Source organism: Cupressus sempervirens, chromosome 8 (assembly GCF_028749045.1).
Source record: "Cupressus sempervirens isolate cs-2001-9-10 chromosome 8, ASM2874904v1, whole genome shotgun sequence".
NCBI lineage: Eukaryota > Viridiplantae > Streptophyta > Pinopsida > Cupressales > Cupressaceae > Cupressus > Cupressus sempervirens.
The window spans coordinates 809,594,327-809,666,415 of NC_143125.1; the positions used below are offsets into that span (position 1 = coordinate 809,594,327).

General features: G+C 36.9%; 2 protein-coding genes across 2 annotated transcripts; one reads left to right on the forward strand and one right to left on the reverse strand.

Moving 5' to 3' along the window:
* Nucleotides 1-29,315: 29,315 nt before the first annotated feature.
* Nucleotides 29,316-31,890, forward strand: LOC149544870 (uncharacterized). Its single transcript, XM_089796456.1, has one exon. The coding sequence runs from the start codon at nucleotides 29,331-29,333 to the stop codon at nucleotides 31,836-31,838; it is 2,508 nt and encodes an 835-aa protein (XP_089652582.1). The 5' UTR covers nucleotides 29,316-29,330; the 3' UTR covers nucleotides 31,839-31,890.
* Nucleotides 31,891-39,759: 7,869 nt separating this feature from the next.
* On the reverse strand, nucleotides 39,760-40,446 carry LOC149544871 (uncharacterized). Its single transcript, XM_089796018.1, has one exon. The coding sequence runs from the start codon at nucleotides 40,444-40,446 to the stop codon at nucleotides 39,760-39,762; it is 687 nt and encodes a 228-aa protein (XP_089652144.1).
* Nucleotides 40,447-72,089: the final 31,643 nt, after the last annotated feature.

The window sequence follows — 72,089 nt, forward strand, 5'->3', positions numbered from 1 at the left end:
GACAGTAGATTACTGAAGCTTAACAATATATCTGACATGGAACTTAGATTTGGAATTTATGTTATTGCATATAAACTATATAGTTGCAGAAGATTGAATAGTGTACCATGTGAGGCTATGGATTAAGAATTTAAGGTAGCAAAGAAAAATTTGGAATATGACTTGGCAGACTTGCTGTTGAAATAGTTAAACAAGAATATGGAAAGTATTAGGACTTCAAAGAGTAACCCTTGTAAATTTGGCTCATTGTTAATTTGTTTATTCTTCTATGTGCAAAAATTCTTTCCATCAAAAGGAACAGTAGTATGGAGAAAAGACATTCCTATTCTATATCAGATTAATGAGTTTATAGCAGAAATGGGTGAAAATTTTGACAAAGTCATGGGTAACTATTTTGAAGACTTCAAGGAGAGGATGAATAGCAGGTTCAAGATTCCTCCTAAGCTTGTTGAAGATTATAAGGATGATATATGTTTCATGGTTGACTATGATAAAGTGTACATACAGGCAATCATACCCCAAGTGGCATGGGTAAAACCATTGCCTTATGAATTAAATATTGATGAAGCAAGAGACATCATTAAGGCACTGGTGAATGTACCATCTATTCCTAACATCCCTGCCTTTGGGACTTATGATGAAGCAAAGGCCTGAATTAAGCTTGAAATCAAGCTACCATAGGCCATAAGCAAAGGCAAGAGGAAGATGGCCAAACTGAAAATAGCAACTGGTCCTCTCATGCTAACAGAAGGTAAAGGTGAGGATGTATGAGATGATGAAGAAGGAGGAGAAAAAGAAAAATAAGAACAAGAAACTGAAGAAGAACCTTCGAAGAAGAAAGGTAAGGCAATCATTACCAAACCTAAGAAGAAGCCTACTATAGTATTCACTAGAAGATCCAAAAAAGGTAAGCAGGAACCTATACTAGTCAGGCATACACCCACATTTGAGAAAAGGCTTAAACAATTAGAACAAGGAGCTAGCATAACAAATTTCAAGGCATTGAAATTTGAAACAAGAACAGATGCTGAGAAAATGCAGATTGAGGAACTGGTACTAAGCAAGATGGGAAAATGGAAATACTCCCTGGACTAGATTGCCCCCCAAATCTTGAAAGAACTACTTGAGAAATTGCAACCAAGATGGGAGTTAGCCACCCAAATGGTAAAAGACATATATGAGCAATCTCTGAATAATCTTCAACCAAGTTTCATTGGAGCAGAAGTAAAGACTAAAATGAAAAACCATGAAGGTAAAATGATGATAAGATTTCACACCTGTTTGATTTTAATCAAAGACATTGAGCATGTTTTAAATGATGCAAAAAACATGTGGAAAAACATCTATCATATGCACAAGCCCAGTGAAGACCCAATAGAAATCAAGGATGATGACAGTAGTGATAGTGATGATATTGATGACACTCCATCCATCACAATCTCACTAGGAGAGCTGCATGCACTTATGGGAGATGATGAGGAAGAAGGCAAGGAAGAAAAAGCTGAAGAGGAAGATAAGGAGGAAGATGATCCAGTAAAAATTGCAGCAACAGTTATTGCATCCCTTCCTTACTCTCCACCTAAAACTATCACATCATCAAGGTTGGAGTTAGCTTCAGCAGGTTTTATAACATCTACATCAGATTTATCATCTACACCTACTACATCATAGCTCTAGGTAACATCAATAGAAGTTTCTACCACTTCATTTACCAAGCTATAGCCCTCTTCTTCAGCTATCGAGCCAGTCTCCTTAGCTCCATCGTCTTCAGTCGATATAGTAGTAAGTTCCACAATTTTGTCAGTTCCAATTTGTTCTACAATTTTGTCAACATTATTTGCATCTACTTCAAATCTAGTTAGTTTAGATACTGCATTATCGAGTGTATCATCATTTTTGGGAAGTATTCTAGTTTTTGATTTGGTAAATACTTCTATTGGTATTCAAACCTTAAGTCCTATCCCAGTATTTACTACTAGTCCTTCCATCTCCACTATTCTGTCTATTCCTAAGATCAAACCAGTCATTACTGAAGTCAAACAAAAGCATCCATTAAGACTTTTGATCGCTAGAAAGGAAATTCCAGAAGATATTGAATTAGAGATAGAGATAGTGACTCCAAAGATTGACTATGAAAATGCTACCATTGAAGAGATGAGGTATGCTAGTCAACTAATAGAGATGAAGGCTATGCATAAGCAATTAAGTTCTGAAAGGGATAATGAATATAGAATAATTGAGAATGCCAAAAATATAATTATAGATGCTATAGGTGTTGAAGTAGATTCTACTCAACACATTTTGATTTAGTTAGAAGAGGTTGTATATAAATTCAATGAGGACACCTCTGGTCAAGAAAAATTGATTGAAAAGGCTAAAAGAAAATTTGATAATAAGGTGCTTGAGCACATTGCTATAAAACAGGTAGAATTGTCCACAATTTTGGTCAATCTTAAAAATTCTTTTAATAATGTAACTTCACTTTTTTCCAAACTTTGTGATGTTACCGAGTACACCAAGGAGATCAAAGAAAAATTGAATAAAATTGATGAGGATATGAAGGTCAGTGCCGAAATGCTACAACTTGACCCCAATTCAAGTTCATCCCATCATCTCAGAATCATATTTTTGTCAAAAAAGTAGGTAGAATTGTTGAGAGAGGAAGAAAGGATCAAATCTACCTTGATTGACATTCAAAATATGATCCTTCCTATCATGGACACGATGCAACAACACATTGTCTACTCCAAAGCATTGATCCATGACAACAATTTTTCAGTTGCAGATCACATGATTGAACTTTTAGCTGAAATTCAAATAGCACTCTCCACTTGCAAAATTTTGCAAGAAAATTGGGATAAGACTTTGGCTCTTATTCTCAAGGTACATTCTAATTTTATCTCTCATTTTGGTGTTTCTGTGTAAATACATATTGTTTATTTTGGCATTGTTGTCAAAAAGGGGGAGATAGAGTACTAAAGAAGAGATAGAGAGAAAAGATAGAGATATATGTAAATAAGAAAGCCATGTGTAAAGATAGAAATATTTGTAAATATTTTGTGCATATTGTATGGGGGGGATATATGTAAATCAGTACGTCAAATTTTGCACATAAGTTTTGCCTCATAAGAGTTTTTGTCACTAATGCCAAAGGGGGAGATTGTTGGAATTATGATATATTTGTCATTAGTGCAAACACTTATTCAACTCTGAATTCTTATCTAGCTCATCACTTAGTCTACAATGTATACCAAGCATTCAATGGTTACCTTAAAAGGACTCAGTGTTTACCGAGTGAAAAAGGTAAACAAAGGACTCAGTGTTTATCGAGTGAAAAAAGTAAACAAAGGACTCAATGTTTGCTGAGTGAAAAAGGTAAACAAGGGAATCAATGTTTAAAGATTGAAAAAGGTAAAAAAAGGACTCAATTTTTTCCAAGGGAAAAAGGTAAATGAAGGACTCAATGTTCACCGAGAAAAGCAAGGTAAACGAAGAGGTTAGTTTCTACCGAGTGACACTATATCTATCAAGTCACCAATGGTTACTAAGTTCCAAGCAATTATGTGTGGCTAGTATGAATTGAGCCTCTACTCCTATTGAGTGCATGATGATGTCGAGCAATGCAATGGATGCTGAGTATCAGAAGGTCACCGAGTTAGCTTGAGGAACCCAAATTTTCTACTATCTGGCCGACTCAGTAATGTTTTATTCACTTGTATTTTGGCCGACCTTGTAATTGTAAATATTGGAATGATATGTATGTAATGTATGATATCATTTGCAGTATGGTGTGTGAAAAAAAAGATATAAAGGAAGAGATTGGCATTCGCATGTAAAGAAGGTATTGCAAATTACCAGCAGAGTAAAAGGGATTCAGCAAGGTCAACATAGGAGCAGAAAAATTATATCTATCACATTAGGTGATCAATGCAAAAAGGATCTTATCAGAAATCAGTTTAGCAAATCCACTACTTCATCCTAACAGGTGAATCAGTTTATAATTCCTTTAATAGGGTAGACTTAACAGTCTTTTTGTAAATCTCCTAACATAGTGCATACTTCACTGTATGTTTGTAAATCCTCTAACAAGGTGGATCTAGCAGTCCTACTTGCTCCTAACAAGGCAAATCACCAAAAGTGATCATTGTAAGCCTTAACAGGCCAACTTTATACTGCAGTATTGAAGGTTTGTGGGCATCATCCCCACCCCAGTTTTACTTTCTATTTGGAAGGTTTCTGGGTCACCAAATCTCTGTGTACATGTACAATGAATGTTTGTTCTTTCAGTTATGCAATAAATTAGATGAATGAATGGTGAATGGTTAAAATGTTGAATTATTCAAAAGTTTTATAAGTTACTGATTCACCCCTCCCCTCTCAGTAACCTATCTTATCCTGAATATTTCCAACAAGGACATCAAATAAGATAATTACATGATGTTAGCCATACCATATGCTCATTAAATCAAAGAACAAATACAAAGGGTTCAGCACCTAGAGCCAAGGACAAAAATGTAATTGGAACAAAATGGGTATTTTGAAATAAATTGAATGAAAATTGAGAGGTACCAAGGAATAAGGAAAGATTAGTTTGCAAAGGTTATGCTCAAGAACAAGGTATTGATTATGGAGAAACTTTTTCTATTGTTGCAAGATTAAAAGGTGTTAGAACATTACTTTCTTATGTTGCATATAAAAGATCCAAAGTATATCAAATGGATGTAAAGTCATCTTTCTTAAATGGAATTCTAGAAGAAGAAGTCTACATTAACAAACCTACAGGTTTCATAGATCCTAACATAAGGGATATGTTTTGTAGATTACACAAATCTTTATATGGTCTCAAACATGCCCCTAGAGCACAGTATGAAAAATTGCATAGTTATTTGGTAGGAATTGGTTTTCAAAGAATAAATGACAACAATAGTTTATACATCAAGGACCAGAAAAAAAGATATTGTTGGCATAAATTCTTCTACATGATATATTATTCACTAGATGTGATGAAATATGCAAATCCTTTTCTAAGGAGATGATTAAGGAATTTGAAATATCAATGTTTGGAGAGATAAAATTCTTTGTTGGCCTGCAAATTCCATAGAAGAAGAATGGAATGTACATTACTCAATCAAAATACATCAAGGAGATTTTGAAAAAATTTAGAATGGAGAATTTTAGACTAGTACCCATGTCTATTGGACATAAGCTTTCCAAAAATGATGATTCTGAGGTAGATCAGACTATGTATAGATCAATGATTGGAAAAATTCAATATGTGGTGCACATAAGACTTGATATTACATTAGTAGTTAGTATGGTGGTAAGACTCTTTGCTAATCCAAAACAAAATCATATGATGGAAATAAAGAGAATTATGAGGTATCTAAAAAGTATAGAAGATTATGGTTTGTGGTATAAGAAAGGAGACAATTTTGAATTGAAAGCCTTCACTAATGCTAATTGGGCATGATGTATTGATGACAAGAAGAGCACTAGTGGTGGAATATTTGTTCATGGAAAGAGGTTAGTGTCTTGGACAAGAAAGAAAGAAAATTGCATCTCTCAATCTATAGTTGAAGCAAAATATGTTGCAGTACAATCAATTATTAACATCATTTTGTTCAAACAACTATTGTCAGGTATGAAGGAATAAATTAATGATCTAGTAGTTATCTTCTATGATAACACTAGTGCAATTAACATATCTAAGAATCCAATGATGCATACCGAGAGAAAGCAAATTGCAATAAAATATCATTTCTTGAGAGAATTGGTGCAAGAAAAAGAGGTTAGATTGGAATATGTGAATACAAAAGAATAAATTGCAGACATATTCACCAAGCCATTACCTAAGGATGCATTTTTGTATCTAAGAGTTAAGCTAGAGGTCATTCCCCTATTTAAAGCTCACTAAAGTTTAGTGATGCATCAATTGAGCAATTTGAAGATCAGTCATGTTGATGTAGTATTCTAAGAACATATGGCATACATGAATTAGAACATTAGGTACATGGAAAATATATTGAATGTTGTCTTTGGCATGAGATGTCAAAGAGGAAGAGTCTATGTTGTCATATCAGAATTTTTGTGAATAGCAGGAGAGTTTGTGTTGTCATGTAAGAGAAATTACAATAAGAGAAATTAGAGAATCATCCCAGAGGGAGAGACTGATGTCAGAGGAAATTCACACCAATAGAGGGAGTTCTCATAGATGAGAATCAAAATGAAACTTAGGACATTATCATTACTTCTATTTTTCTCTAAAATTTCATTGTATTATGACATGTCATGTTACCATCAATGCCAAATGTAGAAATTGTTGAAAATAATTGTTCAATTGTTTATTATCTTTGATGTTACACAAAATGTCAAGCCTTTATTGATTAGTTAGTAGTAGCCAAGCTCACTTGGGTGCTGAAGCCAGTCTCTTGTGTATATCAAGCATTCTTGACATAGTGCAAGGTAGGATAATTCTCAAAGGAGATATCCTAGCCCCCAGCAAATAACCACATAATAGAAACACAATAACAATGCAAGATTTGATATAAAATCACAACTCTTTATTCATAAAAATAACTGATTACATGCAATGTGCTGGGATACAAGGCCTTCCCAATTATGGCCAAATACAAAGCAAGTAATAGTATTTTAGGATCCCTTAAGATCCAACCCAAACACTAGCTAGTCTAGATCCACACTTTGGTAGAAACCTCCAAGGAAGATCCAATTGGTACTCACAAGTCCACCAAGCAATCTTCTTGTTTCTAAACCACAACCACTAGCTCTTCTCAAAAACTCGCAACTCCACCACAATCCTCCTATAAACTACCTCACATTCGCCTCTTTGCCCATAAACTTAGGAAAACTCGCTCTACCACTTCCTGCTCTCTAAGCCTCTACTAAGAAGAGATCACACCTTGAAGCTTGATTAGAAATGCTCATATGCCTTGCTTAAATAGGCACTTACCACCCAAGATGTTACAAACACAACCAATGTGGGATAAAAGGTAAATACAAATACCTTACAAAAAATATTTAATTCCCACCCAAATACAACTAAAAACCACCATGTGGCCCAACAAATATCAAATACACAATTTAAGAAAATGCCCACAAGCTTCTAGGATTCCACCTACACATCTCAATAAATGGAATGACAACCATTTTAATTTATTTTTCTATCTACGCCGCCTATGCACCTTGAAAATAGAAATTCCTCTTTTCTCATTTTTTTCTATGTTTTATTTTTTTAATCATTTTTCCTCTAATTTTTGTCACTTTCTCTCTCCTCCATTTTAATATATATATATATATATATATATATATATATATATATATAATTTCTAATGCAAGATGTTCTTGCATCAATTCTAGTTATAACCAAGTTTAGAGTTAGTATCTATCGAGCTCACTCGCACATCAAAGGTAGATCCTATGTTTACTGAGTTCACTCGGTTACCAAAAGAAAGTTAGTACAAATATTTTGTTAGCTATGTTCACTCAATTACCAAAGGAAAGTTAGGATGGATTCAATGTTAACCAAGTTCACTTGATTACCAAAATGAAAGTCAACATAATGTTAGTATTGACTAAGTTGGGTCAATTGACAATGAGCTTCTTTATGTTGACCGAGTACTCAATTCTATTTTAGTTGACTGCCAGTAGATTGAGTTTGATAAATTTATTGGTCAATGCTAGTCGACTTAAGGATGAAATTTGTTTGATCAAAAGAGTGTTCAAGATGACTTGACAAGATGATTCATATAAATATAAATTCAAGTTGAGGATTGAAGTGTGAGCATGTGGAATTGAAGAAGTTAAAGAAAGGAAGCAAATTAGAAGGATATCTATAAGTGTTAGGATTAAACCACAAATAGAAATAACCATTATATGCAAATATAACCAATAATAGAAAATAAGAGATCACAGAGAAAAGAACACAAGACACCAAGATTTAACGTGGTTCACCCAATCCCTAGGCTATGTGCACCAAACAACAAGTCTAATATTATTATGATCTAGTGATTATAACCTGATTACAATCTGTAATCCCTTACAACTCAATACCACTGCAAGAACCAATTTTGCATCACCACTATGAAATAATCCCTAACCCTATGCTTTTTTTATACAAGTATTTTTACCACTTTAGGGTTATAATTAATAATTACATGTTGGTCCAAAATCCTAATAAAATAGGGCCCAAATATTTCAATAAAATAGGGCCCAAAATCCCAAGCCCCAAAGAATTTATGAAGTATGTAAAATAATTTCCTAATCAGTCACCACAATCTAACAATCTCCCACTTGTGGACTGATTAGGCTCCTCATTAAATAACAATCTCCCACTTGGAGACTGATCCTCTAGCTATGCCTCTACTCCATGAGGCTCCCATTGAATCAAACCACCCTAGACTCTGCGATTCTTTTATTCATGTTCAGCCTAGAATTCCAACCGAAGTTGGAGAGGATTTCAACTTCTCCCTTGTTACTACCTTTGTCAACATATATGCTCGATTGTCATTTATATGTATCTTCTCTAGCTTTAACTATCCATCCTTCAAAACTGACTAAATGAAATGGCACCACAACTATATGTGTTTGTATTTGAATGTAGAGTTGAATTCTTTGCAAGATGAATGACACTTTGACTATCTATAAATAAATAATTATCCTTCTGACGGTGTCCCAATTCTTCCAAGAAGAACTGAAGCCATATCATATCCTTCACTACCACTTGTTAGGATTAAACCAAAGACATAAATAAAAATTACATGCAAATATAACCAATAACAAAAAATAATAGATCACACAAAAAAGAACACAAGATACCAAGATTTAACATAGTTCACCCAATCCCTAGGCTACGTCCACTAAATAGCAAGTCCTATATTACTATGATGTAGTGATTATAACCTGATTATAATCCATAGTCCCTTATAGCTCAATACCACCACAAGAACAAATTTTACATCACCACTATAAAATAATCCCTAAACCTAAGCTCTTTTTTACAAGTATTTTTACTGCTTTAGGGTTATATCTAATAATTACATGTCAACCCAAAATTATGATAAACTAGGGCCCAAAAACCCCAATAAAATAGTGCCCAAAATTTTGAGACCAAAAGAATTTATGAAGTATGCACAATACTTTCCTAATCAGTCACCACAATCTAACAATAAGAAGGTAGAGTATCAATTCAAGTCATTGTTACTCTCTAAGAACACCCCCCGTTTTCACCAAATCAAGAAACCCCTCAAAATAGATGCTTTTGATACTTTATTTGTAGTGCAATTACAATGGCCACTTGTCAATTTTGGCCTTCGTGGACTTCTAATTTTTCTTGTTACAAAATCTTAATGAATTAAAAATCTAAAACTTTACAATGTGCTACAATTCTAAAGCAATACAAAGTAAAAAAGGGCCCTATTTATGAAAGTGTCACTTTTGTTCACACAACCCTATAATTTGACTACAGGTCTAGAAAGAAGAAAAAAAATAATGCACTTTCAAAAAAAATGGAACCTGTTTTAACCTCTAGATGTGCCCATCAGAGCATTTGAAGTTGCAAAATGCAAGATTATGTAGGTCCAATCACCAAAAAATGCATTTTCTAACAAATTTGTGCACCAAAACCAAAAAAGAGCTGCACCACTAAAAAGTTTAGGAAATTTTACAAAATTTCAAAAAATATTGCACCTAATTTGGAGTTCAGATGAATGAGATATGGCCTCCCAAATTCAGACTACAAAACAAAAAATCTATCTAGAGAGGAGTTACATCAACAAAAGATGGGGTTAAATTTGATGATCATACAACCATCACAACAATTCAAATTTTTCTTGGAATGATAGTTAGATGGACATCAAATTTAGGCTTGTAAAATGATGATGTTAGCATACTCCAAGCCTATGATGATGTCAGTCATACAGATGGTGACATCAACCGATGATGTGGTAGTACAATATTGTACAGACCATATAGAAAATCCATTATGGAAGCTTGCATGTGCTATACAGAATTGCTAAGGTGGCATCCACGTGGGTAGAGTATGGTAGATGAGTTGGTAGTATGGTTACAATGTGTCATCTAGGTGTCCTACTGACTAGGATGTTGCTTATGTGTCATTGGGAAAATGGAAAAATGCTGCGTGGCACCCTGTTTGTGAAACATGGATGGATTATATACTATCATGTGGTAGTGACAGACTGTGTAGGTGCTTTAGCATGGGTGCCGCATGTCACGATCTGCAAAGCTTGGAGAATTTGATTGTGTGGCCAAATGTACAAAAGCCATTGCTAAAGAATTATTTCCATTCGTTGGAGGAGAAAGTGTAGCGACTGTTGGGAAGGGAGTTTTGATGCTAGAACTTGTGGGTTTTAATCCCACATTGGGTGGGGTGGGATGAGAGTTGCATAAGTGTTTAAAAGAGTTACCATGGTTTGGTTAAACCAAACATGCCTACCAAGGGAGATTGTCCTGCCATTGGTTTCTGAGTTAGTTTGAAAGAAATTTGTAAGTGTTGGATTTAAATTGTAGTGCCTGGTCTGTTGGCTTAGCCTATCGATTAAAATATTCTGCCGAACTAATAAAGCCTATGAAATAATTAAATAATTTGTAGAGCTAGGGTGTGACTGCCTGGTTTTGAATTTTTTTTATTTGCCTGAACACCTGACTAGGAAAAAAAATAAAAATAAATAATTCCAAAAAATAAAGAAAAATTACAAAATTAATAGATCTAAAAAATGAATTTAACAAATCAAATGATGACCATATCTAAATTGCAAATTAGGGCCTTCTGGTGCTAGTTTGAATTTATTTTTTGCTTCATGATCAACTTTCACCTAGCATAGGAAAATTTATAGTCAATCTTCACCAAATTGATGTTTTGAATGCAATGGTGAGGTCAGATTTGGCTCTAGACACTCCCAATTTTTGCAAATTCTCTAGATTTGGGTCAAGGTGTTGAAGCATGAATAGTCTCAAATAGCTATGTGTAAAGAATCTCCCCAAGCTCTGATACCATCTAAGAATTTGGCTTAGGCCAGAATTCACCCAAGACCAAGGAACTCAAACACAAGCACAACAGTAGACCAAAGAGAGAGTATGATCAAAATGATGATATATTCATTCAATATGCCATATGAAAGTACACTAGGAATGCCATATAAAGGCCTTTGGAGAGCTTCTAGAATGCATAGAAGTTAGCAACATGATAAGTCATACAACCAGGCACATATCCACTAGATATGGGTTATCCTCCATTAAGCACAAAAATAAGTGTGATGATGTGAAGATAAGCCTACAATGGTGAACCATGCAAATTAGTGGTGTAAACAACATGTGCTAAATTAAGAGTGCAAATAATTATGTTGTCAATATGACAACTCAATGAATGAAGCAAACTCTAGCATTATAGACACCATGTGCTAAAATAGAGTTGCATACTTCTATGTTGTCAATATGACAACTCAAAAAGGTGCAAAAACTCCTAAGTGTCTCACAAAATAAAATAATAAAATAATGCAAAATAATAAAATAATACATTAACCTAAGTAAACTTAAGTAAGTGTAAATAGTAAATACTTATTTACACCAACACCCCCCCTTAAGTTCAACTTAGGGGAATGCCCTTGAGCTTACAAAATGTAGGATGATATGCAAGATGGGTCTTAGCTACTAGGCCATGTTAGGTACCCATCTACATAATGAAATGCAATGCAATCTCTCATAAAGCAGAGAAAGATGGAAAACATCATGGGAAAAACCATCACCAAAAAAGAGAGATAAAAAAAAATATAATGTATGGATGGATGGAGTAATCAAGACTCCCCCCCCCCCCAATTACGACATACATCTAGTATATACATAAGAGAAAAATGAGAAGAGGAAGAGAGATAGGATAGGCTCCCCCCCCCAAACAAGAATGCCTAACAGTGATTGCTCCGATGAAGAAGCTAATCCAAGACTACAAAATGGTGTTCCTCCCCTTAGGAAGAAACAAGGCCATGGATAAGTGATGTCTTTGAAACCTGCTTAACTGGTTGAAGAACCTATCTCAAAGAACTGTTTGTCTCCTCAGCTAAGGAAGAACTCTTTTGCAACTGCTGATCATAAGTATCCACAATCACTTCAACCTATAATGATTGATCATGTAAAGAATGAACAAGAGGGTTGGATGGTGCCCTCATGGAAACTAAAGAAGGTGCTGCTACATCAAGAAGAAGAAGCAGATCATCAATATTGTCCCCCAAATCTATCATTGATGTTGGACCTAGAAGACTAGATGTACCCTATTATGTTGGACCTATCACTGTCGTGATATATGCATGTGGACGAGACTAATGTAGTGACCTCTCACTACAATTGTTGATAGAACCCCAAATTTTTGAATTTTTTCAAGCACTATCACTGGTGTTACTATCATTTTCCACACATTATGATGTGTGGAGAGGAGTAGAGGACAAGCTGGGTGAACTTTCTTTAATGTGTACATCCTTCTCCACAAAAATCTGATGTGTCTCTCGATCTAATAGTCTATATGCCTTCACACTATCTTCATAACCAATGAAAGTACAAGGCTGAGGTGACTATGCCTTGCAACCCCTAGAAGATATCTTTGCCCATACATGACAATCAAACACTCAGAAGTGTGTCACAATAGGTTTTCTGCTGCACCATGCCTCAAAAGGAGTCTTGCCACCTAAGGCTAGATGAGGAGACTTGTTAAGAATGTGAGTGGTACTACTGATTGCTTTGACTTCTAGTGATGGATCTAGAGACTTGGCTTGTATCATGCAACTTGCCATAGACTTAAGCATGTAGATCCTCAAAGCTACAAAACCTATCTTATGTACATGGAATGCTGGAGGAGTCTAAAGGCCAATTCCCTCAAGGTTACAAAAGTCTTTTAGTCTTCTATTCACATACATGCTTCCATTGTCCACTCTTAGAACTTTGATGGCTTTTCTCAATTTCTATTCAACATGAGTCTTGAAGGCTAGAAATTTGTCCAAGATTTCATTCTTACTATGAAGAAAATAGACCCAAGTGTATCTTAAAAAGTCATCAATGAAAGCCAGTATGTAGCAACCCTAGCTAATAGCAAAAGGACCTGCTAATACCATGTGAACCATCTATAGAACACTTGGTGCTCTTGAAGACTTCCCTTTTTGTAACTTCCCCTCTAAATGCATATCCACTGAATCTGTTGAACATTCACCATGACAAAAGTTGATTTGGGGTAGACCTTTCACTATTCTATTTGTGCAAAGTTGCTTAAGATAGTGGAAGGAAAGATATCCATACTATTGATGCCATAATTGCATTATTGAATTGGATTGTGATAACAAGGCCTTTGAAGGAGACTTGGGTACAAAATGGGAGAAAGAATACAACCTTTTGTCATGATTCACTTTCCCCACTGCAACTAAGGAGTCATCTTTAAGATTGTGCACTTGTACTGAGTCTAGAAGGAACTCAAGTCTATGTCCATCTCCAAGGTGAGTGATTTGGTGGACTGATAGGAGATTTGAACTTAGGTTTGGAACATAGAGAACATCTTGAAACTCTCCATTTTCCATTTCCACGTTTCCTTTTCTTTCAAATTCCATTTTTCTATCATCTCCCATAAAAATGTGTGGTACCTATGATTGTTTCAATGAAGAAAAATCCTCCTTTGAAGAGCCCATGTGATATGAGGCACCTGAGTCAAATATCAATTCCTTTGAAGAATTTGAATTTGCCATGAGTCCTTGTCATTTTTCCTTAGAATCTGAAGAAGACCCTTTATCCTTGTAAGCATTAGGCAATGGAACATTATGTTTCTTTATGATGTTGGTCAACTCATCAATCTTCTTAAGATAACACTCATGTTCTTCATGACCCATTTTCTTGCAATATGCAAACTTTTTCTTCTCCTTATTATTGTCCCACTTCTTTTTGGAATTTGAGGAAGACTTGCCTTGTTGATTGGATTGTGGTGTTGTCTTTTCTACATCCTCTATTTTTTTCTTCCACTTCTTATTCTTACCCTTTCCTCTATTTGAAGACTGTTTAGCTGAATTTTGAGAACCCTCTTTGTTGGCCACCAATGCTTTAGACTTAGGTGATTTGAGAATCCCCATTGATTTCAACTTCTCTTCTTCAGTATTCAACAGATCAGCTTATTCAAAAAAGGAGACTTTCTTAAAGGTAGACACTAAGGTAGTCTTTGAGGTGTTAAAAGAATAAACAAATGTGGAATACTCTGATGGAAACTTGTTATGTATGACATAGATCAATCTATCATCTTTGATAGAACTCCCATAATCAGTAAGCTTTGTCATTGGTTCATTTACCTTAATGATGAAATCTTTTATAGAATCAAATGACTTAGGATCTAAGGAGACAAGCTCATCTTCAATTTTAAAAACATCCTCTTCAGACACTTTACCATAGAGGTTTTTGAGGGTATCCCAAGCTTCCTTGGATGTAGAACACTTCTTAATTTGATACATGATCTTACCATCAACCCCCAAACATATATCACCTACGGCTTTCCTATCCATTGCCACCCAAGCTGAAATATCACTTGCTAATACTTTATCACCTACTAGTTTATGAAGAGTACCATCTACATATTGAGATACCATTATGCATTAAGTGATACCACATTTTGATGGACCGTGTAGCATAGTTATGTGGAGTTAAATTTTAAAACTTAAAATTTTTCAAAATGTAGAAAATGAAAGAAAAGTGTCGAAAAGAGAGAACATAACACCAAGAACACGACCCCCCCCCCCCCCCCCCTTTCACTAAATCGAGAAAACCCCCAAAATAGATGCTTTTGACACTCTATCAGTAGTGCGATTACAATGGCCACTTGCCAATTTTGGCCTTTATGAACTTCTGATTTTGCTTGTTACAACCTCTTAATAGATTACAAATTTGGAACTTTACAATGTGCTACAATTCTAAAGCAATACAGAGCAAAGAAGGGCCCTATTTCTAAAAGTGACATTTTTGTCCACACAACCTTATAATCTTACTAGATATCTATAAAGTAGACAAAAAATAACGCACTTTCAAAGAAAAATGGAACCTATTTTTGACTCCAAACGTGCCCGTACAGAGCATTTGAAGTTGCAAAATGCAAGATTATGCAGGTATAGTCACCAAAAAAATGCATTTTCTAAAAACTTCATGCATCAAAACTAGAATTGAGCTACACCACTAATTTTTTAAAGAAATTCTACCCAATTTCAAAAAAAAACTTCACCTAATTTGGAGTCCAGATGACTAAGATATGGCCTCCCAAAGTTAGACTGTAAAATCAAAAATCAATTTGGAGAGGTGTTACATTAGCAAAAGACAGGGTTAAATTTTATGGTCATATGGCTATTGCAATAGTTCAAATTTTCCTTTGAATGATGGTCAAATGACCCTCAAATTTAGGCTCGTAAAATGATGATGCCAGCATACTCTAGGCTTGTGATGATGTCAGCATGACATTAGCTGTATGTATGATGACATCAACCGATGACATGGTAGTATGGTATTGTATAGACCGTATAGAAAATCTATCATGGCAGCTTACGTGTGCTATACAAAATTGCTGAGGTGGCATCCATGTGGGCAGAGTATGATAGATGAGTTGGTGGTACAGTTATAACATGTTGTCTAGGTGTCCTACTGACTAGGACGCTACTTATGTGTCACTAGAAAAATGGAAAAATTCCATGTGGTGTCCTATTTATACAATATGGATGGATTATATACTGTCACGTGGTAGTGGCAGACTGTGCAGGTGCTTCAGTGTGGGCACTGTGTGTCATGATTTGCGGAACCAAAAGAATTTGACTATGTGGCCAGATGTACAAAAGTTGTTGCCAGAGAATTATTTCCATTTGATGGAGGAGAAAGTGCAACAGCCACCGAGAAGGGAGTGCTGATGCCGAAACTTGTGGTTTTTAATCCCACATTGGGTGGGATGAGAGTTGCATAAGTGTTTGAAAGACTTATTGTGGTTTGGTTAAACCAAACATGCCTGCTGAGGGAGATTGTCTGACCATTAGTTTTCGGGTTGGTCTACCAAAAATTTGTAAGTGCCAGATTTAAATTGTAGTGCCTCATTTGGTGGCTTAGCTAGCTGATTAAAATATGTTGCCAAACTAAATAAAGCCTGCGAAATAATTAAATAATTTATAGAGTCAGGGTCTAACTACCCGATTTTGAAAAAAAAATTCTCTACCTGAATGCTCGACTAGGAAAAAATTCAAAAAAAAATTCAGAAAAATATTTAAAAATTGCAAAATTAATATATCCGAAAAATGAATTTAACAGAACAAATGATGACCATACTTGAATTGCAAATTGGGGCCTTTGGGTGTTGGTTTGCAAAAACAATTTGCCTCATGATCAAATTTCACATAGTATAGGCAAATTTATAGTCAATCTTTATCGAATCGACATTTCAAATGCAATGGTGAGGTTAGATTTGGCTCTAGATGCTCCCAATTTCTATAGATTCTCTAGATTCAAGTTGTTGTGCTAAAACATGAATAGTCTCGAATGACTATCTATAGAGAATCTCCCCGAGCTTTGATACCATGTAAGAATTTCGCTTAGGCTAGAATTCACCCAAGACCAAGGAATTCAAACATAAGCACAACAGTAGACCAAAGAGAGAGTATGATTAGAATGATGATATATTCATTCAATATGCCATATGAAAGTACACTAGGAGTGCATGTATATAAAGTCCTCTGGAGAGCTTCTAGAATGCATAGAAGTCAACAACATGATAAGTCATACAACTAGGCACATGTTCACCAGATATGGGTTATCCTCCATTAAGCACGAAAATAAGTGCGATGATGTGAGGATAAGCCTACAATGGTGTATCAAGAAAATCAATGGTGTAGACAACATGTGCTAAATTAGGAGTGCAAATAACTGTGTTGTCAAATGATAACTCAATGAATGATGCAAACTCCAATGTTGTAGACACCATGTGATGAAATAGAGTTGCATACTTCTATGTTGTCAACATGACAACTAAAAAAGGTGCACAAACTCCTAAGTTTCTCACAAAATAAAATAATAAAATAATGCAAAATAATAAAATAATGCATTAACCTAAGTAAAATTAAGTGTAATAATCTTTTCCACGATTTTACTCTGCTTGCGAAAATGCCGAAAGTGAACACTTCACTCAATTATCCAGGCTCAAATCAAGGGCACAGGAACAAATAGAGACTCTCCTAAACTGCATGCACCATCGAAATAGCGAGACATGGAAGCTCTCCAGCGAACCAGAGCAAATTTCTTAACCTAAAATATGGTAAAATGGATGTAAGATTCGATGTTCCTACGCCCAACAGATTCGAGGCTCTGGATAAATCAGTAGTCAAGGCCACCCACTTCCATCCAAAAGAAGGGCCTCAAAGACTTACAATCAATGTGGAAGCTTCCTCTGATATCAAAAACCTATCTGGAACGCGCCCCCAGTTGCCTATATTCAAGGTAGAACATCTCGATAACCAGATCCGGGTTTTTAACATGACTAAATATGTATTTCCAAATTCTTTCAAATATTTGTCCCCTCCAGGAAGCACTTCAATTCCCTTCAATCTTCCAGATGTTAAATCTGATTTAAAACCAGCCTCCTCTCCAATCTATATACCCCATCATAAACGACTTAGCAACCCATCCCCTTCTCCTAACCCTAATTGTTCTCTTGGATCACTGCAACCAAACCCCCTTGACAAACTAGTTCACATCACCATTGATGATGTCGAAGATTCTTGGTTTGATTGTCTGAAGAGAGGGATCTTTGCAATTTGGACTAGCCCTTCCAAAGACATTCATCTCTTAATGGAATGGCTATCGGACAATTGCCAGGAACAAGTAAGTATCTTTCACCATCATGAAAATGTTTTGTTTTTAAAATGTGAAGAAGAGTCTGTTAAAAATGAGTTTATTGCTGTCTCAGAATGTTTCTTTAAAGGTTTTTGTGTCAAATTTGTTGAATGGGTTCCTAATTTTAATATTGATAAGGTGGATTGTATGATTCCATTATGGTATTCCATGTCTCTTCCTTCGGAGCTATGTGATGTTGATATTATCTATGAAATGGGCTCTACAATAGGAGTAGTTATTGCTTTTGATGCTTCCTTTTTTAGCTGTAACAGTATTAAAATTCTCATCAAACTTAATATTAATCACCCTTTAGAGTTCCAAAAGAAAATTATTACCAGGAAAGCCTCATATGATATAACCTTTCAAGAGTATAAAGGGAAGATCATTGATATACTGAAATCTGAAATTAAAAATAATCACAGACCTGAGGTCCTTCCCCTCACATTGCACCTCAGGGACAAATTCCCAGGACTACGTTCTAAATTAGTCAGAAGGAATAAAAATTCAGGAAACTACCGATCAAAGATTCAGATTGGACAAAATTCTCAGGCAGAACAGAGGGCTTCATTGATAAAAATGATGCCAGATGAGACAGAAGGTACCCTATTAATCTCAAAAGCAGATTTAATAAAGGATACAAGAGTATTGAAGAATGGTGTTTGTAGCAAAAATGACAAGGAACTCAAGGGAACAGAAAAATGTGATAACAAACATAAGACCAACAAAAGGGGATCTGATGGAATTAAGATTCAGCTTCCAAATGACAAAAGAGAGCACCCCAGAAAAATGAAAGAGCCAACTGTTAGACAGTACAAGGAAAAAAGCAAGGCCTTAGAGCGAAATGAATTATTAGACAGAGCAGAAAATAAGGATTATAGGACAAACAAGGAGAATTTGGGAGATCAAGTTTTCCCTCCCTCAGAATTAGATTCTGTGAATCATACAGAGAAGGAAGCCCAGGATGATAGAAAATGGAAGGAGAAGGAAGAATCAGCAAAAATTAGAATTGAGGTAGGCAATAGAGAAAAATTTGGTCAAAATCATGAAACAACATGCAAATCAGATGGGATTTGGAATAGAGACCAAAATCTTGAGAAGGCACAGTAAGGCATGAGGCTCCTGCAAAGTATAAAGAAAGATGTAATAAGGAGGATGGAAATGAAGAAAGTAGTCAAAAATCAGAAAAAATGAAGGGGCCTAACATATACATATATCAGGAGGATATTGATGGGAACAAGGATGCTGCAGGACAAGGAGAGATACAAAACAACATTACAGAATCAATAGATAATCAAGATATAGGTGAAGTAGAAAATGTCATGCTTTTCTCTTCTCCCAAGGTGTGGATGGAAAAAGCAGTTTCTAGAGCAGAAAAACAGGATTCTCAGCATTTGAACATTGATCTTATCCCTGAATCAGAGTTAACCACCCCGCAAATTGAAGGGGCTAGAAGAACTTCAAAATTTTGGCAGACACCAAATGGATATCCTTCCTTGCTGTTCACCCCAGAGGAGATTCAGTCATAGATTCAGAATGATGGCAAAAGACTAGAAGTCTCTATCATTAAAGACTTTCAGCAATTTTTAAATGAGGACCTAGAATTTACACCAGAGGTTGGATTATCAAAGGTTGAGGCTAATAGTCTTGAGCAGCTATCAGAGGAACTTATTAAGGTGTTTGACTTTGATAATTTAGATAAGAGTACTACCTCTCAGAAAGAGAGGCTGATACAAAAAATTATCAAACTGGGAGGAGATGATTATACTACTGAAGATCTCCAAAGGGATATGATAAAGATCCAGATGGAGGATAGTGTAAGGAAGCAGGACAAACAGAGTGAGAAGAAGTCAAAAGACAACCAGGTAGGTGAATGGACAAACATGGGAGAAAGAGAGAATAAAAAACTGGAGGAGGACAGTCTCGGGAGTAAAATCTGCAAAGAATTGGAAATGGAAGAATTTGAAAGAACAGAGGAATGCATTTGTCCAACAGCACAAGAACTGGGTATATTTCAGCAAGAGCTTGGTATAGAAATGAATCAGGAAGGTATAACCTCTCCAAAATATGGTAAGCTGAAAGGAAAAAGGGGCAGGAGATCACTGAAGGGTTTATGTGAGGCTGAAGGCCTAGCTAGAGAACAGAGGAAAATTGATGAACTCCTAAACATGGGGAAGGGGAAGTGCCTTCCTAAGACTACATGAGGATAACTTCATGGAATGCTAGGGGTCTAAATGCCCCCAACAAGAAAAGGTTATTAAAACAACATTTACAAAGTTTTAATTCAGAAATAATATTAATTCAGAAAACAAAACTAAATAAAGTAGAAGGAGACAAATTTAACAAAATGTTAAGAATGTGGGGTTCAATCTTCATAGAGGCAATAGGTACCTTGGGGGGTTTAGGAATTGTTTGGAACCCTAAGAAAGTTAGTCTAACTTAATTAGTTAATAAAAATAATTGGATGTGTGCTAGTACACAGAGCCTAAAATCAAATACAAAATCCATCCTAATCAATGTGTATGGTCCTAATAATACAATAGGAAAAAAAACTGTTTGGGCTGAATTAAGTATGGTTATTTCAGAACACAAAGATTGTCTGATTATATTAGGAGGTGATTTTAATACGATTTTAAGTTTAAATGAGAACATAGGGGGTATTCAACATCTCTCGCTATCATCAATAGAATTCAAAGTATGGATTGACAAATTTAGTTTATTAGAAATTCCTCCAAGCAATGGTATATTCACGTGGAATAATAGAAGAAAGGATAATGATTATATTGCAGAAAAGTTAGATAGATTCTTTATTGTAGGAAATATCTCTTCTTACAATAAGAACTTCCAATCCTCCATTCTTCCCTTCGCAGGATCAGATCATTTCTCGATATGTTTGGAGATTTTAGAACCTTCTAAACCATAGAGAAATCCTTTTAAGTGTGAAAAGATGTGGTTTCAGGATTCGAAATTTTTAGAACTGATTAAGACATGGTGGACTCAAGCGGACTTCATTGGGTCCAGAATGTTCATTTTCATTTTGAAACTCAAATTGTTGAAAGAAAACATTTTGAGGTGGAACAAAGAACACTTCAACAACATTTTTAAAGAAAAGTTGGAAGTTGAAGATAAACTGAAAATCTTGAACCAGGAAATTATAAAATATGGCATGAATTATGAGAAATATGCTTTAGAAAAAGAGCTCCTTATGAAACAAGAAGATATTTTATCCAAAGAGGAAACCTTCTGGAGACACAACTCCAGAGAGAAATGGTTGGAAGAGGGAGATCGAAACACAAATTTTTTTCACAATTCTACTATTCAGAACCGATCTCTATAGAAGATATCTAGTATCTTGACTCCACAGGGTTTGCGTACAGAAAATCCTGCAAAAATTGCAGACACGATAGTCTCTCACTTTAAAAGTTTACTAAATAATTATGAAGGGTCTAATAGGGAAGCACAAGCACGAATGCTCAAATTTATTCCAAAATCAGTCATGGTAGAAGAAAATAAAAATCTAAATAGATCAATAACATTGGAAGAGGTAAGGACTGTGGTCTTTAATATGAGTCCAAAAAAATCTCCAGGTCCAGATGGGTTTCAAGCTTTCTTTTTTCAAAAATGTTGGGATATACTTGGAGAAGACCTATGGAGAGCAATTGAAGTGTCAAGAAATGGTGGATCCTTGCTGGCTGAAATCAATTATTCATTCTTCACACTTATTCCTAAGAAGGAATGTTCAGAAAATCCTGGAGACTTCTGCCCTATAGCTCTGTGCAACACTATTTACAAAATTTTCTCAAAAGTTATAGCCAATAGACTCAAGGCAATTATACCAAAATTGATTTCTAAGGAACAAATAGGTTTTGTTCTAGGTAGATCCATTTTGGATGGCATACTCATTATTCAGGAAGCTATTCACTCGGCTGCCATAGATAAAGAACCATGTATGTTTATGAAATTAGATATACAAAAGGCTTACGATATGGTTGATTGGCATTTCCTATGCAAAGTTCTAGAAGCATTTGGCTTTTCACGTCAATGGGTAAATCTAATAGTTAAGTTTATCTCAACTCCGAATATTTTTGTTCTCATAAATGGGACTCCTGAAGGTTTCTTTGAAATCTCCAAGGTTATTAGGCAAGGAGACCCTCTATCTCCCTCTCTCTTCATTCTAATGGCTGAAGCCTTTGGTAGAGCAGTCTCCTATGCTTATCAGGTTCGAAAGATTTCAGGAATTTCTATTACCAGAAACCTCCCTAACATTACCCATCAACAGTATGTAGATGACACTATTTTACCTAGCAAGAGTTCGATCCAAGAAGATATGGGTTTTAAAAATATACTTCAAAATTATATAGATGCTTCAGGGAAGAAGGTTAATAAAGATAAATCCGAAATATTCCTTATGAACACCTCTCTGAAAATGGAAAACAAGATATGTGGAATTATGGGATATAGAAAGGGTATGTTCCCTTGTAAGTATTTGGGTATCTCCCTGGAAAAGAACTCGAGATACATCAAAGTTTGGCAAGATATGATTGAAAAGGTGGATAAGCAGATTGGAAGTTGGAAGAATAGATGGCTCTCTAAGGCTGGTAAGATTACTAAGATACGATATGTCCTCTCAGCCATCCCAATTTTCCCTTTGGCATGTCTTCCTCTCACAAATTGGATGTCCAAGCGATTCGAATCTAAACTTAGGAATTCCCTTTGGAAGGATAAGGAAAATGATAAGAAACTCACTCTCATTAAATGGGACAATTTATGCAAACCTAAAGAATGTGGAGGTTTAGGATTGAGGAAACCACAATTGCAAAATGAGGCTCTAGGAGCCAAACTTGTATGGAGATTATAACAAGAACATGAGCACAAATGGGCTAAAATTTTATATCATAAATATCTGGATCCGACAAAGCCGGAATCGCTGTTCAGAATGGGAAATTTGCCAAAAGGGTCGGAATGCTAGAATTTCATGGTAAAATGTAGGGGTATTATCAGAAAATACCTAACGTGGGATGTGGCTACAGGAGATAAAGCCTTATTCTAGGAAGACTCCTGGGATGGGCTCCCCCCTTTAAACACACCTCCCAATTTAGAAAACCTAATAATAAGGCTAAAATCATTGTGGGGTAGTAAGGTCAAAGAATACAAAATTAAAGAGTTGATTGATGGGGAACTTCGATGGAGATGGCGGTCAATAGATGATTTAGATCTTGATCCGAAATTAGTTGTAGCCTTCAAAAAGATCATCTCGAATAGGAAAATAAAACAATCTAAAAGGCTAGATAGTCTTATTTGGGCTGGTTCAAAGGATGGATTATACAGTGTGAAACAAGGTTATCAGGCTATTATTCATTCACAGCAATGGAACTCGGTGGAGATCCCATTAAAATTGTGTTGGGATATAGCTTGTCTTCCTAAGGAGGGTTTCTTTCTATGGCTTGCCCTTCAGAACAGAGCTTTAACAGTAGACAGACTCGCTAGATTTGGTATAAATGGTCCTAATTGGTGTGTCATGTGTAAACAGAACAAGGAAGATGCTGATCATCTCTTTCTCAACTGTCCTTTCGCACAAAATTGTTGGGAATGGCTCAAGTCCCGACTAAACTGGGCTACCCCTCTACAGAATTCTCTTAAAGGGCTCCTATGTTCATGGCCCACAAATATGGGACATGGGGTCTATAGAAAATTCTGGAATATTTGCCCATCCATAGTTGTATGGGAAATATGGAAAGAAAGAAACCGTCGTAATTTTAAAGATCAAGAGCGAAATCTAGGTAGATTTATTCTAAATCTAGAAGCTTTAATAGTAGAAGTAATGAATGCTAATCTGAGGAAGACAGTGCATGTGGAAGGATCTTTCTCATATTGGGATGGAATTATGAAGAAATTATGGTCCAACCTTATCAATCCACCACTGGTGTATGCGGCAAGCAATAAAGAGGCAAGGGCAAAATGTAAATGGGTCCCTCCTCCCCCAGGTTGGCACAAATTGAACTTTGATGGGGCAGCAAGAGGGAACCCGGGTATAGCCGGGGTAGGATGTATTTTAAATGATGAGAATGGCAGATGGGTAGCAAAGCTAGCTGCCCCCCTTCCTCCTGTTCCCAATAACATGGCAGAACTTGAAGCCTTGGAGAAGGGTCTTCAGCTCTGTCTTAAATTAAGCCTCCCCAAAATCCACATTGAAGGTGATTCTCAAGTCGTTCTTAACGCTATCAGACAAAAAAAGACCCCAAATTGGGTCTTGAATTTGAAACTCCAAGAAGTGTTAATTTTAATAGAGCATTTCGAGGAGATCAATATCAGTCATATTTATCGAGAAGGTAACTCATTGGCAGATGAACTTGCCAATAAGGGTGTGGATGGAGAATCAATTTTATTGTTCAAGTCAGATATCTCCCCTCCTTTATAATAACAAGATAGTTACTTATCAATATAATCAATTGCAGATTGATACAAAAGTTACCTTTTTGGGAAAATCCCAAGCCTAGATATAGTTCCTATTCAAAAGAATTGCATTTATATTCAACCAATTCACAAGCATTAATATTCAGCGAAATATTATCACATCAACTCAAGATATAATTTAAGCAATGTATCATATTGTCAAATATTTATATTCTTTAAAATAATGCTAATTCCTATATCCTTCTGATTTATAATCCTTCATAATAAATCACCTATCTTATAGTATTGAAAAATTATTTTGAAGGTCCAAATTATTAATAATTACTTAATACTAGTTTATATATATATATACACATAATAATATCATTTATATTATTTTAAACTATAGGTATATAGATATAATAATATTTTCTTATATATATATATATATATATAACCAGAGATCAAATATGTTAGTCTATTCAGAGATATTAACATACTTGTGTTAGATAGTAACATTAACAAGTATTATCAGTATATAATTAGAATTTAATTATTGAGTACTTTTGGATTAGGATTAAGTCTATTATTTTAATCATTAATAAATTACGCCTTATTTATGATATGTAATTAGCATTTGTAATCTAATTATTAGATAAAACTATCCAAAACCTCCTTCTTCTAGCAACATGAATGATTATTCAGTACTGATATTAATTTTCATTATTCTTTCATTTCAGAAAGAGTACGTGTTGTTCCTTTTTCCTTGTATGTCTCTCTGAAATCGTTCCTAGTGGAATATTTAATTATAGTTAGTTAATACCCGTCTGATTCGAGCATGCCAAAGCTAAGCATGATCTCACTCCCATCATCACAAGATATGGAAGGATCTCCCAAGCTTTTATGAATGACCTAAATTATCATGACAGGGTACGAAGTTAGGTTCCAACATCTGTGTGAGGTATATGTTAGAGTTCAAGCCAGTTCATGATTATTCATGACCGCTGGTTCATTTAAAACTTTAAGGCATTCCCAGAATCGTAGCAGAAGGAAAGGTTTAGAGTGAAGATCTCTGGTCATAGTTTCCTCCCCTCTTAGTCTCTGCTTAGAACCTTTGGTATTGTAGTCCTCTGATCGAAGATGGAATCCGACATCCACGTCTTTCACTCTACCGAAACTAGAACTATGGCATTCTTAGGCAAAATCAAGCCTGAAAGATGGAGTCGGCTGTTGAGAATCACTGATGACATGATTAGAATTGCTATTAACAGAGCACTGGGTGAAGAAATTTTTGATTATTCTGCAACTTGGAGGACAAATAGCTCCATCATTGGCTCTTTTATTGGGATAATGGTTAGGGCTAAGATCCCTAAGGAGGACATTATACGGCTTTGTTTTGACATTCTTAGCCCGATGTGGAGGAAGGGGCTGAAAAAGGCCGTATACAGCATAGATGATAATGGCAGAATTCCATACCCTAAAAAATACATGGGTCTCCCGGAGGGTGATGAAGAATTGAAGACAGCCCCTCGTCAACAAGCCCTAATCATGAGGGAAGGCCTAGCCTTCTATAAGGAATGGCCTCGTACGGAAGCCAGCATTAATTTTCTTTTATGCTGGAGAGGGATCATTGAAGAAGACAACAACGAATGGGTATACAACTACCTCAAACTGTTTAATACATACATTGAGCTGGGAGTCTCCTTCAAGGATCTGAGTGCTATTAATTTCGACATCCTCAAGTCTGGAAAAACAAGCAGGGTCTCACTACGAATCGATCTGCCCATGAATATGGCCACGGATGATATTGAAGATGAACCCGAAGTGCTTATGGTCACTCAAATAGAATAAGGATGGGGTAGGTCTCTCAGTAGTAAGGACTTTTATATGTAATGTGTTAATATAGCTTGAAGAATCCGGTCTTAGGTTTGGTTTAAGTAGCTGGAGTAGCTCAGTAGTAGTATAAACTTTATGTTATACTCTGTATCGGACAGATTGATACCTCCTAATTTTGTGCTCTGTTTTGGGAATACTAAGGGTCTAGGATCTAATCTCCTCCCATATAAAATCTTTTACATGGTATATATATGAACACGATAGAATTTTGAAAGTTTAAAACCTCCCTGTAACTTGGGTTTGGATGGAAAATGTGTATATATAACTCTATCTTTTAAACAGTAATATTTAGTTTAAAAGTATGAATGTTGTAGATGCTCCGGTTGGCTGTGAGAAATTGATCATCTGATTAAATTTAGGACTTCATGTAGTAATCCTTTGATGTATGAACATTATAGAACTAATTTGTCTCTGTGTTAAATTTCTTCTGGGTTTCTTCCGCTTCCTTTTAGAATAGTATGTGTCTGTTTCTTATGGTTCCCCTATAAGTTTATTCTAGAAGAAGTGCTTAATCAGAACTTTCATCTTATTGATGCTTCCTATTATGATTGTTTTCCGAGTTTGTTTCTTATTATGTTGATGGGATTATCATAGATTAATAATAGTGCTCTGATCTAAAATTAGAGGATATGCTATTTAAAATTCCGTTGTATGAATGAGGCTACTATTGAGATATCTAGATAATCTTTCTTGAGCAAGATTAACTAGGCCTATTTTGGTTGGAGAAGCACTTGATTAATCTGCTAGAGTATTTATTCTCAAACCCTCAGACCAAACAGGGTATCCTCTTGGTATGCCTTCGTGAAAGAGTGGATTAATGGATAATTCTTAGGAATTATTTGGATAGAGATTTAGTCTATTGGATTGGTCTTTTAAAGTATATGCTATGAGCAGTCATCTATGATTAATCCTATGACTTGAGGTTTTCATAATATCTGTGTCTTGGAAAATACATTATTACTGCTTTCCCAGCTATTGGTGTTTCACAGGTATTGATCAGGTGATATCCCATTTTGGTTGGCAAGGAATGTACTCCTATAAACAGAGTTGCAATTTAATAGGAAAGATTTAGACAGCCAAAAGATGGATACGAGCAGATTCTTTTGCTTTAGATCTTTCTTTTAGGTTGGAGATAAGAGGATATTTGTATTTTACTCGCCTTGAAAGCAAATGTAAATAATAGGGGTATGCCCCAAAACCGTATGTAATGAAAAATTGAAATTGTGATATTATCTACTGGGGTATGCTCCTTTTATCATTGTAAAAACTAGGGTATGCCCCTTTTATCAATGTATAATATAGGACTGCTGTCCCGGGTAAGACTGGAGGGTTTCTTTCCTCGTTCTTCCCTACTAGTGCCTGTCAGAACGGGGGACTTTCTTTAAGACTTTGATTTAATTATAATTTAATCAAGGCTTCGGCCATTTATTGATAAAAAAAAGAAGAAGGTAAACTTAAGTGTAAATAATAAATACTTATTTACACACACACACACACACACACACACACACAGTTTACCTTTATGTTTTATCTGACTTAAGCTATAAAATATGAGGAACATGAGATGTACATCTTGAAGATAGTGAATTCAAATGGAGAATGGAGCTTAAGCTCCAACAACAAGGGTGACTATTTTTTTAGCACTAGGCAAAATTGTACGATTAAAAGAAAGAATTGGAGGCTTCTTGTCTTTCATTGAATATACTAAGGGTTTGTTTGGTTGGTGGAAGATGAATGGAATTGACATTTGCAAAATTTGGATATGAACCTTTTTACGTTTGTTTCAAAAACAACAAAATGGAATTAGAATTTCAAACTTCCAATTTTACCTCAAAATTAGATTTCTAGTCTTCCCTCTCCAGAATAGGAATTGAAAATAAAAAGTTGGTTTTACTTTTTGTGAAGTTGCTCAAAATGACATTGGACTTTTTTTTGAGTCTTCGTGTAATGGCAATCAAATTGATTCGAAGTTTGGTTATTCTATACGTTCAGCATTTCAATTCCAATTCCAGTTTGACGAACCAAATGTATAAAAATGTATCTTCCCAAACATCTTTCAAGGGAACCAAACAACTCTACAAAAATCACAAATATGGTTTTGAAGATTTGCAAAAATCTTGATTTCTACAATTCCACGAACCAAACAAGTTCTAAGAGATTTTTCATGCACAAAAGGGTCAAAGAATGGTGATTTTGAGTTGACATTTTATACACATTCCCTATTGCTCCATTTAGTGTTCACTCTTTACCACAACAATTTTTACTGTTCACAATTGATTGAATGCCATGCCTAATTATTCTATTAATAGGACCCTTTTAATACCAATAAAGTTTCACAATTTGTATAATTACTAACTTTATCCTCTAACAACTATTAGTCTACTAGATGATTCTTAAGTCAACTTTTAATTAATAAAATTTAATAAACTACAATTGAAGTCATTCTCTTACAATATTTAAAAATAAATAAATAAAAATCAAAGTAAAATATTTCTTTAAATTTAAGAAAAAGAATAAAAGATAAAAAGAAATCAAGGGGAATGAAAATCATCAACTAGTTTTCTGAGTCTTTGGCTGTTTTCGTTACATCCCTAAATTTTTGAATTGACATAGTGACTGAAATTTCTGAGCAATTGCGTCGCGTTGTGAAAGTAATTTTATCTGAATTTGACCGCGTATTGTTTCTGCTGCCTCACATTTGAGATGAAATTTTATGATTCGTAAAAGTTTAAAAATGTTTAACATTCAAAATAACAACTAATCAGAATTTGGCAGAGTCGTGTAGTATTAATTTTTCAGCAATATACCGACAAACTCGACGTTGACAACGCACTATACCGACTGCTGCAATAAAGACGTGTCTACTAAATTATGTTATAAAATGCAATTTTATGACATGACGACCATTCGTTTTTCACCGACAAATATATTTTATGCTTTGGCAACGCACCTCTCACGGGTGCCTTCCTTGACTCGCCAAAGTCTGCCACGTCTTGTCATAATTCTACGCGAAGCCTGTGTGAGTGCAGCTGCATCGAAATTGTTGGTATTCTTCTTCTTTTCAAACTTCTCCTCACACTGTTCAGCTATATAATTAATAATCATCATCACTTTCCCTCTCATTACACCCAAACTCTAAAATGGCCAAGCTACTTGTGTCTTCTTTTGTTATTGTTCCCCTCGTGTTTCTTCTCTGCTTCTGCTGCGGCTGTATTCAGAGGGAACGAGAAGCTCTTCTTCATTTCAAGGCCGGCCTAAACTCCTCTCTTGTTTTTTATCCCTATACTACCAATCTGAGTACCTGGGAGAAGGGAGGCGATTGCTGCAGCACCTGGGACGGCATCACCTGTGATGTGGACAGCCATCATGTAGTCCGCGTGCATATGTGGTACTCGGCTGAAGGGGGAGTCATATCTGAGAGTTTGTGCACCCTCAGTTCTCTTGCATCCTTAGACCTCTCTGGCAATGGATTAACAGGTACTCTTCCTCACTGCTTGGGAAACATGTCTTCTCTCACAGAGTTGTATCTTTCTTCTAATCAACTCACAGGAAGCATTCCCCCTTCTCTTTCTAATCTCTCTTCTCTCACAGAGTTGGATCTTTTTTCTAATCAACTCACAGGAAGCATTCCCCCTTCTCTCTCTAAGCTCTCTTCCATAAAGTACATAGATCTTTCTTCTAATCAACTCACAGGAAGCATTCCCCCTTCTCTATCTAAGCTCTCTTCCATAAAGTACATAGTTTTTTCTTATAATAATCTAAACGGAAGCATTCCCACTTCTCTTTCTAATCTCTCTTCTCTAAACGAGTTAGATCTTTCTTCGAATCAGTTGACTGGTTGTATCCCAGACTCATTGGGCGATCTCTCTTCACTTGACCTTTTAGATCTATCTTACAACCAAATAAACGGAACTGTTCCCTCCTCGTTTGCAAAGCTCTCCTCCCTTACTTACCTCCTCCTTGAGAGGACTGCATTCAACCAGAGCATTGTTTCCTCGGCGCTACCATCTTCACTAGAAATCCTCACCCTCACTTTTAACTCTGGTCAGATCATTTCCGAAGCCTTCTTTCACAACCTTACCCAATTGCGGGTTCTCAGTCTGTCCAATTGCATATTTAATTTCAGCCGCACCTGGATTCCCCCATTTCAGTTGTTTTTCTTAATTATGACAGCATGTAAGATGGATGGTCCAATCCCGTTGTGGATTTCGACGCAATTCTCGCTTTCTGAGTTGGAGCTAGTTGACAATAACCTTGTTGGAGAAATTCCCTCTTGGCTATGGGATTTGGGTCTTCGAGGCATTAATCTTACAACAAATCATCTGGAAGGTCGCATTTTGCCGCGTACTTCTGCCTGGAAGGAGTTATGTTTCTTGGATCTATCTAACAATGCATTACGCGGAGAGATACCATCAACTTGGCCACCTCAGATACAAGTGTTGCTGCTCAACAACAATTCATTCACAGGTAACATTCCTCCAATACGGCAGAATTGCTCTTCATTGAGGGTATTAAATCTGGCAAACAATCATTTGAATGGAATCATCCCTCCAAGTTTAGCAGCTTGCTCTGACCTTTTAGTCTTGAATTTGGGGGATAATAATTTGGAAGGAATGATGCCATCTGAGATTGGTATACTAAGTCAGCTACAGACACTAGTGGTAAAGAACAACAAGGTGACAGGGTCACTCCCTCCATCTATATCAAATTTCTCAGAATTGACTATTTTGGATCTCGGGGAGAACTTATTTAGAGGTGAAATTCCAAAGTCAATAGGTACTTTTTCAAACCTGCGAGTGCTAGCAATGAGGAGGAATAATTTTGAAGGTGGCATTCCTACAGAAATTGGGCAATTAAAGAGCCTACAAATCTTGGATCTTTCTTCAAATCACCTTTCAGGGCATATACCCCACAGTGTTTTCAGTTTACCAGCAATGGTAGGGGAGCCAAATCAGGAATTTAGCATGATTTCATACGACTTGGCATATGATACATACGTGTATAAGAATGGATTGCATATGGATTCCAAAGGCAGAGATGAGAATTATGCATATATTTTTCCTACCATGACATCCATAGATCTTTCACGCAATCAATTAAGTGGGAATGTTCCTTCTGATTTGGGAAAGTTGAAGGGATTGAAGCTGCTCAACCTTTCCATGAACAATCTAAATGGTACTATTCCAAATAACATTGTACAAATGAGTCAATTGGAGACATTAGACTTTTCTATGAATAATTTTTCTGGACACATTCCTCTAGATCTTGGTTCTTTGAACTTTCTGGAAGCTCTCAACTTATCCAACAACAACCTTTCAGGAAGTATACCACAAGGAAAACAGATGGTAACATTCACTAAATCATCATTCTCAGGCAATCCAAATTTATATGGCTGTCCACTTCCAACAAAATGCTCTTGGCCAGAATTCACTCCAGCTTCTCCTCCCATTTCTACATCTAATAATGAAGAAAACCAGAATGAGGAAAATGTGTGGTATTGGATTGGAGTTGGACTGTCATATGGAACAGGTTTTGCAATAGTGGTTTTATTTATTGTATTGAAAAGGACTTGGAGGTATACATACTTTAGTGGTGTGGACTTGCTCTTGAAGTTATGTTTCCCATGGCTCCGCAAGTTAACATTATGAAGTTTAATTTATTGTTTCAGACTTGTCAATATAGATGCATTATTGTCCTCTACTTGTTTACATTTATGTGCTTTGCCAGTATTATTAAAAATTATCGTAAAGATTTATATAGTGTACTAATGTTTGCACTGAGTGAAACATTCTGTTGTTTATTGTTATTGTAAATTTTCTATTTTCATACTTAATTATATATAGTTTTTAAATCATTGGATAACATTATAAAATAAAAATAATGTTTTTGTGTATTTTTGTAATCTTTCTTCAATTTTCTTTCCTTTTACTAATTTTGTAAATATATTATAATAAATATATACATATTGTAAAATTCTTTCTTTTTATAATTTCATAGATGTATTGTAGTAAATATATACATAATATATTTTTAAATAGGTTATTTATGACAAAAAGATAAAATACTTTCAAATAAGAATAACAATATTTGATCATACTTAAGATAGAGATTTTTCATTAATAACTTAATAACATTTTAAAATGATAATCTTATAAAATAATATTTTTCAATAATATTAGTTATATACTTACAATTTTTTTACATTTATAGTCTACTTCAAATAAGTTTGAATCAATAGAATTTGATTATGACTAGATTTTTTCAAAAAAAGCAAAAATCTTTCAATTTTTCTGAGTGCATAGTTAATCTTAGAATAACTTTAAAATAACTATTTGATCTAAAATAACAATTAACTATGTTTTTGAAATTAAAAGCGACCAAAAGCAAGGGGGTCAGCCCTTAATAGTCAAAAAGTTGGTAACCAACACATTACCAACCAGTAGCAAAAACAATTAGCAAAAATAGGAGAACCAACAGTTAGAGATAAGAACCTAAAACAAGAGAGCTATAACCAGAAAGTAACCCTAGCAACTAACCAAAGTCCAACAAGGCACCCAGGCCTAATAAAAACATAATTACAGCTGATAACCAACAAAACTATAAGTATCATAACAGTATATGAAGTCTTTGGATCCATGGACCCCATAACTGAACAGAAATAAAAAAAACTTAGATTTCTTTTTTCTCTTTTCCTCTTGCATGAAGAAGAATTTGGGCCCAGTCGTTAGCAAGGAACTTAAAGAGCAATTTATTGTCCTCCATGTCCAAGCCAGCTTCCTCCTTCTCTTGTGCCAACAATTGGAGGGTAGTTGCAGTAGCATGAGTAACTTTAAGTCCAAATTCGGAGAAGGTGAAAAACCCCTCCTCCAAAGCTTTGACTCTTTCCTCTAGGTTTCTGTAATGCTCCTCCACCGTCACTATCTCCTCTTTATGCTCCTCAACCTTTGTAGTAGCATCCTCCTTTATTTTATGTCCCTTTGGTTTATCCTACAGCACTTGTGGGTTAGAAGAAATCTTTGAATTTTCCTTAACAGGGGAAGAAATGGTAATTGGGGAATTATCCTTTTTTCTCATCTCATCACAAAAAGTAAGGGGTTTAAGTGAGAAGCTAGCTGAAACATGAGTTGTCTTAGTATTCCTTTCTTTGCCATCCAACACTTGAGTTTGAGTGTCATCCATGAAAATGCTCTCGGAATTGAAACTTTTTTCCCCCTCCTCATTACCATCATCCTTTTTTGAGTTGGAAATGCTTTCCTCCTCCCTTCGGTCACTGTTATTATCAGAGCTATCTTCTTCAACTTCCTCAACAGGGTATCTAATAGACTTCTGTTTACCCCTAGCCTGGGACTGAGCTAGCCTACCAGACCTTCTTCTTGCTTTTCCCCCAATATCTTCACCATAATCCTCTCCAACAACCTCTATCACCTTCTCAACTTTTAATTTCTTGTTTCCCTTTTGTTCTATGGCTATGTCAATTTTTTTCTTTTTCTTAGTGTCCTTACTAGGAGATGGCCTAGGAGTATGGATTTTCGTCCCCATATTGGATCTCGGGGGGGAAATCCTACTATGGCGGGGGTTTTCCACAATAACCTCTCTGGGGGGACATAAAGCTAGGTGGAACTGATACAGACAAAAAATTAACCCCTAATGAATAATGGTGAAGTTTAGGCCTTTACTTTTTTTCTCCTTAACATCCTTAATCATATCCTCAAGCGAATGAAGCAGAAAAAATGGAATAGAAATGAAATCCCTATTTCTAAAATGATTCAACAAGGGAAAATGATAGTAATAGCACACTCCAAACCTGCCTTCCAGAGTGAGATACTTCATTAGGACCAGACACACATCATCCCAGGGCTCAAGAAGCTTATCCCTTTTAAACCCTCCTCTGTAGTGAATCAGTACCTCATTCTCCGCAAAGAAGTTTTTCATGCTATTCTCATTTGAGACTTTGGTGACTTTCTTCCACTTTTTTTTCCCTTCATTGTGAGTCCTGTTGTCATGGCAATAACCTCCTTCGTGACTTGAAAAGTAATGCCGTTGATTGTGACCTTCCTATCATCCCAATTATTCACAAACTGTAATGCACAATTTTCATTGTGCCCAGCCATGGACATCATGTATGGCAAAAAAACCCCTTCCTTCAGGAGATACCAAGTCGCCATCCTATTCTTGAAGTTCTCAAGTCTTGTTGGTTCCAACCAATTCAGATCACCTCCCATATTAATTTCTCCACTATCTTGCCTCTCTTCCTCAGAAATACGCATCAGAACTTTATCTCTTTCCAATTCTCTGTAGCTGGTCTCTTGCTTTGATCCTTTGGGGGAATAAGGATCTAAATTATAGACCCACGTATGATGAGCACCAGAATCCCATAACATCTTATTATGAGGTTCGTGGGAATTAAAAAACCTAACTTCTCTCCCCGTCGATTTCTGACATCCCAATCCATCATATCTATCATACTTCCATTTGGGAAGTGATTCGAAGCTTGCCTCGAGTTTCCATAATTGCGAAAAGACAAATTTCTTAATTCATAATTACTCCACTTGTCATTTGTACGGCCACGTCTGTCTCTTATTTCCAAAACACTAAAGTTAAATTTAGCAACAAAGTTCTCCATTTCGCCAAAATTGGCCTTGTTTTTAAATTTAGTAATCATCATTTTGAATTCTACCACCTTTTTCCTTGATTATCAACATCCTTAGATTTTCGTTGATATCAACTAAATTTTCCCAGCACGTGATTGCCCTAACGTTAAACCCCATGGCAACTGCAGCGTCTACCACTTGATTACCCTCCCGATAGATATGCTGCAGGTGGACCATTCTCATTTCCTCCAATATATTTTTAATATCCAGGATGATATTTCTAATCTTCCATCCCAATTTTGCCTCCCCCTTGACCCAATCGATCACCAATTTGTAGTCCCCTTCTATAGTTAACTCTAAAATGTTTCTTTCCCTAGAGAGTTGTAGACCCCATAATAATGTCATAGCTTCTACCACATTATTGCTACCAATCTCCACCTAGCCTGCATAAGCCAATAGAACATCGCCATTCTTGTCTCTTAGCACACCACCAACCGCTCCCTGTCCTCCTTTCATAGCTCTGTCAAAATTTAGTTTATACTGTGTGATGGTGGGTGGTCTCCATATTGTCTGTTGTCTCCTCCTCCTAGCAGAGCTATCAAAAAGGAAGAAGTCCTCTTGACAACCCCAATTCTTAGCCACAATGCCTTCAAGTCTTTTGGGTTCTTCCTTTGGCATCTTATATTTAGCTACTCTTATATTTTCCTTCAACAGTTTGTTCATCACTCCAAAAACCACTTCAACCGTCCTATTTTCTCCCTTGATTATCCTGCTATTCCTTTCTTTCCATATGTGCCAGCATACATATGGTGGGATAAACTTCCATAAGAGGATTAGTCTTGGATGATGGAATGGGCAATCCCAATTATCCAAAAATTGTCCCAAGTTATCTTTCATGACCCATACCACCCCTAATCTTTCCCAAACCTTAATCCAGATGTCAACCACAAACTAAAATTCGATGAACAGGTGGTAAATACTTTCTTCTTTTTGTTCACAAAGGCAAAAATGGTTTGTTATGTAGAATCCCCTTTTTTTCAAATTATCGATTGTTAGGATTTTTCCATGTTGAACTGTCCACCAAAAGAAATTAATCTTAGGTATAAGGTTGCTGATCCATACCTTGCTCCACATAGTTGGGCATGGTTCCTTATTGAACATTAGGGTATAAGCAGATTTGACAGTGAAGTTCCCAGTCGGAGTTAAATCCCGAGCTAAAACATCTTTCTATGGCAGCATTGGGATCCTCTATTCCTTTATTAGTTCCTTGAATTCCTCTATGAGAATACCTATCTTCCACGAATAATCCTCCTTCAACAACTTCTTCCATCTCCTTCCCTGATCAATGTAGTCTCCCACTCTAACCCCTATGTCCTCTTTAAGGCGTTCCTCTAAACCACTAAATTTACTTAAAGCCAATGGTTTCCCCTCCATCCACCTATCTTCCCAAAACCTTATATTGAAGCCATTGCCCATAATCCACCTCAATCCTTCTCTTAGGAGTCCTCTATTTCTAAAAATGTTCTACCAGATCTTTGACCCACTCGGGAGGTCATTATTATATAGGTTTCGCTGAAAGGAGGTATTAGACATATATTTAGCTTTCATAATATTTCCCCACCCCATGTTTCCTTCTACCACTCTCCATCCAATTTTTGTTAGGAGAGCTTTATTAAGGTCTTTCATTCTTCTAATCCCAAGTTCCCCCTTAGCTTTTGGTTTACACACCTCCTCCTAGTTGACCATATTCAATTTATTTTTCTCTTCAGTCCCTAACCATAGGAAATTCCTTTGAATTCTCTCAATTTTCTCGGCCATATTAAGATTAATCTTAAATATGGATAAGAAATAAATAGGGATTCCCTAAAGGGCAGCAACAATCAGTTGAAGTTTTCTGGCATTGCTTAATATCTTCCCTTTCCAACCTGCAAGCTTCTTTTGAATTCTCTCCACTATCGAATTCCAAAATTCATTAGACACCTCCTTGGTAGTGAGGGGGAGGCCTAAACAAGTGTCTGGGAGGCAAGCAGATTGGCATTCCAAGATTTTCCTAATCCTTCTTTGAACTGAAGGATCAGTGTTAAAGAAATAGATCTTGCTTTTATGGTAGTTCACCCGTTGCCCTGAGCTTTCTTCATAATTATGTAAAATCATTTTCCAGGCTTTAGCCTCTGTGATTGAAGATTCTCCAAATAGGAAGGTGTCATCCACAAATTGCTGAATAACCTCAGCTTCAACATTAGTGGCTGGTTTCACACCTTTAATGCAGCTCGAATCAGCTAATTTACAAAATGACCTTCCCAAGACTTCAGCAACCATGATAAATAGGTAGGGTGAGAGGGGGTCACCCTATCTTAGGCCTTTTCCTGTCATTATGTTACCCCATGGGACCCATTTAGAAGGACAAAGTACTGCACTGAGCTCACCATCAACATGATCAGGTTTATAATCCTATTGTTAAATCCAAGTTTTTCTAGAACATCCTGAAGGAAGTCCCACTTGACCTTATCATAAGCTTTGAAAATTTCTAACTTGAATGCCATTCTAGGTTGCCTACTCTTTTCCATTGAATGAATAACCTCATGGGTTGAAATAGCCGCATCAAGGATCTGCCTTCCTGGCACAAACCCCTTTTGAGGACTACCAATAATTTTTTCCAAGAAAGGCTTTAATCTATTCACTAAATCCTTGGCAAAGACCTTGTAAATAGTATTACATAGACTTATAGGTCTAAAATCATTCAAATTCAGAGGATTGAAATTTTTAGGAACCAGTGCAATAAAGGTCTTATTAATGCTCCGTAGTATTTTGCCAGTTCTAAAGAAATCCCTAGTCGCCCAAATAACTTCAGACTTGATCACCTCCCAGAAATGCTGGAAGAAAGCAAGTGGGAAGCCATCAGGGCCCGGGGCCTTAAAAGCTTTCATTGAGAACGCTGCCTTTTTCACTTCCTCTTCTGAGATCTTACCAAGGATCCAGTCATTTTCCTCTTCTCTTATACTCCTTGGGATTGAATTGATCAGACTTCTCCTGATCACTTGGTTCCCAACAAGGTTATCTTCCTTAAGCGCCTTACTGAAGTGATCAACCACAAGTTTCCCCATGTCCTCCTACTCTTTTAATACCCTTCCTCCTTCTTCACTTAGTTTTGAGATGGTATTTCTTCTTTTGTGGTTAGAAGCAGATCTGTGGAAGAAGGTGGTATTTTTATCCCCTTCCTCCAACCATTGGATTTTGGATCTTTGTTTCCAGAAAATTTCCTCCTTTTGCAGGATCTCTTTCCACCTCCTTCTAAGTTTTTCCTCCTCCTGAATATCCTCCTCTAAGTTATTCCCTTTTGCAATAGCCCCTTGGAGTTTTTTTAGCTTTTCCTCTACTTCTCCTTTACCTTTAAATAGATCCCCAAATGAACTTTTAGCCCAAGCTCTGACATTTTTTCGAATATTATCTTGTTTCTGGGAGAGTTCATACATTGTAGTACCCTCTATTCTTATATTCCACCACTCCTAAATCTTATGTTTGAATTTCGGATGTGATTCCCACATTATTTCATATCTGAAAGCTTTCTTTCCCCCTCTATAGCCATCCTCCCAATGGAATAAAATGGGTGAGTGGTCAGACACTGTTTTGTTGAGATTTTCCAAGTAGGAGTTGCCCATGCTATTCTAATTCCCTGACAGTAATAATCAGTCCAGCCTAACCTGTATGAGATCTTTGCCTTTCCTATTATTAGTCCAGGTGTATGGGTTACCCCTCAGCTCCACATCCATGAAGTCCAGTTTCCCCGTGAATTCACTTAGATCTTGCAAACTCTCTTGACATTCTCTATTGCCTCCCCTCTTGTCCGAATGGTAAAGAGGGGTATTGAAATTTCCCATACACATCCATTTCTCCTCCATCATACTTTTAGGTATCCTTATCAAATTGTCATACATTTCCCTCCCTAATTTTTTGTTAGGTGCATAGATATTAATCAATTTCTAGCTGTGACTATTTGTTTGGAAATGAGTAATAATAAAGTGTTTTTCCTTCTAGATCTCATAGCCCTTTAACGAGTTTAGATTCCACATGGTAGCAATTCCCCCCGAAGCTCCATTTGAATCCCTATGTATATACCCTGCCCCTGGCTAGATATAGCTAGCAATTTATCAAAATTTGAGCTAGACATTTTTGTCTCTTGAATTAACACATAGTCTATTTTTTACTGAGATATTAATTTCTTAAGAGCATACTGCTTATGGGGATTATTCAATCCCCTTATATTCCATGAAAGGAGTTTCATTTCTTACCTTTTGTTAGTATCTCCAGTGTAAGTTGTTTACCATTGGCTACATCTCTAGCAGTTTGCTTTGTCTTGGTAACTCTGCTTGATGGTCTTCCTGCTATTCCTGAAACTCCAATATCTAGTTTTCTCCCTCCCCTTTTCTTCTTCTTTTTCACTTTCCATTCCCCATTATCCTCCTGAGGCAAAGAGGGGCTCATCTCCTTATCCATATTATCAATGCTTTCCATAACTCTCACCACTATGTCATCCTACGAGGCCTTTACTATCCTCAGAGGGGAGCAAACTACCTCCCTTATATCACCTTCCTTAAGCTTATGGTCCCCCTCCTATTGTTGAGGAGCCCATGAAAGCTGGGGTTATCCCTTTCCATTTAGAAGGGGTTTCAAGCTTGCTCCCCCCAAACTGGGTTGTTGTCAAATCTTGTGTAGTGTTGGTTCCTTCTACTTCTCCATTTTCCAAACACTCTTCTGTCAAAGACCTTGCCAAAGGTGAGCCTAGAAGGTCCTCCAAATCTCTTTTGAAAGGGTATTCCTCTTGAGCCTTCTCATCTTCCTTAGTCTCCTTACCCCTAGGACTCATATCTTGCGTGGAGGTCATAATGGGCAAGGTCATAGGAGGTTTCATTACTGTCTTCTTAGTCTGTACAGAAGGTTCCCCAATATTCTCCACAACTATCCCTAGGGAGCACTCCTTCTATTTATCTTTTTGCATTTTAGCTTTGCAATCCACAATAAGGTGACCAAATTGCCCACATCTTTGGCAAAACAAGCCAACATTCTCATATTCTATGGGCTGAACTCTTTGACCCCATTTAGTTTTTAAAGTGACCACAGTAGGTAGTGTTCTATTCAGTGCTACAGTCACATAGAATCTAGCATAGACAAGTCTCAATTTTTGCATTGTCACTTTGTCAGCAATAACAAAATGACCAACAGAGTTCCCAACCCATCTTAATATCCTTTTGTCCCAAAATTCAAGAGGAAGGCTAGGTAATCTTACCCAAACTGGGCCAAGTTTTTTTAGCTCCAAACCAGCATCAAAGCTCGGATGCCATCTAGTCAGGGCTAGACAGTGCTTGTTGAAATACCAAGTCCTAGATAGAACCATCATGAGATATTCTTCCACGGTGAATCTGAAACAAAAAAGACCACTTGGCATGGCAGAAACACTTATAGTTCCTTTGACCTTCCATTTATGGTCCACCCATTTTCTTACCATCTCGATAGAAGGGCAAAAAGCAACAAATCTACCAACAACACAAATTTTGAGGCCAGAAGTCACATTATCCATCATGCCATTAGGGAGTGCAATCATAGGACCTTCTTGTCCACGTGTTACCGTGGGATTCTCCATGATGGGGCTGGACCTCTTGGAACCCATGAGCGCATTCTTCCATCCCGACGAAGAACCCACATCCAATATTTGGCCATCTCCCTATTGACAACCGGTAGAACTTCCTCCCACTTTCTCAGGGACGTCCACACACGACCATCCATCCTCCAATGCTGGCTTGACATACCTCGACCCCTCAAACCCAATGGACCCACCGCTAAACAACTGGTCAACATCTCTACTCACTGCAAGAACCAGTTGCAGGTCCGGGCAAGAAGGCAGATCCGGAGGTTTAGGGCCCTCCATCATTCAAAATTCAAAAAGAAAATGAGCGGAAAAGTTAACAATTAACTATGTTAATCTTATTTTTTTTACTAAATTCCACTAAGAATAATCAAACTTTTAAGATAGAATTTCATATCTAAAATTTATCTCTTTAAAAAATTCAAATGCAATGAAGGCTAATGTGATAGTAATATTTATAATAAAATAAATTATCTCCCTATTTCTAAGAAGTAAATTGAAAGTGAGTACATTTTAAACAAGTATCACATAGTGGCATGTATTTGTCGTATGTTATAATATGTTATAATGAATAGTATAAAGATTAATTTTTTAAATAGTTATAAGAAAATAATTGAGTCATTAAATTAATATTTGATTAATATTTTAATATTATTAGATAGAATATTTACGTAAAAAATTTAATTTTCAATTTAGAAAGTTAAGACTAATTATCAATTAGTTTTCTAAAAAGAATGTGAATATTTATATATTAGAAAAATAATACTTTTCGATAGAAAATATTGATAATTAAAAATAATTTCACATTTATGATAGAAATATAATATTAGTATTATAAGTTACTTGTAATGTTATATTTTAATTACATTTTTAGACATATTTTATATAAAATGCAACTTCTATTAGTACTACTACCTCAAACAGATATGTCGATATAATCTTTTCAAATAATAATCTTCATAGAAGAGTAATTAGATGAATGACTCTAGCAAAGGTTTCTATATCTAGTTAGTACCATTAATACTTTTAATGACTAATTAATAATTAACTTTTTTATATAAATTATTATCATAAATAACTTTCTAATAATTTGTATTAAAGCCCTATGTATGATTATTATGAAATGAACAATTTGATATATTAATCATTAATCAATTATTTAAATATTAAACATTCTTAAACAAGTTCTAAGTGTTTCATATTTAGGTCATATGTAAATATAGCCTAACAATAGGGCAATGCTTCCTGAAAATTTGTTCCTATATGACTCAAAATATACCAACCAATCAAGTTAGTGTAAAATAGTTTTAGTTAATTTAGAAATTAAAAATCTCACACATAAACATTATAAATATTAAAAGTTAAAATTAGAAATAAAAATACTTAAATCTAATTGGTTGATATAGAAAAGATTAATCAGCATTAAGTTCAAATGATTACAATATTATATTGCCTAGGAAAAATACAAGAAGACTTAGAGTAGTTAAGTTCCTAATAGAAATGTTGACTATTTTAACTTTGCAACAAAATTTCAAAGTTTGAAGTAATATAATATAGTAGAATTCAATATTTAGACCTAAAATTTATAATAAGAATTCATTATATTTATGCAAAATTATAATATAACAATATTTTTAATAATAATTACTTTCTATATAAATTAATACAAAGAAGAATCTAGAATTTACATTAAACTAATCTCAGATATTGTATTAGATAATTCTTGAATCTTTTAGATTTTTGGTGATTATGTTATTAAAATGAGGGTTAAATGAAAATAGTTTCTTTTAAAGAAGGTGTCATCAAAACCAACACAAATAGCAATAAATGGCTTACATATATCCCATGAAGCCCATACTAATATAGTTCAAAGCTGAGAAGCACAACAATTATTTTTTATATGAAATAACACTTGAAGAGTGAAATTAACAAAACAAACACAATTATTGTGTTACTGTACAATGTAGCTAATAGAAAACTTTGAATATTATCTTCTTTCCATGCATTTTACTAGGTGACTTGAGAGGTTTCATTTTACTCGATCAATCAACTTAGATAGGAATTTTCCTTGTTGCCTATGGCATATGTTGGAAAAAAATTCTTCAATTATAGGTTGTCATTGATATTACACAATTGTCGGTATTAACCTTGCATATCTTTGTATTGACCGAGCATTCGGGTAATGAAGGTATTTCAGTATTATCCAAGCAGTTAGTTGATCAAGGATATCTTGCTTGCAATATTGATCAAGCGGTTATGCATCAAAGGACACATAGTATTAATCGAGAATTCAATCTCAGTATTGACTTCATGACAACATAATGCAACTATCTAATATTTAATTGATTGAGGCTGAGTATTTGGATTTTTATTGATTAATTGGAAGGATATTCAAGCGAACTTGAAAAAGCCTATGATATATAAGAAAGGTCAAGTTGTGAGGATAAAACACACAAGTGGAATATGAAATAAGATGGCTATGTGAGCAAAGGAAAAGGAAGAGAAGGAAAGTGTTGAAGATAAGATACAAAGAAAATTCTAATTAGTAAGGATCCAAAGGTCAAGCCAGAACATAGATCTGAATCTCCAAAGATAGTTGCTTCATATGTCAGGTCAATTTGTTGTTATCTTCTAACCATCGTAGCAGTGAAAAAATCTCTTAATAGAGTTGACTTAATAGTCATATTGTAAATCCTCTAACAAGGTAATATTTCAATATTGAAGTGTTTGAAGACCTCTAACTAGAACAATCCTAATAGGGTGATCTAAATCCTTTAGAAAGCTCATACTTAATAGTATGTATTGTAACCTTTAATAGGATTGACTTCTAACAAGGTTCACTTAAGAAGAGTGAAAAATATTGTAATTAGTTGCATGGTGGTGTTTCCAAATTAGGTTTTATGTTAAATCTTGGTGTCATCTGTGTTCATGTTAAAGTTTCTTATGTTTTTGCAACTAAGTTACTAAAGGATAAAACAAATTAATAATTATAAGATTGCTTTGTTAACTAAGTGATAGTAATATTGTAGTGTTAACTAAGTTGGATAGTATTGCATGATTAGTGAAAGTTTGAATCAACATCTAGGGACATGGAATTGTTTTTGGTGTAACCAATTCACCCCCCCACCCCTGCTCCCTCTTAATTACACTTTAAATTTCCAATAATTGGCATCAAATAATTTGATGCTTGTAGGAAAGGTTTCAAGGACCTAAGATGAAGATCAGGATGTCATACAGAAGGGAGATTCCTAAGTTTAATAGAGATAAATTTTCAGCATAGCATGAGTTCATGAAACTACACCTATTAAGCATTAGTGATAATAGTTTGTTCTACATGGAAAACAAATATGTGCCACCACTTAAACCTATGATTATGAAGCAAATGAAAGAAGCAAAGGATCATAATATAATGATGATTGAAATAACTTTCTCTCTCAACTATTCTGAAATCGATGAATTTAAAGATTTTCCTACTACATTTGAAATGTGGGAAAAACTGCAGAGAGTCTATGGAGTTGATCAAAATGTGTAAAGAGCCAAGGAAGAAATTTTAAGAGGCAAGTTTGATTGAATGAAAATGAAAGAAGGTAAGAAAATTGTCCAATGCACTAAAATAATTAAAGAGAGTGTAAGTGCAACCAAAAATGTAGGAGGAGACATAAATGATGAGACAATGGTCAGTAAGGTACTAAGAACTCTTCCTATTTATGCAATTAGAGTTCCAACAATTCAAGAGATGGGATGCAATCCTAAAAATAAAATAACCTTGGAGGGTAAGTGCACCAAGTTGTGGTGCCAAAAGGAGGGTATAAGTGGACAACCTTTTTCTGAAATCAACAATTTCTAAACTTCAACAAGAATTTGAAGATAGTTATGCTCAAAACTTTAAGATATGACAAAGACAAAAGTAGTAGTCCTTTGAATCTAGTTTCTAAACTACTAATTTTTTTTCCAAAATGGTTTAGTTTTAGGTCCTCAAAAAATGGGGCTGTAGAAAGTGGTACTATTTATTCAAAAAAAATATACCACAGTACAAAGTGTGGGCCCCCTAAAATTTGAACTTTTTTTTTGAAATTCTTTAATCACTCTAGTCAAAAGTTACCTAACACTGTGTAGTTTATCCCTTTTTTTTGGGTAATTTTATAATTTGTATTTTTTTTAATGAATTTTTTAATTGGACACATCCCAAAAACATGAAATATATATGTGCTCCCCCTAGAAATGATTGAAAACTAATCTAAAATCAAAACTTCTTTTTTTCAAAGTGTGCAGAATGGAGTCTAGTTTTTAAAAAACTAAGTTGTTGCAAAATTTAGTGAATGAGCTAAAATCTACAACCCAATTAGTACATGTCAGTTTTTGACAAAAAATGGACATACATTCAAAAGAAATTATAGTTGAAAGGCTTGAAATAGTTCAAATAAAAAATTAATTATATGGTTACATAGCTAACACAGAGACCTACAATGTCATGTAACCTAATTTTATCGATACTCAACCACAAGGAAACTTGAAGGAGAGTACACACTAAAAATCAATCATTTTTTGTATGTTTGCAGCAAAACATGTCTCAGACTAGTTTAGAGACTCCAAACCTTTGCATTGGATCCCCAAGGAAAAACCAAGCCTTAACCTTGGTAGAATGTGAATCTTTAAATAGCATGTGCATGCTTTAGTGTGTACGTGCTTTAGTGTGCATGCACTATTAAGACCTAAATTTGGAAGGAGAGAGGCAGAGTGAGAGGAGGGGGGATGGGAGTGTGTGTGTGAGAGATGAGAGAGAGAGAGAGAGAGAGAGAGAGAGAGAGAGAGAGAGAGAGAGAGTAGGGGATCAAGGAGAGGAGAGAGAGTAGGGGATAGGAGAGAGTGGAAGTTTGAGAGAGAGAGTAGGGGTGGCAGAGAGAGAGTAGAGGATGGAGGAGAGAGAGAGAGAGAGAGAGAGAGAGAGAGAGAGAGAGAGAGAGAGAGAGAGAGTAGGGGATTGGAGAGAGTAGAGAGGGAGAAAGAGTGAGGGAGTATGCAGTGGGAGAGGGAGTTGGAGAGAGAGAGAGAGAACGAGGGGACAAGAGTGATAGAGAGAGAGAGTAGGCAATGAGAGAGAGAGAGAGAGAGGGATGGGAGTGTGTATAATAGAGAGAGTAAGGGATGGGTTAGAGTGAGAGAGAGAGAGAGAGTAGGGGGTGGTAGAGAGAGATTGAGAGTAGGGGATGGAAGAGAGAGAGGAGGATGGGAGTGTGTGTGAGAGAGAGTAGGGGATGGGAGAGGAGTGTGTGTGTGTGTGTGTGAAAGAGAGAGAGTAGGAGATGGGAGAGGGGGGAGAGAGAGAGAGAGTAGCATGAGAGAGAGAGAGTAGGGGAAGGGAAAGAGAAAGAGTAGGTGGTGGGAGAGAGAGTGGGAGAGGGAGAGAGAGTGGGGGGATGAGAATCTGTGTAAGAGAGAGTAGGGGATGGGAGAGAGTGTAAGAGTGTGAGAGAGAGTAAGGATGGTAGAGAGAGTAGGGGATGGGATGGAAAGAGTGAGAGTAGGAGATGGGGGAGAGAGAGAGAGAGAGAGAGAGAGTAGGTGGTGGGAGAGGGAGAGAGAGAGAGGGGGGTGGATGGAGTGTGTGTGAGAGATCTAGAGAGTAGGGGATGGGAGAGGAGAGAGAGTGGGGATGTGAGTGTTTATCTATGAAAGTGAGAGAGAAGTGGGGATGGGAGAGGAGAGAGAGAGTAGAGAGGGAGAGAGAGAGAGTGGGTGGTGGGAGAGGGAGTGGGTGGGGGAGAGAGAAGGGGATGAGTGTGTGTGTGTGTGTGTGTGTGTGTGTGATATAGAGAGTAGGGGATGGGAGAGGAGAGGGAGAGGGGGCATGTGAGTGTGTTTGTGAAAGAGAGAGAGTAGGGGATGGGAGAGGGGAGAGAGAGAGAGTAGCCTAAGAGAGAGAGAGAGAGAGAGCGAGAGTAGGGGATGGGAGAGAGAGAGTGAGAGAGAGTAGGTGGTGGGAGAGGGAGTGGGAGAGGGAGAGATAGAGAGGGGGGACGAGAGTGTGTGTAAGAGAAAGAATAGGGGATGTGAGAGAGTGTAAGACTGCATAAGAGAGAGTAGGGGGGTAGAGAGAGAGTACATGATGGGAGAGAGAGAGTTAGAGAGAAAGTAGGTAGTGGGAGAGGGAGGGGGAGAGGGAGAGCGAGAGAGAGAGAGAGTAGGGGATGGGAGAGAGAGAGAGGGAGTGTGTGTGTGTGTGAGATAGAGAGTAGGTGGTGGGAGAGGGAGTGGGAAACGGAGAGAGAGAGGTGGGGATGGGAGTGTGTGTAAGAGAGAGATAGGGGATGGGAGAGAGTGTGAGACTGTGAGAGAGAGAGTAGGGGGTGGAAGAGAGAGAGTAAAGGATGGGAGAGAGAGTGTATGCAGTGGGAGAGGGAGTTAGAGAGGGACAGTGAGAGAGAGAGAGGAGCATGAGAATGTGTGAGTGAGTGAGAGAGAGAGAGAGAGTAGGGGATGGGAGAGGAGAGAGAGAGGGGGGGATGTGAGTGTGTGTGTGTGTGAAAGAGAGAGAGAGTAGGGGATGGGAGAGGGAAGAGAGAGAGAGAGAGTAGGGGATGTGAGAGATAGAGTAGGCGGTGGGAGAGGGAGCGGGAGAGGGGGAGAGAGAGAGGGAGGGATGGGAGTGTGTGTAAAATAGAAAGAGTAGGGGATGGGAGAGAGTGTGAGAGAGAATAGTGGGTGGTAGAGAGAGAACAATATGGGAGAGAGAGTGAGAGTAGAGGATGAGAGAGGGTAGAGAGGGAGAGAGTGAGAGTGAGAGAGTGAGAGAGAGAGAGAGAGAGTAGGGGATGGGAGGGATAGAGTGAGAGAGAGAGAGAGAGTAGGCAGTGGGAGATGGAGTGGGAGAGGGAGAGTGAGAGTGAGAGTAGTTAGTGGGAGAGGGAGAGCGAGAGAGAGAGGGGGGATGGGACTGTGTGTAAGAGAGAGAGAGTAGGGGATGGGAGAGAGAGAGTGAGAGAGAGAGAGTAGGGGATGGGAGAGAGAGTGAGAGAGAGAGAGTAGGCACTGGGAGAGGGAGTGGGAGAGGGAGAGCAAGAGAGAGAGTAGGGGATGGGAGAGAGTAATCGATGTGAGAGGGAGTGGGATAGAGAGAGTAGTGGTGGGAGAGGGAGTGTGAGAGGGAGAGCAAGAGAGAGAAGGGGGATGGTAGTGTGTGTGTGTGTGTGAGAGAGAGAGAGAGAGAGAGAGAGAGAGAGAAAGAGAGAGTAGGGGATGGGAGAGAGAGAGTGAGAGAGAAAGTAGGGGATGGGAGAGGAGAGAGAGTGCGAGAGAGTAGGAGATGTGAGAGGAGAGAGAGAAAGAGAGGGTAGGGGATGGGATAGGAGAGAGAGTGAGAGAGAGGAGGGGATGGGAGAGAGAGTAGGCAATGGGAGAGGGAATGGGAGTGGGAGATAGATAGAGAGAGAGTAGTAGTGGGAGAGGGAGAAGGAGAGGGACAACAAGAGAGAGAGGGGGATGGAAATGTGTGTAAGAGAGAGAGAGAGAGAGTAGGGGATGTGAGAGAGAGAGTGAGAGAAAGTAGTGGGAGAGGGAGTGGGAGAGGGAGAGTGAGTGAGAGAGAGAGGGGGGATAGGACTATGTGTAAGAGAAAGAGAGTAGGGGATGGGAGGTAGAGAGTGAGAGAGAGAGAGACTACGAGATGGGAGACAGAGTGAGAGAGAGAGTAGGTGGTGGGAGAGCGAGTGGGAGAGGGAGAATGAGAGATAGAGAGAGTAGGTGATGGGAGAGGGAGAGGGATAGAGAGAGAGAGAGTAGTGGTGGGAGAGGGAGTGTGAGAGGGAGGGAGAGAGAGAGGGGGGATGGGAGTGTGTGTAAGAAAGAGAGAATGGGGGATGGAAGAGAGAGTGAGAGAGTAGGGGATGGGAGAGGAGAGAGAGAGTAGGGGATGGGAGAGAGAGTAGGTGATGGGAGAGGTAGTGGGAGAGGGAGATATATAGAGAGAAAGTAGTAGTGGGAGAGGGAGTGTGAGAGGGAGAGTGAGAGGGGGGATGGGAGTGTGTTTAAGAGAGAGAGTAGGGGATAAGAGAGAGAGTAGGGAATGAGAGAGAGTGAGAGATTAGGTGGTGGGAGATGGAGTGGGAGAGGGAGAGATAGAGAGAGTAGCCATAGAGAGAGAGAGTAGGGGATGGGAGAGGAGAGAGAGAGAGAGAGAGGGAGAGTAGGGGATGTGAGAGGAGAGATAATGAGAGAGATTAGGGGATGGGAGAGAGAGAGTGAGAGGGAGAGTAGGGGATGGGAGAGAGAATGAAAGAGAGAGTAGGTGGTGGGAGAGGGAGATAGATAGAGAGAGAGAGTAGGGGATGGGAGAGGAGAGAGAGTGAGATAGAGTAGGGGATGGGAGAGGAGAGAGAGAGTGAGAGAGAGTAAGGGATGGGAGAGGAGAGAGCGAGAGAGAGTAGGGGATGGGAGAGAGTGGGAGAGAGAGTAGGAAGTGGGAGAGGGACATAGATAGAGAGAGATTAGGAGATGGGAGAGGAGAGAGAGTAAGGGATGGGAGAGGAGAGAGAGTGAGAGAGAGTAGGGGATGAGAGAGGATTAAGAGAGTGAGAGAGAGAGTAGGGGATGGGGGATGGTGGGATAGGGAGAGATTATTCTTCACATAGTGCATACACACTATAGTACATATGCGCTTTATAGGGCATACATGGTATAGTGCGTACGCACTATATGAAAACACCAAAAAAGGGTCATAATGCAAGTTTGGGTCCCTGTTGATCCATATTCTACTTTTTGTTTGTTGTGCATTCTGTATTTTCGATAGAAAACATAGGTTTTAAGCTGTTGGAAGTTAGCAAACACTATTTGAAGGCTTTTTGAAGATTCTTTAATTCTATTTGAAGCTAGCAAACACCATACTCAATCATTGGATACTCCATTTGAAGGTTTTTTGAATATTCTTTTTATAGAAAAGGTTAGTGCAGTCCTTTTTAAATATTTGTTGTTGTTATATAGAGACAAATTTGATTATAATTTGACATGTTGTTTAATATAGAGTAAATTCATTGAAATTTGTATGTTTGAATGAATTTTTATTTGAAAATGGTTAGAAATTTGACAAGTTGTTTAATATATATTGTGTATTCATTGAAATAATTGTAATTTGTATATGTATTTGAATGATTTGTAATTTACAAATTGTAAGTAATTCAGATGTTTGAATAATTTGACATATAGAAATCATCATCATGCCAAGGAAGAAACCAAAAACTCAAACAACAGAAGAAAGGGAGAGAGTTTGCAATTTAAAGAGATAAAATGAAACTACTACATGAACAAAGAAAATTGCAAAGCAATAATGAAGAATTGACTTTTGAAGAGGAACAAGAACCACCGATACAAAGAAACAAAGAGAATGGATGAGACTGTTATTCTCAAGAAGATAATTGAATTGTAAAGCTACACCATCTTCCAATGTTGGAGTCATATCATCATCTCATGTTGAAGAGACACTAATTTGTAGGTCTGATGATGTACACACTCCATCATGTCATGTTGAAGGCACACCATCAACATTTCAAGTAGGTGATATTCCATCTTTTGCATCTTATTGCCAAGGCTCATCATCTTCGGTTCAAGGTATGCAAAACACTCAACCTTATGTTGATGTTTAAAATATTGAGGGAATGGAAGAGATTATAAAACCCTCTAGAATTCATTTTACAAGACCAAAATATTTGATTGATATTGATACTAACATTTTGAAATCAATGCTTGAGAAGATTAGCAAGTGTACTTGTTAAAGAAAAGCTAATTGTATATAGAGACTATTCTTTGAAGAATTAAATATTATAGTTCAATGCGAATTATTTGTTGAAATGATGAGGAATTTGAAATTTAGGCCTATCATGAAGATTCTTGGACTAAGAACAATGCACAATTCAAATGAAAAAAACATTGTAAAGAATCTAATGAGTGCTTATGACAAAGTGGGTTCTAAATCATGCACCAAAGATAGCAATATCACAAGAAAAGTACTTACATCGACAATAGTAAGTACCCAAATGAAGAAAGCTTGACTCATGAGAAAGGAAAGCAAGAAATTGAAAATTGGTAGAGGTACTCTAAGGAGAGCCATGCTAAGGTGTGAGAGATTGGAAGATCCAACAAAAAATGAGTTATGGACATTTAGCAATAGACTACTGTGAAAGGATAAAGACATTAGTGAAGCTTTGAAATCATTGATTGAAGATTTTTTGATATATAACACACGTGTATCCCCTAATCAAAAAGATGTTGTAAGAAGGAGGATTAGGAGACAAAATTGTGATCCACATGCGAAACATTTATTGGACTCAAGTTACACACAATTTTTTGCAAAATTTATTGGTATGTATACTCAAATTTGAATAAGTCAAAGATTTTTTGATATGGGTAAACCTTTTTATGTGAAGATAAATCACACATTCACTACTTGTTTTTGTAGGCTACACATTGATTTTTCTAACCATTTCTATGGTTTTAGGCAAATATGTGTTTTTTTGCATTCTAAGTTTGTTTTATAGGATTGTGACATGAATGAACCACCTAGATCTTCAAGGGAATTCATATCCAACATTTTATGTGAAATAAGGAATGACTAGAATTTTTACAAGACATCATGCTTGGATCGTACATCCTTATTTTATGGTTTTTTGCAACTTCTATCAACTTGTGAACATATGGATAGTATACATGCAATTGGAAATGAAATAGTAGATTACAAAAAATATAAGACTGTGGAATATGCTCTAAAAGATGGGGAACAAGGTAAAAGATGTGATTTAGTTATTGAAACAATTCCAGTGTATGAGTTCATGAAGATTTTTCATAAAAAGCTGATGCAAGCAAATGATGAATAACTAGGGCTACAGGCTCACCCAGCTATCCTAACCACCCTGCAAGAGTTAACACAATGGAAGAAAACACAAGGAACAACAACCGAAAGAGAAAGAAGAGTGAAATACTTTTATTGATTCATCAAAATATCTTCATACATGCCCAGCTATAAGGCCTTTTTGGTTATGGCCAAATACAATACATTCATATACAAAGATCCAATTGCAAATTTGCACCTTTAGTTTTTCTCTCCAATCATCTTCACCAAAAAACTTCTCTAACTCTAAGCCTAAACATTCTATTCATACTCTCCAAAATAGCTTACAAATCATTCTAGAATCATTACATAAGAGGAAGGCCGACCCAACAACGGATTGGACTCATCCCAAGAAAATATTTTAACATAAATGTCATGAATGAAATAAATCCCACAAGTTGGCTCGCAAAATCACGTCCAAATACTAACACTCGACATACACTAGGTAACTCAGCACATGAAGAAACACTCAGCATGCACTTAGTAACTTGACACATGAAGAAACACTTGACATACACTGGGTAACTTAGCACATGAAGAAACACTCAACATACACTGGGTAACTCGGCACATGAAGAAACACTCGGCATACACTGAGTAACTCAACACATGAAGAATCACTCGACATACACTAGGTAACTTGGCACATGAAGGAATGCTACAATAACTCAGCACATGAAGGAATTGCTATAGTAACTCGGCACATGAAGAAAAATAGAATTTCTAGGCACATGAAGAAAACAAGATTGCTAGGCACATGAAGGAATTGCTAGGCACATGAAGAACTCCTACGCACATGAAGGAACTGCTAGGCACATGAATGACTACTAGGCACATGAAGGAACTACTAGGTGAACAAAATGAGTAGGATAACAAGGAAACCTAGGATGCTCCTGCATCAAACAACTGGGGTTGAGAGAAATTATTTTCTTGAATTATTGAGATGTTCCAACCTAAGCTGAATCCAACTCAAATTGAGAAATCCATGAAGCATCTTCAATAGGTCTGTTCTTCCACTTCACTAAATATTCATAGTAATATTTTCCTCTTGTACTCTTGCCAACTCTCTGATCCAATATCTATTTAACTTCCTCAATTTGCTTCTTAGGATAATCATCTGATACAAAAACTTCATCCTCTGACTCATGATACTTATACAAATCAGCAATATTGAATATAGGAGATATATCCATGTTATCAGGTAACTCAACTTCATAAGCTTTACCACTGTCAAATTTCTTCAAGATCTTACAAGTTCCAAATTTCTTCATCTTCAGCTTACTATATGTTCCAACTGGGAATCTTCCTTTCTTTAGATGAACCATTACCTCATTACCAACTTGAAAATAATGGTGTCTTCTAGATTGATTAGCATTCTCGTTATACTTCTGATTACTTTGTTCCAACCTCAACTTCACTTCCTTCTGTAAAGACTCCATAAAATCAACAAATTCTTCTCCTATGGTGCTTTTCTTTTCTTCACTAGCAACATCTCTTAAATCTGATATACCTCTAGGATGCATTCTAGTAACAATCTCAAAAGGTGTCTTCCCTGTACTCCTATTCACAAAATTGTTATATGCAAATTTCGCTTGTGCCAATACCATCTCCCAATTACTTGACTTATTCCCAACCAAACATCTCAGCAAATTTCCTAAGCTTCTATTCACCACCTCTATCTGTACATCTATTTGTGGATGGAATGTAGAACTAAACTTCAATTCAATACCCATCTTCTTCCACAATGTCTTCCCAAAACAACCAACAAACTTACTGTCTTTGTTAGAAATAATACTTCTTGGTAATCCATGCAATCTCACAATCTCTTTAAAGAAAAGTTCAGCAACATGCTCAGCATCTGATGTCTTCTTACAGGGTATGAAATAAGCCATCTTAGAAAATCTATCCACTACAACAATTATGGAATCATACCCTTTCACTGTCTTAGGCAACCCAAGAACAAAATCCATACTAATGTCAGTCCAAGGTTTCTCAGGAATAGTAATAAGTGTATACAAACTAGTATTTTGACTCACTCCTTTTGCAACTTGACAAACTCCACAACTCTTTACAAAAATCTAAACATCCTTATACGGTTGTGCCCAATAATACTTCTCTTTTAGAAAACTCAATGTCTTATCAATTCCAAAATGTCCAGCTAATCCACTAGTATGCTTTTCCTTAATCAGATTCAACCTCACAGGACTTCTAGGAATACACGACTGAATACCTTTGAATAACATACCTTCTTGAATGAGATATTCATCATACTTACTTATGTGGTCTATCAAATTTGGTGCTCTGCACTCTCTCCATGCCTCAGAAAAATCAAGATAAGTATCATATAACTCTTTCATCTCATCAAAACCAAGAACTTCAACCTTCATTTCAATCAACAAAGAACGTCTTCTACTCAATGCATCAACGACTCTATTAGTAACTCCACTCTTATGCTTGATCAAAAATGTAAAACTCTACAAGTATTCAACCCACTTCATATGTCTCTGATTCAGTTTTTGTTGACTTCCCAAGTATTGTAAAGCTTTATGATCAGTATACAACACAAACTCCTTAGGAATCAAATAATATCTCCACCTTTTTAATGCTTGAACAATAGCATAAAACTCTTGATCATACATAGAATATTTCCTTTTAGCATCATTCAACTTTTCACTAAAGAAAGCAATAGGTTTACCTTCTTGACTTAATATAGCTCCTATTGCATTACCACTTGCATCACATTCAACTTGAAATACTTTGTTAAAATCAGGCAAAGCCAATATAGGTAATTCAACAATATTTTGTTTCAAAGTCTCAAAACTCTTATCAGCTCCATGTGTCCACTTGAATTCCTTTTTATCTCCCCTCATTGTCTCAGTCATAGCATTACAAATAGCACTAAAATTCTTTATAAACTTTCTGTAAAAACTAGCCAAACCATGAAATGATCTTACCTCACTCACATTCTCAGGTGTAGGCCATTCCAAAATTTCTTTAACCTTCTTAGGATCCATCTTCAAACCATCAACTGAAATCATAAATCCCAAATACTTTTTAAGATTAATCAACAACTTTTCCTCTTTCAACCTATACAATACTTGTCTAATATGCTCAAGATGTTCTTCCTTATTCTTGCTAAATATCAGAATATCATCCAAATAATCTTTTTAAAAATTCATTCATCAACCTCATGAAAGTACTAGGTGCATTAGTCAAACCAAAAGGCATAACCAACCATTCATACAAATCATCTTTTGTCTTGAAAGCAGTCTTCCATTCATCACCTTCTCTGATTCTAATCTGATGATAGCCACTCTTCAGATAAATCTTGGTAAAATACTTTGTTCCATTTAAACAATCCATAATGTCATCCATCCTCAGCATAGGAAACCTATATTTCATTGTTATCTTGTTAATGGCTCTAGAATCAGTACACATTCTCCATTCTCCATTCTTTTTGGGTGCTAATACAATAGGTACAACATGTTGACTCAAGCTTTCTCTAAATAAACCTTTCTGCAACAACTCATGCAATTGTCTGTTAAGTTCTTCATTCTCTGCAGGTGTCAATCTATATGGTGCTTTGTTTGGAAAACTAGTTTCAGGAATTAGATCCATACAATGACTTATATTTCTTATAGGAGGTAAACCATCTAGGATATCATTAGCAATAATGTCTTAATACTCATTCAACAATTCTATAATTTCTTCTGGCACTCAGTCAATACTACCATCTATCACTTGGTCATTACTACCAACACTTGGTCCTCTAGGAACTATTGCAAAATAGACTTGATTCTTTTTCATTTCCTTTTCAAATTGTTTCCCATTAACCATGCAATTTATTACAGTAGTACAATTAACCTCATCTGGACTTTCAATCAAAGGCAGTAATGTTTGTTTCTTCCCATTTACCCAAAGAGTATATTGATTTAATATTCCATCATGTTCAACATATCTATCATATTGCCAAGGTCTACCCAAAAAAATATGACAATAATCCACAGGCATAGTATCACACAAAACTTCATCAAAATAATGTCCAATTTTAAAATTCACAAGGCATTTCTCACTCACCAATATCTCATGCTCATCTTTGATCCATGAAGCATGATAGGGTTTGGGATGTTTCAGCCTCTACAACTATGACTTGGTAACAAACTCTTCTGATTCCATATTTGTAGAACTTCCACTGTCAATGGTCACTTTGCAGCATTTTTCAGCCATCTTACATCTTGTGTTGAAAAGATTTTTCCTTAAAATAGGTTCCTCATCACTTCCTTTATTACATAAGTTTCTTCTCACCATCAAATTTTCTTTAGCTTCAGGTCCACTTGGTGAACTCTCAATGTCTTCTTGAATCACAACATTTCTGTTACCTTGCCTACTCTCAGAGGATCTACACTCAAAAGATCTATGCCCTTCTTTGCCACATCTAAAATAATTTCCATGAAATCCACCTCTAGAATAAGAATTACATCTCCCTTGGTAAGAATTAGTGCCTCCTTGGTAAGCATTACCACTTTTCCATTCAATCTTGCCTTTATCATCATTCTTCCATTTAGATTTGCCTTTATCCTACATAGAACTTTTAGATCTGCACCTTCACCATAAGATCTACCTCTGCCTCTTTGGAATCTGCCACCTCTACCTCTTTGTCTTTGTTCATGCTTCTTTGTCAAGATCTCCTTAGCCTTTAAGACATATTTATATGCTTGTTCTACACTTTCTAGCTTCAAAAAACTTATTTTATCTTGTATTCCAGATCTTAATCCATTAATGTACCTTGCAATTTTCTCAACATCATCATCTACATGTCCAGATTTGATGTCCAATCTATAGAATTCCTTGGTATATTCTTTCATAGTCATGTCCTTTTGTTTCAAATTTTTCTTCTTTCTCAACAGACTAACTTGGTAATTAGTAGGGAAAAATTTGTTCTTTACCTTGTTCACCATCTTTGGCCAAGTTCAAATCTTCTCCTTTCCTCTCCTTTGTCTATCAGTTTGCAAGTGCTCCCACCATAGTGATGCATGACCTTTTAGCCTAGTGATTGCAATCTTCACCTTTCTATTATCAGGAGTGTTTTCATACTCAAAGAACTTCTCCATATCAGAGATCCAATCCAACACAACATTGGTATCCAATTTTCTATCATAGGGAACAATTTCTACAATAGGCTTTGAATTTTTCCCCTAGACAACACTCGCAACAATGTTTCCTCATCTTGATCTTCTTTCGGTTCTAGATTATGGTTTGGTGCTGCTACTTCATCATCACTTACATCATCAAGATGTGCTCCTCTCCTCTAGGCTATCTCCACAATATCTAATCTGGCTACAATTTGTCTCAATTGTTCCAATATAGCATCATCAACATTTCTTCTACCACGAACCATCTTTACAAATTAGGTTCCTTCAAGATTGTAACCCTCTGCAAGTTATAGGTCAAATCAGTAGATCTGCCACCCTACAACCAAATCCAAATTAGGGTTCTACATGATCCAATCTCCCCAAGGATGAACCTTAGGCTCTAATACCAACTGACATAGGCAAAGGATGAATAACTAGGGCCACAGGCTCACCCAACTATCCTAACCACCCTGCAAGAGTTAACACAATGGAAGAAAACATAAGGAACAACAACCAAAGGAGAAAGAAGTGTGAAATACTTTTATTGATTCATCAAAATATCTTCATACATGCCCAACAGTAAGGCCTTCTGGGTTATGGCCAGTTACAATACATTCATATACAAAGATCCAACAACAAATTTGCACCTTTAGTTCTACTCTCTTATCTTCTTCACCAAAAAATTCTCTAACTCTAAGCATAAACATTCTATTTATACTTGCCAAAATGGCTTACAAATCATTCTAGAATCATTACATAAGAGGAAGGTTGACCCAACAATGGTCTAGACTCATCCCAAGAAAAGATTTTAACATAAATGTCGTGAATGAAATAAATCTCGCAAGTCGGCTCACAAAATCACATCCAAAAACTGACACTCAGCATACACTAGGTAACTCGACACATGAAAAAACACTCAACATGCACTGAGTAACTTGGCACATGAAGAAAAACTCACATACACTGGGTAACTCAACACATGAAGAAACACTTGACATACACTAGGTAACTCGGCACATGAAGAAACACTCGACATACACTGAGTAACTTGGCACATGAAGAATTAGTTGACATACATTGGGTAACTTGAGTCATGAAGGAATGCTACAATAACTTGACACATGAAGTAATTTCTATAGTAACTTGGCACATGAAGAAAAACATGATTGCTAGGCACATGAAGAAAATAGGGTTGCTAGGCACATGAAGAAAACAGGATTGCTAGGCACATGAAGAAAATTGGATTGCTAGGCACATGAAGGAATTGCTAGGCACATGAAGAACTGCTAGGCACATGAAGGAATTGCTAGGCACATGAAGAAATACTAGGCACATGAAGGACTGGTAGGAACATGAAGGAATTGCTAGGCAAATGAAGGACTGCTAGGCACATGAAGGACTACTAGGCACATGAAGGAACTACTAGGTGACCAAAATGAGTAGGATAACAAGGCAACCCAAGATGCTCCTGCATCAAAGGATTATTTATGAGCATGCAAGGCATACACATAGAGCTCAATGGCTAGATTTGCAATTCAAGTTGTGAAATGATACATTTCCACTAGATACCATTGTTTCGATTGTAGACTTCGCAGAGAACTACACACTACAACCACAAAATGAGGTGCAAGAAAAGTATTATACTTCTCAATAGGTTTCCATATTTTTTCACATAACATTCATGCATTCACCTACAAGTACAAAGGATGATAGGAAGATTTTGAGGGAGTACCATTTTTACATCAGAGATGATCGATCACATTCTATGGAGTTTGTACATGGTTGTTTTCAACTATTTTATGGAGATTTGGCTAATGGGGGCATACCATATTGTCAGCACATTATTTGGTCAGACAATTGCACATCTCAATTCAAGAATGCATGGATGTTCTATTGGTTGAGCAAGATGCATAGGTTGTCTAGAATTCAATATATGTGGAATTTCACAAAGGCTGGTCATGAAAAGAGAGAGCACAATGGTGCAGGTGCATACATCAAAAGAGCCATAGCTTGTGAAGAACTAAAGTACAAAGATGGACCAATATTAACAAATGCAAAATCCATCATCTAGTGGTGTAACGCTATAATGGGTCTAGGTAAGGAATGTGATTTTATGGTTGTAGATTTTTTTGGTTGATAGATAATACTAACATTGCACCATATGAAGATTGTTGCACACTAACAAGATCAAATGAGTTGCACTCTTTTAAAAGCTTTGACGTAGGTTCATGGAGTATCCACACATGAAAAATGGCATGCTATTGTCCATCATGTGTAGAGGAAAATTGGGAGGATTGTGAGTTGATTGAATGGGTGGACAAATGGAATATACTAGTTTTGGACCCAATTGACACCTACCATCCCCCACAAGCACTAAAAATGGTAGAGATGGATTCATCTATTGACTTTGACTACTTTTCTGATCTAGTACAACCTAGTAATATATATTTATATATCTTTGTAATTTCAATATGTAACTTTATAACTTTTACGTAAGTATTTTTTGAATTAATGATTGCATTTTGTACATTTATCACAGTAGGCCATGTTTTTGCTATTATTGTACCTAATCACAATGAAGAAGGGAAAAATTATCATTTGTGTCATTGTGTCCAATCTAAATTTTTTTTGGATCACTTAGTTATAGATCGTGAAGGTTTAGAGTCCCATATTGGTGTAGTGGTTGTAATCGACACATGGCTTAGACAGTATTCTATGAAGAACCCAAACGTGTGGTTATTTGAGGATTGGAAAATAGAGAGGAAGATTCTTCATTATTCAAACCTTGTTGTTGCATCAAATTTACACTTGATAAAATATGGTGGAAAATCACATAATAAGACTCTTTGGTAGGTTCGCGAGTCAGACCACGAGGCAATACTTGAGACATTAAAATGTAGAGAAGATCTAGTTGGTTCATTAGATTGAATAGGGAGAGAGGGAGAGAGAGAAAGGGTGGTGCAAGTTCACCTTGAATCATAGGGCCCTCACCTTTTCTTTTTTGTTGTGTTATGCTCCAAGAAAGCCTTGTAAGTAGAATGAGTGTCATTGGACTTAGGTGTGGTAGTTAGGGTATTGGATGTCATTTAATGTCCTCACAAGAGTCACTATTTTGGCCTAAAAATCAAGGTATACATTTCCATAGGGAAATGAGTAAACCAAGGGATGATTCATTAGCTTAAGGAAGGGTCCCTAGCATGGAATTTCTAAGGGATAGCCTAAATAACAAGTTAGAAGTGTTAAGACTTGAGCAAGCAAGAAAAATCCAAAAGTTGCTATATTGCAATTTTACAATTTTTGCAAAATGTTGATTTTGCAAGAAATTGTGGATTTGCCTTTTAAAAGTTGAAGGAGGTCATTTCAAACCATAAGGATGAAGGGGAAATAACTAGGAGGGGATATAAAGACTTTCCAAACCCTAAAATGAGAGAAGTTAATATCATTGTGTACGGTCAACATGCTATGGCATGATATTTGAAGGCAAAATTACTGAGTTTCTAAGTTTTAAGGCATTTTTGAAATTTTTTTTGTAGATTGTAGTAGTTTCCATGGTATATTGGGTTGTTTAGAACAATTTTGTTTTAGGAAGTTTGGTTTGATTGTCTTTCTTTTCATAGTTGCTCAAAAAGTTGCTTGACAACTTTTGAGTAACTTCTTAACAAGTTGTTAAACTTTCAAAAACTCTTCCCCAAAGGGCTATTTGGTTCAAACCAACCTTATAACCATTGGGAACAACTTTTTTTAGCCCTTACATGCAGATGATAGTTATAATGTACTTGTTTTGGAAAGAAATCAATAAAATAACCTTTTCTTTAATACAAAACTATGTGTTTTAGAGCATTGTATGGACTAGTACAAATGTTGGGAAATGTGCAACTAACCCCAAGAGTTAGAGGGGTGAGTTACCTTTCATTTTCACTTGGTTTCATGTTTAGATCCTTTGTAGTTTGTAGGTTATTCAAGTTTTGTTGAAGCTACCTAGAAATCAGCACTAAACCAAGGGTTTCACCTAGGGCCTTGTTGTTTTGGCACTTTCCACCATGGGAATTTGATGCCCCTTAGTGGAATGCAAGGTCTATTAGTTTAATTCATGATTTTGAAGGTTTTATGGATGGCAAAGCAAGGAATGAATTTTTCCACCACACCGTAGGTGTATGGCTCCATACATGCACCATTCAACATTTCACTATGTAGTCACTATAACTTTTGCTCTAGAGTGATCCAAGGTCTATAACTTTGGATTTGGACTTTTTTCACATGCCCCTAGATGTTCCAATAATTTTTTTGTAGATTGACATTGTAAATGCAAGGCCATTGATGAATAAACATTTCTAATTGAAACATTTTTGGTGCTGGAATGAAGTAAGTGACGAGATTCTTTGCCTACTAATGAGCCAATTTGAGGCTTCACCTCACATTGCTCCATGGACAATTCTGTGACACTTGTTCTTTATCTATCTAAAAATTTTGTGTCTATGTACATGTGATGCAAGAGCATCCTAGATAGAAGGGCAATCTTGCATCACCCAAAATTATTTTATTTTTAGTCTTTTCTATTTTAATAAGGACTAGTAGACAGGGTGGTTACTATTTATGGAAACTTGTTATTTTCAATAAGTTAGTCATATTAGCTCAGAATGTTCTCATTTTCTATAGGAAGGTTCATTTTAGAGATATAAGCCTACCATAAAAATCTCATTGCTCCAGCTTAAGTATTAGAGAAGTTATTGCAAATTTTTGGTGGAAAAATTTGTAGAAAAATCTTTAGGCTCACTGTTAGAGGCCTTAGATTTCCTGGATGAGGCCTAAAAACTTGATGCAAGGGTGCTAGTGCCATTTTAAGCCTATAGATTAGGAGCTAGCATTTCTAAAAAGTGGTTATAATAGCCAATCAAAGCAAGGGTTCATGAGTTATGGCCTTCCAAAGTTGGGCTACTCAAAATTTCTATTTGGCTGACTCTATATGTTTTGTTAGGGTCTGTCGGCCCTAGGTATTAAGTTTGAGCATCTAGAACCTTCTTGGGTGGCATAAAACTGCCTATTTAAGAAAGGCTCGAACATTGTCTAGAACAACTCGAGGTGATAGTTTGCAACCTATCTTGCAAATTATTGTATTGAAGGCACCCGTGTAGGTTAGCATATTGCACTTATGAATTCAGTAATTTTGCATTTGGGGCACAAATAAGATGTCCATATTTTATTTTCTCATTTTCTATTATTTCTTTGTTTCTGTTATGAGTTTATGGTATTAAGGGGAGTACCCTTCATCAACATGTGCACTCTTTCCCAATAGTTGTAGGCTTTGTCTCTTCATCCTAAGTAATTGGTATACCCTAGATGGCACTAATATGACAATTTTCTTTTGAAATATCCTTTTCTCTCAAATTAATCTCTCTATTAAGCAAGTTTTCTATATCTTCCTTTGTATATTTAATAGATGTAGCTGCAATTCCTCTATATATTAATCTTTCCTCCATACAAATGAGAAGGCATGGGGAGTGAGGCACACTGTTGGTCACTGTATTAAAAATGTAGTTCTTGGCCATGCCACTGATGGGAATCATTTCAATTTTATTTTCAAAATTGGTACCTCATTCTTCTTGAAAGAATAATATATATTGTTTTCAATGTCTTTGAAATATCTGTAGCTGGTATCCAATTTCTTATTCAATGTCTTTCAATATTCATGGGAAACTAAGGTATTTGGTTACCTAATAGGTCCTAGTAACCTTAACTAGGGTCCTAGAATAGTCCTAGATGGACCCATTTGACCTAAATATGTAAAAAGCAAAAATTGATCAAATGTTGCAATGTTGCTCAAAAAGTTGCTTGAGCAACTTTTGCAATTTTTGCAAAAAAGTTACAAATGGAAGTTTGGGAAGTTGTAACTATCCATGCTTAGGTATATGAGCATGGGAAACATTTTTTTGAAGGTTAGAAGGTTTCCAGTCAAATTTTCATTTTAAAGAAACTTTTACAACTTTTGCAATTTTGCACAAAAAGTGCAACTAATGCAAAGTTCACTAGATTTCACTTCTAGGACTTGGAAAAGGTTTTAAACTATTAAAAAATAATTAAAAACACCTAATGCTAGGCTATCTTGACCAAAAACTCAAAAAGACCCAATTTGGCCTAATTAGCAACTTTTGCTCATATCTTGCACAAAGTGACCTAAGCATACATATCTTGCTCATATCTTTCTCACCATTCGTTGTGTGATCGAACTATCTATTCTGTTAGCTCTAGGTGGCTAGGTAAACCCTATCTCCAAGCTCATCCCATCCTATTGAGCACTCAAACATTCGTGAGCATGCCAAACTGAAACATCCCTAAAAGTCACTAAATGGAATAGGGTAGTGATCTTTGATGGGGAAAATCTTGGAGCTTGTCCAAGGTATGGATGCAATTTTAGGTGTTATAGGACTATTTTGCAAAGACCTACAATAAACTCTCTCACTTTTTGTAGATCGTACTCCATTTTTATTTTGCGATGCCATCTCGGATGATGCTAAAACTTGTAGTGTTGGCTAGTAAAAAGTTGTCAACTGCCAAATCTCCCTCATCATTTGTCATGGGATCAAACTATCTATTCTATTAGCTTTGAGTGGCCAGGTAAATCCTAGTCCCAATCTTGCCTTGTCCTATTGAGCACTCGAATGTTCTCGGGCACACCAAATTGAAATGTCCCTAAGAGTCACTAAATGCCATAGGGTAGAAATCTTTGATGGGGCATATCTTGGAGATTGTGTGAAGTATAGATTCAATTCTAGGTGTTATAGGACCATATTGTGGAGAACTACAATAACCTCTCTCACTTTTTGGAGATCTCACTCTATTTTGATTTTGCGACGCCATCTTAGATGATGCTAAAACTTGTAGTATTGGCTAGTACAAAGATGCCAATAGCCAAATCTCCCTTACCATTCATCATGGGATCAAATTGTCTATTTGATTAGCTCTAGGTGGCTATCTAAACCCTAGCTCCAAGCTCATCCCATCTCATTCAACACTCAAACATTCTCGAGCACGATGAACTGAAATGTCTCTAAGAGTCAATAAATGCCATAGGAAAAAAATCTTTGACAAGGCATATCTTAGAGCTCATGTAAGGTATGGATGTGATTTAGGGTGCTATAGGATTGTGTTTCAGGGACCTACAATAACCTCTCTCACTTTTTGGAGATCTTACTCTATTTTGATTTTGCGATACCATCTCGAGTGATGTTGAAACGTGTAGTGTTGGCCAATACAAAGTTGCCAACTATCAAATCTCCCTCAATGTTCATTGTGGGATTGAATTTTCTATTATGTTAGCTTCGGATGGTTGTGTAAACCCTATTCCCAAGCTCATCCCATCTTGTTGAGTGCTCACATGTTCTCTGGCATGTTGAATCAAAACATCTCTAAGATTCACTAAATGCCATAGGGTAGTGATCTTTGATAGGGCATATCTCAGAGCTCATGCAAGGTATCAATGCAATTTTATGTGCTATAGGACCATGTTGTAGAGACCTACAATAACTTCACTTTTTTTTTGGATATCTTACTTTGTTCTGATTTTGTGATGTCATCTTAGGTGATGCTGAAGCTCATAGTGTTCGCTAGTACAAAGTTGTCAGCTACCAAATCTCTCTCACTGTTCATGATGGGATCAAACTATCTATTTTGTTAGCTCTGAGTGGCTAGGTAAACCTTAGCCCCAAGCTCATTTTGTCCTATTGAGCGCTTGAACATTCTTGGGCACATCGTAGCAAAATGTCCCTAAGAGTCACTAAATGCCATAGGGAAGCGATCTTTGATGGGTCATATCTCAGAGCTCATGTGAGGTATGGATGCAATTATAAGTGTTGTAGGACCATGTTGTCAAGATCTACAGTAAACTCTCTGATTTTTTGAAGATTTTACTCCATTTTGATTTTGTGACACCATCTCGGGTGATGTTGAAAGTTGTAGTGTTGGCCAGTACAAAGTTGCCAACTACCAAATCTCCCTCATTGTTTGTCATGATATCAAACTATCTATTATGTTAGGTCCAAGTGGCTAGGTGAACCCTAGCCCCAAGCTCATCCTATCTTGTTGAGCGCTTGCACATTCTTGGGCACACCAAAAACATCCCTAAGAGTCACTAAATGCCATAAGGAATCAATTTTTGATGGGGCATATCTTAGAGCTTGTGTGAGGTATGGATGCTATTATAAGTGCTATAAGACCATGTTGTAGAGACCTATAATAAGCTCTCTCACTTTTTGGAGATCTTACTCCATTTTGATTTTGTGATGCCATCTTGGGTGATGCTAAAACTCATAGTAATGGCCAGTACAAAGTTACCTACTACCAAATCTCCCTCATTATTCATTGTGGGATTGAATTGTATGTTCTGTTAGCTCTTGGTGGCTGGCTAAACCCTAGCCCCAAGCTCATCACATCCTATTGAGCACTCAAACATTCTTGGGCATGTCGAACTAAAACATTCCTAAGAGTCACTAAATGCCATAGGATAGTGATCTTTGATGGGTCATATCTCAGAGCTCATGTGAGGTATGGATTGGATTCTAGGTTCTATAGGACCATGTTGTAAAGACCTATAATAACCTTTATCACTTTTTAAAGATCTTACTCCATTTTAGTTTTGTGATGCCATCTTGAGCGATGTTGAAACTTGTAGTATTGGCCAACACAAAGTTGCCAATTGCAGAATCTCCCTCACCAATCATCATGGGATCAAATTAACTATTTTGTTAGCTTTTGGTGGTTGGGTAAACCTAAGCCACAAGCTCATCCCATCCCATTGAGTGCTCACACGTTCTCTGGCATGTCGAACTGAAATGTTCCTAAGAGTCACTAAATGCCATAGGGTAGTGATCTTTGATGGGGCATATCTTGGAGCTTGTGTGAGGTATGGATGCAATTATGGGTGCTATAGGACCATGTTGCAGAGACCTACAATAACCTCTCTTTATTTTTGGAGATCTTACTCCATTTTGATTTTGTAATGCCATCTTAGGTGATGCTAAAAGTTGTAGTGTTGGCTAGTACAAAGTTTCCAATTGCCAAATCTCCTTCATCATTTGTCATGGGATCAAACTATTTATTCTATTAGCTTTGAGTGGCCAAGAAAACCCTAGCCCCAAGCTCGTCCCATCCTGTTGAATGCTTAAATGTTCTCAGGCACGCTATACTGAAATGTTTGTAAGTCACTAAATGCCATAGGGCAATGATCTTTGATGGGGCATATCTCAGAACTCGTGTGAGGTATAAATGAGATTTTGGGTGCTCTAGGACCATGTTGTGGAGACCTTTAATTTTGTGATGCCATCTGAGGTGTTGTTGAAACTTGTAGTGTTGGTCAGTACAAAGTTGCCAACTATCAAATCTCCCTCACAGTTCATTGTGGGATCAAGCTGTCTATTCCATTAGCTTTGTATGGCTAGGAAAACCCTATCCCCAAGCTCATCTCATCCTATTCAAAACCCAAACATTCTTGGGCATGTTGAACGGAAATGTCTGTAAGAGTCACTAAATGCCATAGGGCATCGATCTTTGACAGGGCATATCGTGGAGCTTGTGTGAGGTATGGATGTGATTCTCAGTGCTATAGGACCATGTTGTAGAGACCTACGATAAACTATCTCTCATTTTGGATATCTCACTCCATTTTGATTTTGCAACACCATCTTGGGTGATGCTAAAACTTGTAGTGTTGGCCAGTAAAAAGTTTCCAACTGCCAAATCTCCCTCACCGTTCCTCATGGGATTGAACTATCTATACTATTAGCTCTAGGTGGCCAAGTAAACACTTGCCCTAGGCTAGTCCTATCCCATTGAATGGCTACACATTCTTGGGCATGCCGAACTAAAACATCTCTAAAAGCCACTAAATGCCATAGGGAAATGATCTTTGATGGGGCATATCTCAAAGTTTGTGTGAGGTATGGATGTTATTCTTGGTGCCATAAGATTGTATTATGGAGACCTACAATAACCTTTCTTTCTTTTTCGAGATCTTACTCCATTTTGATTTTGCGATTCCATCTTGGGTGATGCTAAAACTTGTAGTGTTGGCCAGTACAAAGTTGCCAACTACCAAATCTCCTTTACCATTCATCACGGGATCAAACTGTCTATTTTGTTAGCTCTGGGTGGCTGGGTAAACCCTAACCCCAAGCTTGTTCTATCTCGTTGAGTGCTTGAACGTTCTCGGGCACACCAAACTAAAACGTCCCTAAGAGTCACTGAATGCCATAAGGCAACAATCTTTGATAGGGCATATCTCAAAGCTCGTGTAATATATGGATGCAATTTTGAGTGCTATAGGGCCATTTTATAGAGACCTATAATAAATTCTCTCACTTTTTGGAGATCTTGCTCCATTTTGATTTTGTGACTCCATCTCGGGTGATGCTGAAACTTGTAGTGTTGGCCAGTACAAAGTTTCCAACTACCAAATCTCCCTCACCAATTGTTGTGGGATCAAACTATCTTTTATGTTAGCTCTAGGTACCTTGGTAAATCCTAGCCCCAAGCTCATCCCATCCCATTGAGCGCTTGCACATTCTCGGGCACGTTGAATTGAAACTTCTCTAAGAGTCACTAAATGCCATAGGGCAATGATTTCTAACGGGGCATATCTCGAAGCTTGTGTGAGGTATGGATGTGATTAGGACTATTTTGTAGAGAACTACATTAACCCCTCTCACTTTTGGAGATCTTACACCATTTTGATTTTGCGATGCCATCTCGGGTGATGCTAAAACTCATACTATTGACCATTACAAAGTTACCAACTGCCCAATCTTCCTCACTATTTATTGTGGGATCAAACTGTCTATTTTGTTAGCTCTAGGTGGCCAGGTAAACCCTAGCCCCAAGCTCTTCCCATCTTGTTAAGCGCTCAAACATTCTCAGGCATGCTGAATCGAAACTTCCCTAAGAGTCACTAAATGCCATAGGGTAAAGATCTTTGATTGGGCATATCTTGGAGCTTGTGCAAGGTATGGATGCAATTCTAGGTGCTATAGGACCATGTACTAGAGAAATACCATAATGTTTTTCACTTTTTGGAGATCTTACTCCATTTTGGCTTTGTGATGCCATCTCGAGTGATTCTAAAATTTGCGGTGTTGGCCAGTACAAAGTTTTCAACTACCAAATCTCCCACACCATTCATCATGGGATCGAACTATCTATTCCATTAGCTTTGGGTGGCTGGTTAAACCCTAGCCCTAAGCTTATCCCATCTTGTTGAGTGCTCACACTTTCTCAGGCACGCTAAACCAAAATGCCCCTAAGATTTACTAAATGCCATAGGGTAGCGATCTTTGACAGGGCATATCTTAGAGTTCATGCAAGGTATGGATACAATGTTGGGTGATATTGGACCTTGTTGTAGAGAGCTACAATAAAATCTCTCACTTTTTGGATATCTTACTCCATTTTGATTTTGCAATGCCATCTCGGGTGATGTTGAAACTTGTAGTGTTGGCCAATACAAAGTTGCCAACTGCAAAATCTCCATCATCATTTGTTGTGGGATCAAAATGTCTATTTTGTTAGCTCTAGGTGGCTAGGTAAACCCTATCCCCAAGCTCATCCCATCCTATTGAGTGCTTGATCATTCTCGAGCATGCCAAACTGAAACATCCTTAAGAGTCACTAAATGCCATAGGACAACGATCTTTGAAAAGGCATATCTTAGAGCTCGTGTGAGGCATAGATATGATTCTAGGTGCTATAAGACCATTTTGCAGAGACCTAAAATAACCTCTCTCACTTTTTGGAGATCTTACTCCATTTTGATTTTATGACACCATCTTGGGTGATGCTAAAACTTATAGTGTTGGCTAGTACAAAGTTTCCAACTGCCAAATCTCCCTCACAAATTGTAGTGGGATCACACTATCTATTTTGTTAGCTCTAGATGGCTTAGTAAACCCTAGCTTCAAGCTTATCACATCCTGTTGAGCACTCACACATTCTTGGCCATGTCGAACTGAAACATCTCTAAAAGTTGCTAAATGCCATAGGGCAGTGATCTTTGATGGGACATATCTTGGAGCTCACTTGAGGTATGGATGTGATTCTAGGTGCTATGGGACCATATTGTGAAGAACTATAATAACCTCTCTCTATTTTGATTTTGTGATGCCATCTCGGGTGATGCTGAAAATCTTAGTGTTGGCCAGTACAAAGTTGTCAACTACCAAATCTCTCTCACCATTCATTGTAGGATCCAACTATCTATTTTGTTAGCTCTAGGTGGCCTAATAAACTCTAGCCCCAAGCTTGTCCCCTTCTTTTGAACACTCAAACATTCTTGGACTCGCTGAACAGAAATGTCCCTAAGAGTTACTAAATGCCATAGGGTAGCGATCTTTGATGGGTCATATCTAAGAGCTCATATGAGGAATGGATGTAATTATAGGTGCTATAGGACCATGTTGTGGAGATATACAATAATCTCTGTCACTTTTTAGAGATCTTACTCCATTTTGGTTTTACGACACCATCTCAGGTGATGCTAAAATTTGTTGTGTTGGCCTGTACAAAGTTGTCAACTACCAAATATTCCTCACCATTCATCATGAGATCTAACTATCTATTTCATTAGCTTTGGGTGGCTAGGTAAACCTTAGCCCTAACCTCTTCCCATCCCATTGAACACTCACATGTTCTCGGGAACATCAAATCAAAACTTCTCTAAGAGTTACTAAATGCCATAGGGCTGAAATATTTGATGGGGCATATCTCAAAGCTCATGCAAGATATGGATGCAATTCTTAGTTCTATAGGACCATGTTGTAGAGATCTACAATAACCTCTCACTTTTTGGAGATCTTTCTCCATTTTGATTTTGCGACACCATCTAAAGTGATACTAAAACTTGTAGTGTTGGCCAATACAAAGTTGCCAACTACCAAATCTCCCTCATCGTTCATTGTGGGATCAAACTATCTATTCTATTAGCTCTAGGTGCTTGTGTAAACCCTAGCCCCAAGCTAGTCCCATCCCATTGAGCACTTAAAAATTCTTAGACACACCAAATCAAAACATCCTAAAAGTCACTAAATGCCATAAGGAAGCGATCCTTGATGGAGCATATCTTAGAGCTCATTTGAGATATGGATGTGATTTTGGGTGCTATAGGACCATTTTGCAGAGAACTATAATAGGCTCTCTCACTTTTTGGAGATCTTACTCCATTTTGATTTTGTGATATCATCTCGAGTGATGCTGAAACTTGTAGTGTTGGCCAGTACAATAATGCCAACTACCAAATCTCCCTCACCATTCGTCATGGGATCGAATTTTCTATCCCATTAGCTTTGAGTGTCTGAGTAAACCCTAGCCCCAAGCTCATCCCATCTTGTTGAGTCCTCACACATTCTCAGGCATGTCAAACTAAAACATCCCTAAGAGTCACTAAAAGCCATAGGGCAGTGATCTTTGATGGGGCATATCTTGTAGCTCGTGTGAGGTATGGATGTGATTCTAGGTGCTATAGGACCATGTTGCAGAGACCTACAATAAACTCTCTCTTTCTAGAGATCATACTCCATTTTAATTTTGTGATGCCATCTCGAGTGATGCTAAAACTTGTAGTATTGGACTATACAAATTTTCCAACTACAAAATCTCCCTCATTGTTTGCCATGGGATTGAATAGTCTATTCCATTAGCTTTGGGTCACTTGGTAAACCCTAGCCTCAAGATCATCCCATCCTATTGAGCGCTAACATGTACTTGGGCACATCAAATTGAAACATCTCTAAGAGTCACTAGATGCAATAGGACGAGGATCTTTGATGGGACATACCTCAGAGATCATGCAAGGTATGGATGTGATTCTAGGTAGTATAGGACCATGTTGCAAAGACCTATAATAACCTCTCTCTCTTTTCATAGATCTTACTCTATTTTTATTTTGCGATGCCATCTCAGGTGATGCTAAAACTTGTAGTGTTGGCCATTATAAAGTTTCCAACTACCAAATCTCCCTCACCATCCATTGTGGGATTGAACTATCTATTTGTTAGCTTTGGGTGGATGAGTAGACCTTAGCCCCAAGCTTTTCTTTTCCTATTGAGTGCTCAAACCTTCTGGGGCATGCTGAACCAAAATGTCCCTAAGAGTCACTAAATGCCATAGGGAAGTGATATTTTATGGGGCATATCTTGGAGCTCATGCAAGGTATGGATGCAATTCTAGGTGCTATAGGCCCATGTTGTAGAGACTTACAATGACCTCTCTCACTTTTTGGAGATATTACTGCATTTTGATTTTGTGATGCCATCTCAGGTGATTTTGAAACTTGTAGTGTTGGCCAGTAAAAAGTTTCCAACCACCAAATCTCCCTCACCATTCGAAAACCCTAGTCCAAAGCTCATCCCATCCCATTGAGTGCTCACACATTCTTGGGTATGCTGAACTAGAATTTCCCTAAGAGTCACTAAATGCCATAGGGAAGCGATCTTTGATGGGGCATATCTCAAATCTTGTGCAAAGTATGGATGCAATACTAGGTGCTATAGGACCATGTTGTGGAGACCTATAATAAACTATATCTCTCTTTGGAGATCTTACTTCATTTTGATTTTGCGATGCCATCTTGGGTGATCTTGAAACTCATAGTTTTGGCCAGTACAAAATTGCCAACTACCAAATCTCATGCACCATTTTTCATGAGATCAAACTATCTATTTTTTTAGCTTCGAGTGGCTAGATAAACCCTAGCCTCAAGCTTGTACCATCCTATTGAGTACTCAAACATTCTCAAGTAGGCAAAACTAAAATGTCCCTAAGAGTCACTAAATGCCATAGGGTAGCGATCTTTATCGAGGCGTATCTTGAAGCCCATGTGAGGTATGGATGCAATTCTAGGTGCCATAGGACTATGTTGTAGAGACCTACAATAACTTCTGTTACTCTTTAGAGATCTTACACCATTTTGGTTTTGTGACACAATCTCAGGTGATGCTAAAACTTGTAGTGTTGGCTAATACAAAGTTGCCAACATCAAAATCTCCCTCACTATTCATCATGGGATTGACTATTATTTTGTTAGCTCTAGGTGGCCCTTCAAATCCTAGCTCCAAGCTCATCCGATCATGTTGAGCACTCACACCTTCTCAGGCATGCAGAACAAAAATGTCTCCAAGAGTTACTAAATGCCATAGGGTAGAAATATTTGATGGGGCATATCTCAGAGCTCGTGCAAGGTATAGATGCAATTCTAGGTGCTATAGGACCATGTTGTAGAGACCTACAATAACCTCTCTCACTTTTTAGAGATCTTAATTTTTTTTTATTTTGCAATGCTATTTTGGGTGATGTTGAAAACTCATAGTGTTGGCTAGTACAAAGTTGCCAACTACAAAATTTCCCTCATTGTTCATTGTGGGATTGAACTGTCTATTCTATTAGCTCTAGGTGGCTAGGTTACCCCTAGGCCCAAGCTCATCCCATCTCGTTGAGTGCTCAAACATTCTCGGGCACACCAAACTGAAATGTCCCTAAGAGTCACTAAATGCCATAGTGCAATGATCTTTGATGGGGCATATCTCAGAGCTGGTACAAGGTATGGATCTAATTCTAGGTGCTATAGGACCATTTATAGAGAGCTACAATAAAATCTCTCACTTTTTGGAGATCTTACTCCATTT

Coding starts and splice junctions, on each gene's coding strand:
- LOC149544870 (XM_089796456.1), top strand. CDS start 29,331: ATGGCCAAGCTACTTGTGTCTTCTTTTGTTATTGTTCCCCTCGTGTTT.
- LOC149544871 (XM_089796018.1), bottom strand. CDS start 40,446: ATGGGTTCCAAGAGGTCCAGCCCCATCATGGAGAATCCCACGGTAACA.